Source organism: Ambystoma mexicanum, chromosome 11 (assembly GCF_040938575.1).
Source record: "Ambystoma mexicanum isolate Mex_15411 chromosome 11, UKY_AmexF1_1, whole genome shotgun sequence".
In the NCBI taxonomy this organism is placed as follows: Eukaryota; Metazoa; Chordata; class Amphibia; order Caudata; family Ambystomatidae; genus Ambystoma; species Ambystoma mexicanum.
The window spans coordinates 206907657-206979745 of NC_090934.1; the positions used below are offsets into that span (position 1 = coordinate 206907657).

At 47.8% G+C, this 72089-nt stretch overlaps 1 protein-coding gene across 1 annotated transcript; it reads left to right on the top strand.

The window, feature by feature from the left end:
- Positions 1 to 9048: 9048 nt before the first annotated feature.
- HMGN2 (high mobility group nucleosomal binding domain 2) lies at positions 9049 to 12109 on the top strand. The gene is made up of 6 exons (XM_069622860.1): positions 9049 to 9319; positions 10155 to 10193; positions 10468 to 10497; positions 10699 to 10749; positions 10881 to 10970; positions 11292 to 12109. Exons 1-6 carry the CDS (start codon positions 9305 to 9307, stop codon positions 11325 to 11327), a joined length of 261 nt encoding a protein of 86 aa, XP_069478961.1. The 5' UTR covers positions 9049 to 9304; the 3' UTR covers positions 11328 to 12109.
- The last annotated feature ends 59980 nt before the right edge of the window (positions 12110 to 72089 follow it).

Below are 72089 nucleotides of genomic sequence, written 5' to 3' on the forward strand. Positions count from 1 at the left end.
GTGCGACAATCCTTACTGGCGATACACCTCGCTGTGGCACCACCCAAAGCTTGAACCCACCCTGGACACGACTCTCCAGAAAGAATGGGACCCAGGGAAAGAAATGCACATAGGAGACCTATACCCTGACGGGAAATTTGCATCCCTGAACACTGTCCAGACGAAAGTCGGGACCGGGCTGGTTACAACAATACAATACTACAGACTTAAGGCTGCATGCAAGAAGCAATGGCCATCCCTACCAGAAGCCCCACCTACCCACCAATTATTGACCAACATTATGACACCAGCGGGCTTCAGCAGAGGAATTTCTACCCTCTACAATGCAGTTCAACAGCATACCCCCTCTAAGAACACAATGAAGGCCAAATGGGAGAGAGACCTGGGCATCACTATTGAGGACACCCAATGGGCCAAATACCGTCAGTTCACCAAAGCGATATCCATGTGCGCCAGTTTTAGACTGATCCAATTCAAGATATTAAACCATCTACACATCACTCCGAACAAAATCGCCAAATTCGACCCCGTGATTAAATCGGAATGCCCAAAATGTCAGACCCAAGGGGAAAACTCCTTCCACATGTACTGGGACTGTCCCCTGATTCCAAGGTTCTGGCATGAAGTAGCAGCCACGGTAAGCGACATTGTTGGGCACAGGATCCCAGCAACCCCACTGAAATACTTGCTCTGAGACATCGGGAAGGTCTCGATTAAAACACGTCGCCTGGTTGCAGTCGCGGGTGGAGTCGCCAAAAGGTGCATCCTAGGAGCCTGGAAGGCAAGAAACCCTCCCACACAGCAGGCCTGGATGAAAGACCTTATTCAAGTACAGGAAACTGAAGAAGTATATGTACAAAATGTGGTGTCTGCCTGCAGACCAAAAGATATCTGGGCCCCATTAAGGAGATATCTTAGGCCGCCCTCCGACACGTCAGGAGACGAATCCTTCAGCTCAGCTAATGACCTAGCCAACAAACTCACAGGACCAATATTGATCCCAGACTGATATCATGAATAAAAGCCACATGCACGTACAATACAATGCGGCCCACAATTGGAAAACGCACAGCCTGCTATATGTCAAAATGTAAAATGTCCATATTTGTTTGTTAAACGTGATGCACTTGTCATATTTCAAAATAAAGGTATTAAAAAAATAAAGAAAGAGATTGTAGCATGTCTTGTGGTTGGCGGTAAAGAGCCAATAGCCATCCATGATGTACACATGTATTTCAAGAAAGGCAGCGCAGCATTTGGCAGTAATCTATAAAACTCCACCGGTAAACCATCCAGTCCCGGTGACTTCCCAACGTTCAGCCTACTGATCGCTCTCATTTCTTCTAACGTTATATCTTCCTCAAGGACTTGTGATGCATCTTCTGCGATCTTCAGAATCTTCAACCCCCCAAGGAACTTTTCTCCTTTACCAGTGATGTCTGATTCATTTTGGTACAACTCTGTGTAAAATGACTGAAAAACCTCATTGATTTTCTTCGGATGGAAGGTAATCCGTCTGTCCAGACCTTGAATTGAAGTAATCAAACGTTCCGACTCCCTTTTCCTTAATCTGTACGTCAACCAGCGATCACACACTCTCCTTTTTCGAAATATGTACATTTGTGGTAAAAGAATTTCCTCTCCACCCGATCCGTGATTAGCGTCTTCAGTTCCTTCTTCAATTTCAAAAGCTCTGGAACAATATGAGTACACGTAGTATCATCCATAAGCCTCCTTGATATGTCTTTAATGTTTGACTCAAGTTCTGAATGTCTCCTCTCAAATGTTTTCCTTTGTCCACTTGCTAGGCCAATGAGCATCCCCCTCATGGTGCACTTGAATGCCTCCCACAATATTTCTGGCCTAACTTCCCCATTATAGTTCTCTTCTACGAAGAACTCAATATTTGCGGCTATTTTCTCCACCACCTCCACATTGTGTATCTACAAAGTATTCATCCTCCAAGTGTCATGATCCCTGCCCCCAAACTCCTGAGACAATATACTGAGCCAGGCCTCGATCACCCACATGGACCTTGACGACCTTTCCGTCTTATCTGAGACCCACTTGGAGTCAGACCTGGTGCTTGTGGCGCCAGGCTCATTCATAACTCTGAGGACAACTTGGCATTGGACTCTGTAATGTACTGTGGGCAACATGGATGCCCCCACATAACTCAGTTCTATGAACTGAGCTATGCGGTCTAGCTTTTTGGGTGTGGTTCAACCCAGGGATACCTGGAGGCTATTTAAACCACACCCGGGCAGAGGAACATGCTTTGCAGCCTGTGGAAAAGGTGATGGACATTAAGTGGACTATTAGTAGCTTCCTTATTCTATGTTAGATAAGGATAAGTGCCCTATTCACTAATATTTGTTTATTTTTACTTGTTCTATGTACCCGTTGCCTTAATTATTTAGGCCACGCACCCTTTTTCGGTGTTTGTGATGAAAATTGGAACGTGCGCGCACCAAGGCAAGGACCACCAAGGACCACTTTGCTGCGGCGTCGTGTGCTTGTGTGCTCCTTTCTTTTTGTTTTTTTATCAGTCCGCCTCAGCTTCACATAGATCCACAAATCCACAGGTTCCATGGTAATGCCCTAGATTAAAATAATATTTTTTTTTCCCCTTGTGTGTCCCTGTATTTGATTTCTCATTGTATTTTATTGCACATACGAGTTGCGGTTTGTATAAGATAACAAACTCACAGTATCCATCTTAGAGTTGGAAACTATGCTGCAACGTCTGTATTCTTTAAAAACAGACATGCCAGCGAACCTACTTACACCACAGAATAGGGGAAGGGGAGCAGCAAAGGGAGGTAGTGCTATGAGAATCTTGCGTAAAGCTATCATTCTGACGCCAGTAACACGCCCCGTAACCACCCCAATAACTGATATGCGAAACTTTTTTCCTGATAACTTTCAGCCTGTATTTGACGCTGAAACGAAGTCTGCAGACAAAATACATCTGAATGATGAGCGCTCTAAAAGTTGTTTATCGCCACCACAAATGTTTCCTATTGTATCAATTAACAACAAGGGTCCTGTCTTGGATGACCCCTTGTTAGGTACAACGTGGGCTCGTCCCCGCTTACCCCCAGCAGACATGCCTACAATTGGGGTGGTGGATGAAAGCCCAGACACCAGTCATGTTATACCAGACATATCGATTTATGCCAACAACTACGATCTCTCTAACATCTCTGAAGCCATGAACCCTTCTACACCCAATGCGAACAGTACTATAGTTTCAGGGGCATCGGCTATATTTTATGTACATCCGACGCCATGTCGAAATATAGCCCCCCGAGTGGAGCCCCTTTCCACTAGGTCAAATTTCCATGTTAGAAATTACCCTTGCGGCTGTCAATATGACAATCACAAGTCTATTTAAGTTATTTAAAACATTAGACACCAAGATAACGCTACAATCGGAATCAATCCAACGTATTGTAGAATGGATTGTGGTTGAGCAGGATTCCAAACATGAACGTAGGATACACAATGAGAAGCATCACCCTAACAACTTATCTTTCAATACAGCAGTCACCAGTGCATGAGCAGCGGGGGTTTCCTCACCAGCAGTTCCATTCATTAAAAAAGTTATTGTAGCAGTTGATGCAGAAGGAGGTACAACAAATCCTTGTGAAGCTCCAGAAGTGTGTAAAAATAATTCTTGGATTAGTATTGATCCGGGCTCTCCTGATAACACACTGGAGGCCACACGATAACCAACAAATGATGTGCATTTTAACATATTTTCGAAAAGCAACAAAAAACAGCAACTGGCAAAGCCGAAGCAAACTGTGAAAGCGCAGAAGCCAAAATCAGGGGAAAAGTATATAACACATAAAAATATCACACAAGGTGAAAAGGTTGAATGGGATGTACCTCAAGAACAGCATCAACATGCCTGTCGTGAAGGACCTCGAGCAAACCACACTTTGACGTATGTTCCTCTAAATGAATTACTGGAAGTACTAAACGAACGTCAGATTGGCAATGAAACAGTGGAAAGTGGAACTCTTCAGTTGGCTATTAGTATCCCAACTTCAGTCCCGCAGAGAAAGAATAGCGTTGTGTGTAAGCCTAAAGGTGGGAATTCTACTAAAGGAGCCCTGACGTAGCCTACAATGAACAATGCCGTCAGAACACTAGGAAAGAAGTAGAGACATATCTCAGTATGAAGACAACAAATGAAAGCACGGCTCAGAACTTAGCACTGAACAGAGCTACCAGTGCTCCTCCGCTGCCAGTTTTCACGATAGAAGATACATCATGCAACGGTGGCTCGGCTCCACCTAAAAGCTTACCACTTCCAGAGTTGAGCTCACAGCAACATGTAGCGAAACCCATACCAATGAAATTGAATGCCTCTCTAGGCACCGCACTCGATCAATCATCTGCTCAAAGGAGACATGAGATCAGAGAGGCTGTTGACGCCTACATGAATGCTCAGCATACAAATGTGATTACTAACACATACTTACCTTCAAAGTTGGACACGGGGGTTGTCCCTGTAGACCAACAGGAAGTGGGGGAGAGGCAACATGTTCCTGATGCTTGTAATCTAGAGACCCAAAACCCCAATGATATTTACTCCATACACCATTGTCAACTATCCCACTCAAATATAGATGTTAGACAGGAAAAAGTTACCACCTCACCAGTTAGAAAACCGAAACAACAGATTGCTACCAAGCCCACCTTCAATTCATCTGAAGAACATACACGATTGAATTATCAATCATGTCGTGTCTGGATGCATATTTTAAACAAAATATCTTGAAGAACACAGTAGAGAAAACTACTAATGAAAGATAATTAACAATCACAAACAATGACATACCCCAAGGAATCAAAAGTGGTCAGGACAATAGAACCGATTTAAAATCTTATAAAGAAATCGACATACAGACATCGAATTCCAAACAGCGATTCAATATGGAACCTCCATTGCATAATCCAAATCCATTGAGCAATAAAGATCTTAAGAACAAAACTACAGAACAAAGATATTCCCTTATAATGAAATGTCGTGCAGCTCCATATTCAAAGTTTGATCTGTGTCGGACGAGTGTATTGAACATTTGTGGAGAAATTCCAGAACTAGAAGATATAGCAACGACAGACATCGATCAGATTGAATTTCTGTCTGATGAAGATCTCTCAATAGTACGCTTATGGATTCCATCAAGGGATGGATGCATATTTTAAACAAAATATCTTGAAGAACACAGTAGAGAAAACTACTAATGAAAGATAATTAACAATCACAAACAATGACATACCCCAAGGAATCAAAAGTGGTCAGGACAATAGAACTGATTTAAAATCTTATAAAGAAATCGACATACAGACATCGAATTCCAAACAGCGATTCAATATGGAACCTCCATTGCATAATCCAAATCCATTGAGCAATAAAGATCTTAAGAACAAAACTACAGAACAAAGATATTCCCTTATAATGAAATGTCGTGCAGCTCCATATTCAAAGTTTGATCTGTGTCGGACGAGTGTATTGAACATTTGTGGAGAAATTCCAGAACTAGAAGATATAGCAACAACAGACATCGATCAGATTGAATTTCTGTCTGATGAAGATCTCTCAATAGTACGCTTATGGATTCCATCAAGGGTGGTGCTCAATGCGTTGTGGAATTCAAAGATGGATATATTTAAGTTAGGATTTATCATAGCACAGGATCCTCATGCCAAGTACAATTAGATGAACAAACAAGCTCAAGGAACAAGTATGTCACTCAAATATATCAACAGAAGCAAACACCAGTTTGCAACGATGAAACCCAAGCATAACAGTTGACATCTTGTGTACAGGACATCAGCCTAGCCTCATGGAATACCCATGGGCATTGCCAACTACAAATGGAAAAAAGCAATTGCCTTGAGGATTATGATATAGTAGCACTACAGGAAACATGGCTGACAACTGATCCATTCTGGAATAATCACGACGTAGTTCTGCTGCCAGCAGTCAGGGGATCTAGAGGTAGACCTACGTCAGGTTTACTGGTAGCTGTTAACCAAAGCAGTGGCTTGAGCATTGAACCATGGGCTGCTCCCAAAAATGTCTTATTAATGGTCAAGATCAAATTACAGAAATCGGTCTTTGCACTAATTAATATGTACCGAAATCCAGTGGCCATCACAGATGATGCATTTTATGGAGAACTAACACAACTTCTGGACTTGATATTGGCATCTAAAGATGTTTCGGCTACCAAACTTGTAGGTGACATTAATTTGAACTGCATCTCTGATCGGAATAAATCAAGATACATCTAAGTTGAGAAGTGGGTCACGTTCATGGCTGACAGAAATTTTAGATTACGGAATGGAGCCCTTCCAGGGGATGTACCACCTCAAAACACCTGGCATCGTGGACTTACAGGTAACATCATTGACTTCATATATATGGACTACCACCTGTTTAATCTGGTCAATGTGTTCAAGATTGTGCATCAAACATTGATCACCACCTGCTTTCCATGACATGGCCATGGCAATTACAACAGCCAATTTACATCCCTAAAAACATGAAGCAGAATTTAATCATCAACAATGCGAAGACTCGATTCAGATGGACGGAGAAGGAACTTACACTTGTTGGAACATGACTTAAAAACACAAGCAAAGATCAGCAGCCCGTCATATGTTACCGTCATGAGTAAATACAGAACTGTATTTAGAACAAATGATATAATGCATTTTGCCACAAACACCAATTTGACCCTGTAGTGAAACTTTGTAAAAATGAAATAAGAGCGATTCGACTACTTCCGATCAAAGATCAGCTGTTAGCCATTAAAAGAGCAAAGAATAAATACAAAAATTGGATTCGCGGAAGAGCGGCCTTATTATTTCAAGCAGACAGTGAATGCATGTTGCGAACCTTACAAAATAAAAGCACCTCGGAAATGTGGGCTTTACTAAACAATGCAGAACACGACAGACAAACTCTCTGTCAGATCAATGGTGTCATGGAGTGGCAATGGATACACCCCTTTTCTGAACTTTACAGTGATAAAGTTCTGGCAAATTCAATCTATGCATTTCCAGAAGCCAGCTCATGGGACTTGGAGTTCTCCCCTACACTTTTAGAAGAACTAATCATGCGCTCAAGTAAATCTAGAGCAGCAGGCCCTGATGGCTTAAGCAATTTTATGTTTAAAGCAAATCCAACTCTTTGGGCCAACATTCTGGACAGAATATTCAGATCCTAAGTATTTAATAGAAGCCTACCTGACTCTTGGCGCACGTCAATAGTTGTGCCCATATTTAAAAAGTGCGATAGGTCTAAACCAAGTAATTATAGGCCTATCGCCCTGTTGGATGCACCGGGCAAGATATTCACAAGGATAGTTCTGAAGGAGTTCAATTCCTGATCAAAAACGTGTGGGAAACGTGACCCTAATCAAACTGGGTTTGTGCGAGGTATGGGCACCTCTATTAACCTGACATGCATAAGCGCAATCAAAAGCCAAGCTAGAGTCAGTAAACAGCCATTATATTTGGCATTTGTTGATTTTAACGCTGCATTCGACTCAGTCTCCCGACCTCTATTAATGAATAAATTGTCATTAGCAAAATGTCCACCTACATTGAAAGATATCATCTTTGCACTACATTCTGACACTTCAATACAGATTAGACTCAATGATAGGACTCCTTTCAGGTTGATTAAATTCAGCTAATACACATTTTTTTAAAAAAGGACTCTTTTCACCAGCGATAAGAACTGCTAGAGGCTTAAAAAAGGGGTGCATAATGGCCTCAGCTCTGTTTTTTATTCGTGACATCAAAGAGATTTTCATCAATGAGATAACAGAAGCGCAAAATTGGGTGGTAGGTCCATGGCAGCCTTGTTGTATGCAGATGACCTTGTGCTTTGTTCTAAAAGCCCAATAGGTTTTCAAAACGTATTAACTATTTTATCTCAATACATTCAAAACAATAACCGAAGTATTAACTTGGAGAAAACCAAAATCCTCATGTACGCCCCGAAAAAGACAACTCGCAATACAATCAATTGGGCTGTCCGGGAGGTAAAAATTAAGGTGGCGAGTCAATACATTTACTTGGGCATGACTATGGACACCAGTCATTGTAACCAAAGTCACATACTAAGATTACAACAGAAGGTCGTAACAGCGATTTCTCAAACAAAAAATATTAAATATATTAAATTTAATATATTAAATAATATCCTTCAATATTAAACAAATCTTCTAAATAGCATAAACCTGACTCTATACAACGTGGCACACAATGGTATGTCAACAGTTTACAGCAAAAGCTATTGGGCGTCAAAATGGGGTATTTTAGGGAAAAATAAAAATCATTACTCTCAATAAGCACAGGATATGAGGCGCAGTCCTTTTAAACAAACACTGAACAGGGCGAGCACATAAGCCATGAAAACCAGAGGAGCAGAGCGAAGATCTGTCGAACACAGGAGTCTGTGTGAGCTTTGTGTACTGGGGATACATGTACTTTCGGAACCAAGTTTGACCGATTCACGGGTCAGTTTCGCGTGCATCCTAAAGCGTCGCGTTTATAAGTGTTCGATCTTTACGTCTATGAGAAAGATGGCTGTGTGAAATTTACAAAGACACGTTGCACGTCGGCCCTCGCCTGGAACACCCAGGGTCGGTGTGATGCGCGCGGTAGTACATTGTTAACATTCCATTAAAAAGCAGGTATAGGGACAGACACACTACTGCCCCAAAAGGCAGGCGGCTCCTGCGCGGAAAACGTAGACGGCCTGTGCTGGGTAAAGCCAAGTTATTTTCTTGTGCCCCTCCCCCGGCATTTCTGCTCTACCGCGCTTTCCTATACGAATCAAAACAAAGCGCTCAGGGACACTGCCACGGGCGCGCGCTAAAGCCTTTTCCCGCGCTTCACTACAAAGCTGGAAGAACAACTGCCACTGTATACATTCAAATAAAGCGGGGTCGCGCAACAAGGCGTAGTGTAGAGCGCGCCTGCGTGCTGCGCAGCTGTCCCTGTCAAGACCCCCTCGCGTTGTTTTGTCACGCAGCCGCCTCCTTTCCACCAATACCCGCCCACCTTGCGAAGAACGAGCCTCAGCCGGAGCGTGCTTACTTCCACGTGACTAGCGTAGGACCAATCGACATTTGAGACTTGACGCTGGATCCGGTTTTAACCGGTTCCCGGAGGTCTTCCATTTCTATAAAAGTTATACACCTCACGAATTTAAACCATTCCACACAGCTGCTTGCCTTATTCGGTCGTTGTTTCTCGCTGCAACTTAACCATGCCCAAGCGAAAGGTAAGCAAATAGCGCGCCCCAAAGCAATTTCAAGGAGTGAGTGATCACGGATTCGCGTGTGTGCGTGATGCAGTCCGGAATTTTGAGCACCCCTTCAAAAAAAAAAAAATAATCCGTACGCTAGACTATGGGAATATATATATGCTCGTAATTTCAAACTAGTGATCGTAAAATCGCTATTAAAATGAAATAGAATGATTAGGCCCCTTCTAGTTGAGCGACGTCGTGGGACTAAATGATGCTATTCGGTCTTGAGGTACGCGCTCTGTTGAGACGCCATGATGGGAGATTTTTTGAAAATTGTGTTTGTCGACTGCACGGAATGCGGTCTTTGCTAGAGGGAGGGATGACATGTTGAGTTTTAAATTTTTTTTGCTTGTGTTACCTCGGACATGTTTTGGGCGAAGACAATGGGGGTAATACACCGCCGCAAGTACGCGCACCATTAGTTCCTGAAGGCAGGATTGCGAGCGGCGCTCTCGCGCCGCCGTCTATATTTGTTGTTCGTTATGTATTAGCGCGTTAAGAGTTACGCCGGGAGAATCTCCCTGGACTATGCTCTCAAAGAAGCGGCGGGTATCCCGCAATTAACTGAGCTCTACTCGGATTGTGAGAGGGTTAGTCACAAACCTTGTTTTCAGACTGAAAGCGCGCGAAGGCAAATGGGCGGGGTTACCGCCAAAAAGACTGCTAACGGTCGTGTCGCTGTGGGCGGGTCTATGACGGCGTGCAATCTCTGTGCCGCCTGGGCGTGATTATGGACGGCCATGTTGAGTTTGTGCAGCGCGCTGATTTGTTGTTTCGCGGTAGTAACTTTGAATCTTTATTTTCATAGGCTGACGGAGATGCTAAGGCGTCCAAGGGGAGAGACGAGGTAAGTTGTGTGCAGTGGTTAGGTCTCCATGGCTAGAAACGATTTAGTGGTATTAATGTTACGCACGTTTCTTTGCTTAGTTTCTCTTAATAGTTTTTTTTCATCAACATTGGGTGGGCACTTGTCGGGGGGAAAATAAAATATATGTTGGCATTTTGTTTCTATAGAGATACTGGTATATTTATTGTACGCTGCTTTCTAATGGAGAAAAACGAAACATTGGCGTTTAGTGAACTGTTTTCATTCGCTGCTAACTATTTTTTCCTACTTTCAGCCACAGAGGCGGTCGGCACGGTTATCGGCAGTAAGTAAAACCTTTATTTATAGCCAGTTTAATGTCCGTCGAGTGCATGTGGGTCCCATCTGCTATCCGTTAGTTTAATCTTTATCCTTTAACACGCCATACTATGGACTATTTTCGTTGAATTATCTACATCGCTTATAATCTGCATTTTAAATATGAAAACGTTGGTTTGTAGACTAATGCGCATTAATTTCCTTCCAGAAACCCGCCCCTCCTAAAGTAGAGCCCAAACCTAAAAAGGCAGCCCCAAAGGTGAGTTGTCCTTTAGCTGTTTTATGGAAGGTTGCCTTCGGTGGCTGTCTACAACTCTGATGCAGCCATTTAAACGATAAAAAAAAATCTCGACCTAGTTCTCATTTTCGTTTTAATTATTTCTTACACAGAAGGCAGATAAACAGCCCAAAGGGAAGAAGGGGAAGGACAGTAAAGAAGCTAGCAACCCAGCAGAAAACGGAGATGCTAAAACTGATCAGGTTCGTTGCTCTCATTTACTTAACCCGTTCATTTGACTTCGTTGTATCAGTTGGTTGGCAGAACATAGTTCTATTCTTTTAGGTAGTGCGTTATGCTTCGATACATACAATGTGAAATACTCCTAACCCCTCCGTGAAGAGTAGGCCATTTTGTTTTGCGGGCTACTGAAGATGGAAAAAGTTGAGCAGTTATTAATGGTCTAAATGGGAAAAGGGTCTGTAAGAACGGTTTAGTTGATCCTCTATGTAGGTAAAGGGGTTGGAAGAAAGGCTTGCTTGATGATGTATATTTAATGAAGCATTTTTTTTCCCTCCCACTAGGCACAGAAAGCGGAAGGAGCTGGAGATGCAAAGTGAAATGTGTGAATTTTTGATAACTGTGTACTTCTGGTGACTGTACAGTTTGAAATACTATTTTTTATCAGGTTTTATAAGATGCAGAATTTTGTTTTACTTTTTTTTAAGCTATGTTAGCACAAAATGCTTTGTTTGGGGAGGGGCTGAGTGTTCTGTCATTAACTGTTTAGCAGAACTTGTTCTAAAGGGCCGTTTTACTCCGGACAAACTAGCGGCTCAAATTAAACGTGTGCGGATAATACATGAATACGGTTTTTTACATTGTTGCCCGTGTTGTCTGTGATTTAAGCGACTCGTTGGATTTGAACTGCAGACGTGTACCCCATTTATCCCGTCCGTCTTGCATAGACCTTTCTCGTGTTATTAGGGCAGCTATTTAAGAAAGATGTGACCTTGCCTTTTGGGGTGATGGTTGAGAAGGGGGTGTGGTTTCTGGGTTGGCAGTGTGCATGCTCGAACAAAGGCTCAAACATCTTTGTAATTGCTGATGGCAACATGAATTTTTATTGTGGCTCAAGTCAAATTCTGCAGTTTTAAATGGTTTCCTCGGGGCAGACCTGTGAACTGTTGTCAAAACAAATGTGAATGTCCGCCCTTATTTCCCTATTAAAGATTTTTTTATTTTTATTGATGAATACTAACTTTGTTTGCTAGTCCAGGGGGGTGGGAGGGGAGGGTGGTTTGTGATGTTGTAAATTGTAGCCCATGTCCTGCCTGAATTGCCACGATTGTTTGAGAAGGATCATCAATAAAGCTTGGATACTGTTTGGCTTGGAAAGTCATGCCATGTTCACGAATCATTATTCAACTAATATGCATGTTGCTAAATCCTCCCCGCTCATATTGAGGTGCTATTTAGAGCCCTGCTATATTTGCATGCCACGCCCCCTTAGTAGTACGCTTTGCTAAACTGGGATTATTTTATCTATGTAGTCAATTCACTAGTATACTCATTCCAGAAGGTGCAATTTTTCGTATCTTTTTGAGGCCGTCATAGCCAGGCGTGCGATGGGATACGCACATGCAAGCCTGTGGGTGAGGGCGTTTGTCTACCAATTCACTGCCCATCGTCTTAACATGCTCTTGCATGGGGCAACTTCAAACTTGCCCTCTCGGTGTATAGTAAGTTGTTTGAAGTAATTGTAGCTGTTGGTTACATGGCATAACAAGTGAGTGACCATATCTGCTCCTTCCGCTGGATCACGTTAAGGCTAAGCTAACGACTTTGGCATGTGCGTTTGTATTAGGCGTTGCTACGAGCAACGCCCTGTTGATTGCGCGCTTATCCTGCTTAAAGCCTAATTTCCCAATGTTTTTGTTGCGCCCTCCTTTTGAGATCTATTTTAGTGATTGGTGTTATAAAAATATAATTTGCCCGCTTAAATGGCTCAGCTGCCTTGCATTACCCACAGCTGGACTATCTGGGTTATCGCATTTTAGGAAATGTAACGGAGGCCGCCTTGAACAATATTGGGATAATCCGTGTCCCCTAATATAGATTGCAGTGGGATACGTGTTCATGAAATGTCAATCCCTGCATATTTTTTATTACTTGGTAAATGGAAAGGATACCATGTATGCTATACTCTTGATGGCATGACACTTGTTCTGTTCCCTTGTGTCGGTGTCAACCCTACTGCTGTGGAGATCTTGGCCTGTGCCAAAGACGTAGATTAAACACTTTACCAGGCCGATCTTTGGCCTTTCCACTACAGCACCCTTTTGTATTCACTTATAGTACCTTTACTTGGAAACGCCCCAGTGGCCAAAAGTTGTATTCTCCCCGCCCCCTTCTTTCTCCGCACTGTGGTACAGTTGCTTTTTACCCCGCGTGAAGTCATGGCAAGGGTACAGTTGCTCCCTGGGGCATAACTGCAAAACATACAAAGATTACTTTAGGGCTCTGTACCATGACGCACCTTTTTCTGCTATGTTGCACCTTTTTCTGCTATGTTGCACATGTTTCTGGGGGTGACCCCCTCACATGGCCTCTACAGTGAGGGGGACAAAACTATGCATGTTCATAGCGCACTGTACTTAAAAACGATCTGATCGTGAATGTTGGCAGCGACGAAGGTGTAGTGGCCAAATCAAGCTGGGTGGATTTAAACTAACGGCTGGAAAGTTACCAGCGTCGATGTAGATATTTATACACTAGTGGCGTTCAACGCTGCAAATGGTATATTCTGACCCATGTCTTACTATAGAAGGGGCGCAATCCTTGGGGCTAGAATAATTAATATACTGCCACTTGTGGTTTGAAAGCTATTTTTTTTTTTTGGAGCAGTGTACTAGCATAGGCCCTAACAGCGCAACTTATCTTCAATCTAATATTGAATAGGTGTAGTTATCAAATACATGGAAACGGACCATGCCAAATCCCGGTCTTCCACACTTAATACGTTGTGATCGCGAGCCAAATCGCCAATCACTGCATTTTCTCTGTCTGTAGAGGAAGTCGCATTCGTTTGAATGTATACTTTGGTTAATCCATAAAAAGCACGATAACGATTTGTTAATCGGGGCTTTGGGGAACAGAGTGCCACTGGAAGGTGTGGCCTGCTGTCAAATTTCAAACAAACATACAGAAATCTGAACTGACATCTAAGCAATCACTTTATGGTATAATTTGACTATGCGGTAACCCAACACGACGTGAAATCTGTTGCTTAAAGTAAGGTATTGTCATTCCTTCTGTACGATATGAGTTAGTGGAAGTTGAGGTTGCTATTGTGGGTTTTGGCCCATTGCACCAGAGGACCGTGTTTGGTACTTTTATTTCTTCCCTGAGACATTTTACTTGCCTCTTGGCTTTGCTGATTGCTTCTCTACTTAAGATCCCTGATTCTCCAGAGATTACTTGGAACTTGTCTCTAAGAGCTCTACTCGCCATAACAGGGAAGGACTTTTCTGTTATGGGGCTTTTTTCGTAAGGCATGGTAGCTTCTATTGCTTTGAGTTTGGCCGGTTTCTGGATTGCTTGTGTGAACACCCACATTTTCATTTCAGCTCTCGGAAACCTCACCCCAAAGTTGGTATTGAAAATGCTTCTTGTATCTGTTCCTGTGTAGATGCTGCAGCGTATATGGCCCATTAATGACGCTCTGTTCTGTGCCACTTAACCTAGCCTCTTGTCAGGCCAGCTTTAAGAGCTTCTTAATTGGGGGGGGTCTGGAAGAGTTGGAAGTTTTGCTTGGTTTCGTTTTGGTCTGCTGCAGCCATTCATTGCATGTATTTTCCTGGTGTAGGTGCGAAGCCACATTAGAATATACCATATGACGATACGCTTCAAGAATGTGGTCTTCCCCACTGAGTGCCACCAAGCGTGAAGTGTAAGGAAATGCACATGGATTTTATCATGCTGCTGCTGCCACCACGGGAGAGTGGGGTTGTGGATGTGGAGACTTCCAGACCAACATCGCTTTTTGGGTATTGTAGCTGGACAGGTGTCTCCAGCCAGATCTGACCTTTTTATTTTTTTTCCCAATTGGGATGCCTGATCATCTGTAGCATTAGGGTGGTGACCTCTGCTAGGACCCACGACTGTTTGTGTGTGTGTGGGGATGCTAATAATCTGCAACCCATTCGGAGCACTTTAGCAGATAGGCAATCACGGTTTCCACTGGGGGGTAATTATCTGGTGGAGACACCATGCCTTCTGCGGGCGGGGGAGCCAATTGAGGCTGTACTGGAGGAGTAACTATTTTAGTAAGCCTTTCAGATAAGTGTTCCTCATCCTCCATGCCACTGAAATTTGCGTGACAGGACATTGTGCTGCAGATATCGTCTTGAAAGGCCTGCACCTCTTGTGAAGTGAACCTTGGATTGGAAGGGTATTTTGCAAGGATAAATGTCCTTTCATTACTGGGTCTAAATCCCACCATAGTAGAAGGCTAACGGGTTATGTCTATGTCCTAATGTCTTCTGTGTGAGGACGTCTCATTACCTCCGTTTGAATGTGAGAATAAGTAAAACTTGCTATAATCTGGAATCCCCACAGGCTGTACAAATCACCCTTTAAATTCTTCAAATCCTTCGGTCATCTCGCATGTCCATGTTATCTTTTACCCACCTGTGCTTCCTTATGCTCTTTTAAAAGTGGTTGAATATATGTACTGTTATCCACAACCCAGGCCTTTTAATAATTAGATACGCCTACAAATTGTATTTCCCTCACTGTCTATGGTTCATGATTACTTTTGCCCTCCCTTATTAAAAAGATTAGCTGTCCTATGTACAGGACCCCTTCTTCAAAGTACTGCAATTTATCTTTGCCTGCGTTGTATCATTTCTCTGCTACTATAGTCTGATATTTTCAGCATTTTCTTGTCTTGCTGCACAATAGTATATCGTACTTTTTGAACTTAATTTTAACTTGCTTCTCCACTCAATACTTCACCTGAACTACCGGTCCATAAAATGCTTGCCACCATTTTCTAAATCTTCCAGGAAAAATGACTGCTCCTCTTTTCCTTTGGTATTTGCACAGCAACAGCGCACCCCACTGCAGTTGCAATGACTCATTTAGAGGGTTTTCTCATTGTTGGCCCCTATTGGGCTTGCAGAGCAGCTGGACCAAGTTGTAATGAGTCTGCTGACATCTGGTTAGGGGAAATTGTTGGTAATTGTGGGTGGGGGTTGGATGTGGGAACTACCGATCGTTGGTGGAGGCTGTGTTGGGGTTGAAGTTATTAAAAATGGCGGAAGTAGAACAGCAAATCGCGCTATGATGGAGTGGCATAAATACTGATTCTGGCAGGGAATGCATTCTGTGCCACACATATTGGATGACCCTATACCCGCGTGATGCCCGTTAAGGTAATGCCCGTTAAGGTAATGCCCGTTAAGGTAATGCCCTGGAATGTCCGGGTCCTAGGCAACTACACCAAATCGTGCAAGATTGTCGCTTATGCCCAAAGACGTGGTGCTAGAATACTCATGTTACAGGAGACACATGCACGGACACACCTGGCTACTGCCATCACACCATCCTGGGGAACCAATAGATTTTACACCTACTCCATACAGGCCTGAGGGGTATTGACCGTGATACACAAGTCTATTAAATTTACCCTCTTTAAAACTATGTTGATCTGGATGGTAGATACATTATACTACACTGCAGGCTGGTAGACAGACTATCTCTTGGTAAACACCTATGACCCTAATGTGGACTCCCCTGAGTGTTTTGATGCTGTATCTACAATCCTGCTGGGCTGTCTGGATCCAAATCATCTGGGGGAGACATGAACCTGGTACTTGATGTGGATCTAGATAGGACTGGGTCAGCACCCAGGGCACTATTGCGTGCTGAGCGCAAACTACATACATTGTGTGCTGCACCGGACATTCGCAATGTCTGGAGGTCGTGCCATCCCCAATTGCGTGAATACACGTTTTACTCTACTGTGCATGATAGCTCATCCAGAATTGATCTCTTGGTGTCCAATGGCCTCGTTGGCCGGACCCGGGAAACCCAAATACTGTCCTGTACGATATCCAACCATGCACCCGTTACTCTTATTGTCGAGCTTGGAATACCAGTTTCTACTTGTAGCACCTGGCATTTCAAAGCCGCGGCCCTCCTGGACATTGTATTTAAAGCCGACATACTGGCTGACATCGCTACCTTTTTTTAATGTAACTCCTTGCAGTCCACCACGGCCAGCGTCCGCTGGGATGCATTCAAGGTATATATCAGGGGGATGTCCATCTCCAAGGAGGCAGGCGTGCTGAAAACCATTAAACGATCTTACTTGCTCCGAGGCCAGGCGTAGGGACCTAGAGCGCCACTGCGGCTGACCCCGCTAAACTATCGCAAATCAACGAAGAACTGGGGGTCTTTGAGTCGCATGCTATCGGGGAGGTTCGTTACTTCAGCCGGCCTATGGCTGCGCGCAGGTACGGGGAGGGGGATAGACCCGGGAAAACACTGGCCAGGCTAACATGGGGAGAACGGGGCCAGACCCAAATTGTGTCTAAGGATGATGGGGGCATACCACATTGGTCCGATCAGCAGATACTAGATAATTTTACTGACTTCTACAAGGACCTATATGCTGCACCTCCAGAACACAGTGAACAACACATGAGGGATACCCTCGCCCAGATCCCGATGACACTCATCGATCCACCAAGGATCAACTTAGCCTGCCGATCACACACGAGGAGGTGGTTGAGGCGATCTCCGATCTGCCCAGATCCTGGGCCTGATGGGTTAACATCCGAATTTTACCAGGAGCATGTGGCTATCCTTGCTCCCAGACTGCTTGAGGTCTGGCATGAATCTCTCTGCCTCGGCCTCCTCCCTCCCTCACTGCGGGAGGCTATTATGGTACTGCACAAACCCGGTAAGCTTAGCGATGAGTGCGGTTCATTTAGACCCCTCTAGCTGATGAACATTGACACAAAAATCTTTGCTAAAGTGATTGCCAATCGCTTCCTTCCTGTCATGACTCATCTGGTACATGAGTACCAGTCAGGATTTGTACCCGGGAGAGCCACCTCCCAGAACATCCGGCGGCTCTTTAATGTTATGGTCGGAATTGACCAGGATGCCAATGCCATCGCCGTTGCACTGGATACCCAGAAGGCATTCAACATGGTCTCTTGGAAATATATGTGGTTGGTTATGGAAACCATGGGTATCGGCCCCAACATTACTAGATGCATTAAATTATTGTACACAATGTTCACGCTCTTTAGGGGGACCCGCCAAGGCCGCCCGTTTTCCCCGATGCTCTTTGCAGTGGTTATAGAACCTATGGCAGATCATGTCAGGGCACGACACACTTACAGGGGGATCCGCTTAACTGGCACTCCCGAAATATCCCTGTATGCTGATGATGTATTATTATATATTAGAGACCCCGCCACTCACCTCGACCCAATCCTTAGAGACATTACACGTATTGGTGCTTGCTCAGTATTTACAATTAACTATTCCAAATCCGAAATCTTCATACTTGGGTTAAACACACCACAACCTGCCTCTGAATATCTACTCCGCTGGTCCCCCGGCGGTTTTCGATACTTGGGTGTTCAGGTGTCCCTTTCCGTGTCCACCTTGCTGGGGGATAACTATGCGGCTGTTGCGCAACTAGCTGAGTTCAAGATGGCCAAATGGCGCCATCTCCCATTGTCACTGGCGGGGCAGCTCTCTCTCATCAAAATGATCCTTGTCCCTAAACTGCTATACATATTCTGCAACGTCCCCATCTGGCCTGGAAAACCATATTTCTCGAGCCTGCATAAAACCTGTGCGCAGTTCCTATGGTACTCGGGTGTGGTTGCAAGAGATGGTCGGACATGGTGCTCCCATTTGAGTGTGGTGGGCTTGCAGCGCTGGATCTGATGCTATACTGGATTGCTGCGCAGGCCCAATATTCTACGTATTTGTACCCCCAGCCTCTTAACTCGTCCACATGTTAAGCTCGAGACATTGGCTGCGGCCGGGGCCAACATCATGACCCTGGTTTTCCAACGGGGATTCTCATCTGATTCCCCGTTTGACCCTGTGGCCGCCACTCTACTCGCCTGGGGCCACGTCTTTGCCATGGCGGCCGACACTAGCCCCTACTATACATGGCTTCCTGCCTGGAAGTTTCCCTGACTGGAACCCACACATGATGTGAAAGATACCAATGCTGGAGAAATGCAGTTACAGGTAAGAAACTATTCCCTTCCAAATTGCAGGCTTCGCATGTTCTGGGAGCAGTTCTGGGAGCCCCTCCACGGAGAACAAACACGGCCAAATAACCTGTTCTATGGGAAGGTGTCTACTAGGGAGGATCTACAACCACGTTTTAGCTCACTGTACCTGTACCTTTCAAAGAGGAGAAATATCCATTTGCATATCAGTCTTTGTCCCACCCACAAGGGCAGTCCAGCACCGAAATGCTAGGCAATTCTTCTCTGAAGATGAGTACCAACAGCCACCCCAGACATGTGTTTCAGCCTGGTCAGGCCTCATCAGTGAGATGAAGCTATGCCTCCGTTAAGCACAGTGAGCAAGGGGTCCACGTCTGGATTACCCTGGGTAATTTATGGTGAAACCCAAAGTTCCTAAAAATGCACAGAACGGTCTGAGAGGCCTTCTTTCGATGCTCCCTTTGGCTTTGTAATCATCTTTCTGCATCATTTGCCTATATAAATCCCCAATCCTTTTCCCTATGCCTTCTGCCTCATGCTCATCAACCCATTTCTGTATTCTCTGTATCCCTTGCAGCTCCCTGCGGGCTGTTGTGACACACTCACTTCTTCCTATGGTTCTAGTGCTTCAATTGGTACTATACATCTATTAATGATATGATCTATTTCGTCATCCCCTACTCTTCATTTCTTTTCCATCTCCCTTTTCTCTTCTTCCTTGCACCTTCTTTGCAACCTATGTTCTTTCAATCCTTTTCGATTTCGTCTTGTTTCTGTGGCACTGGGCCATTCTTCAGAGTATGTTTCGAATGGATTGTGTCCTCCCATGTATTCCTCATCTTAGATATTTTGTCTCCCAGCTCGGCTGCTTCGGAATTTTTTTTTCACCAGAGAGTGCTGTGCTCTAAGCCACAGAGTTGTAGCCCCTCAAGGGCCGCCGTCCAGCATCGACATCATCCGCAGTATAAAAGGCTTGAGCGGCGCCCATTAGCTCAGTTCCGTTTTTCCGATAACTGCTTTGTGTCACAAAACGGCGCATCCGTTTTTCTTAGATGAAATGTCCTCGTAATCGACTCCAACCACACCTAAGACGCATTTTAAAAAATGTCTAAAGTGTGGTCAAAAAATTTTGATTACTGACCCCCATCGTTATTGCCTTTGGTGTTTGAGCCCTGACCATCGGGTCGACGAATGTGGTTCCTGTCAGGCTATGTCCAATAACACTCTTAAGGAACGGAAAGGTAAGCTGGCGGTGGGGGAGAAACTTATAAGTCTTCAAAAAGACAGAGATTCAGTAGGGTCGAGTGGAAAGTCTCGACACGGGTCGAGGAGATCGAGGTCTAAGAGTCGCTCGAGGAAATCCTCCTCGTCTTCGTCCAAAAAATCAAAGAAGCAACGTCATAATCTTCTTCCCCCTTGTCTGAAAGAAGGGTTATTTCCTATCCTTCCAAGCATGATTCCCCTGAAAAATGGGAGGCCTTCAGAGCTTCGATGCTTAATATTTTTGAGTGGCCCAGACCCCACAGAAAAAGCCGCGTGAAGAGCATGTCCCTGCCCACTCCAAAGGTGACAGAGGGAGATCAAAAACTAAGCACGTGAGATCCGACAAAAAGTTGAGTGTCATCAGAGGAAAGTTCTCCGACATCTCATGAAAAAATAGTAAAACCAAAGGTGCATAAATAACACATGACAAAATGGAGTCCACTTCGAAGTCGAATATCGACTCGACGAAGCCTTCGATGACGGCGGCGAGGCTGCCATCGAAGATGGCGTCGATACCTTCCGCGACATTGTCGAGGCCTCCGACGACGTCGAAGCGTCCTTCGAAAACCTTGAAGCCAGCGTCCATACCATGGACGCCTTCAATGCCATTGTGGAGGCATTCTTTAATCCCAATGCCAAAATCAATGCCTTTGTCTAAGCCTAGGTCAATGTCACCCCCTTTACCAGAGAAAATCTTCCATCCTCAACCCAGGCAAGAATTTCTCAGATCTATGTCCTCTATTTACGAGGAGCAGTCCTCTGAAGAGGATGTTACTTCAGCTGGGGTTAGATTTACAACCAAGGAGGTTCCTGAGGAATTGATAGACCCAAATTCTAACATGGCTGATCTTTATGATTGCCTTCAGACAGCCAGTGGCCTAGATACTTCCCCTGAAGTAGAGTTTGAGAGGCCAGACCCTGCAGATCATGCAGATCCTGGGTATAGAAACCTATTGGGAAGAGTCATAGACTTCATGGAATGGAAAACAACTTCCCCAAGAATCAACCAGGACGATATGACAGACATCCTTAATGAGGGACCTCAGAGGGACCCTGTTCTCCCTTTCCATAAGGCTCTGCAAAAAAGGGTGATGGCAACTTAGGATACCTGGGATTCTGGGCCTGCAGTAAATAAGAAGTTTGTGGGAAAGTACAGGCCATCCTCCTCAGATCCTGAGTACCTGTCAGCATCCCTGGCCAGAAAGCTTGGTGGTACAAGCTGCAACCTCCACTAGGCAGTCAGCTTATGCTTCGATACCATCTGACAGGGATGACAAAAAAGTTGATGCTTGGGCCCGGAAAGTCTTCTCTTCGGGCAGCATGGCCCTTAAATCTACAAATGTAACTTGCACTTTGGCAAGATTTACATACACCCTGTGGATCAGCGGCTGAACAAATCCCTGAGGGTGAGGAACGGGATGGTTTCCTGGCGATAGTGAAAGATGAAAATTAGGCTATGGAGGAAAGCCTCCAGTCAGGATTGGATACTGCTGATAGTGTAAGCAGGTCCATGGCATCTAGCACAGTCCTACACACATTTGCATGGCTGAGGAAATCTGGCTTTGCACCTGATGTGCAGTCCAGATTACTCAATATGCCCATTGACGGCTTGAGGCTGTTCGGCAGCAATGCGGACGAGAGCTTGGAGAATCTGCAGACCTCGAAAGCGGCAGCTATATCTCTCAGCGCCGCTACAAGACAGCCTCAGCAACACTCCTACGCAAGGTCATCTTCCTGGAGGAGCCGTCCCTTTCATTTCTATTCCCCTTTTTGAAGAGGGAGGGTACAGGCCAGTCAAAGAGGCCAATAGAGAAAACATCCTTGTGGGGGAAGAGGGAAGGGTGCTAGATCATCCCCAGCAGTGGCTACTTCCTCCTCAGCCACTTCTGCAGCCGCTGCAAAGCCACTCTTTAGGTCTTCACCCACAAGACCCCGTTGGGAGGCAGGATCACGCGGTATCTGAACGAATGGCGGGGCATTACCTCAGATGACCCATGATTACTGCCTTCCTTTTCAACAAAGACCTCAAGATCATCCACCGGGAGCCAATTCTGTCAAAATTACAGGCCCGCTCCTTGTGCAGGAGATTTCAACCCTGCTAGAGAAAGGTGCAATAGAACATGTACCTGTAGCGGAGAGGAACCAAGGTTGGTACTCTTCGTATTTTCTCATTCCCAAAAAGTATGGCGGATTGAGACCCATTTGGACAAATTCCTCAGGAAGGACAAGTTCAATATGGTGACCCTTTCTCAGATCCTTCAGGCTCGTCAGCTTCAGGACTGGCTGGTTTTGTTGGACCTTCAGGATGCTTTCTTTCATGTGCCAATCCATTTCAACCACAGAAAGTACCTGAGGTATGCGGTTGGCGGTTCTCACTATCAGTTTCTGGTTCTGCCATTTGGACTGACCTCTGCCCGGGGGTTTTCACCAAGCTGATGGCTGTAGTGGCAGCGAGTCTCAGGAGAGGGGGGATTCACGCCTTCCGTTGCCTGGACGATTGGCTAATCAGGGCAAGTTCACCTGAACTAGCGCAGGAACATCTGACCATGACCTGCCACGTCTTACACAGACTGGGCTTCTCCCTCAATTACAAGAAGTCGCAAATGATTCCACGCCAAAGACTCCAATTCATCGGAGCAGTCCTGGATACTTCCTCAGGGAAAGCCTCGCCTCCCGAGGAGAGAGCTCACCACATTCTGCAGATGGTAAAGTTTCAGAATGCCCAACATCTGCCGGCCCTCGATTTTCTGAGGTTGCTGGCCCTCATGGCATCCTGCATTTTTCTGGTGCCAGAGGACAGATTGAGAATGAGATCCCTTCAATGGGCCCTCAGGATTCAATGGTCCCAATTTTGGGGGGAGATGTCAGATCTTCTGCAAGTCCCGGCCAGAGTGGCTCAAGATCTTCTATGGTGGTATAACGGTAGTGACGGACGCCTCACTCATGGGGTGGGAACCCACACCAACAATCTGACGATCAGCGGTCGCTGGTCTCCATCGGAGTGCAAACTACATATCAACCTTTTGGAGCTGAGGGCTATCAGACTAGCGCCGAAGGCCTTTCTGCCCTCTATATGGGGAAAGAATGTCCTGATAATGACGGACAACACAGTGGCCATGTACTAACTCAACAAAAGAGGAGGCGTAGGCTCACTTCCACTGTGCAGAGAGGCAATGCAGCTCTGGTTCTGGGTTATGCAAGAAGTAATCTCTCTATCAGCAGTTAACCTAGCTGGAGAGCAAAACACGGCGGCAGATGCTCTGACCAGGCAGAGCACAGTCTCCCACAAGTGAGAACTAGCTCAGGAAGTCCTTCAAGAGATATTCACCCTTTGGGGAACCCCTCAAGTGGATCTGTTCGCGACCAGTGCGAACCGGAAGTGCGAACTGTACTGCTCAAGGGAATTTCCCCCAAGACAAGCTCTAGGGGACGCGTTCATGGTGGACTGGGTATTTCCACACCTATACGTGTTTCCTCCAGTCCCCGTGATTCCTCATGTAATCAGGAGGTTGAGAAAGTTCAAGAAAACCATGATCCTAAGTGCCCCAGATTGGGCCAGGAGGACATGGTACCCGGACCTTCTGCACATGTCCATCTGCCCTCCAATACGTCTTCCACAAAGAGAGGATCTTCTCTCGCAAGAGGAAGGTTGGGTTCTCCATCCAGAGGTCAAGACACTCAGCCTTCACGCATGGTTTCTGAGAGGCTAAGATATAAAGATTGGGACCTTCCGGATGAAGTAATGGAGATTTTGCTTTCGGCCAGGAGGCCAGCAACAAAATCCTTCGGTGTCGTTGGAACAAGTTCAGTATCTGGTGCAGGGATAGGAATGTGGATCCATTCTTATGCAATACTCCTACAGTACTTTCTTTCCTTTTACACTTAGCCAATTTGGGGCTCCAAGTTGGCACTATTAAAAGATACTTGACAGCGCTATCTTCAAGCGCGCCTCGGAAGAGGTTTCTTATTTTAAAATGCCTTTAGTTACCCAGTTTCTAAAAGGACTGACAAATGTGTACCCTCCAACGCCTTTTCAGGTTCCCATATGGGATTTAAATTTAGTTTTAAAGTTTCTAATGTGTGCCCCTTTTGAGTCTTTACATTCTTGCCCATTAAGGCTCCTCACTTTGAAAACAATTTTGCTAGTGGCTATAACATCAGCCCGCAGGATGAGTGAGTTGCAGGCGCTCTCTTGTAAGCCTCCTCACACCATTTTCCATAGGGACAAGGTCATTCTAAAGGTCAAACAATCCTTCTTACCTAAAATAGTCTCTGATTTCCACCTGTCACAGACGATTACCTTACCTTCTTTTTACCCTCCACCACATGCAAGTAAAGAGGAGGAGAGATTGCACAGACTGGACCCAAAAAGGGCTCTCAGTGTCTATATTTCTAGACTGGTACATTTCCGACAATGTGACCAACTGTTTGTTGGATATACTGGACACAAATGGGGCCTTGGAGTGTCTAAGCAAACTCTATCCAGATGGATAATTCTAGCAATCTCGGAGTGCTACAAATTGGCTGGGAAGGAGCCTCCAGATGGGCTAAGGACTCATTCAACCAGGGGCATGACAACTTCTACGGCTCTTCAGTCAGGTGTTCCGGTGCAGGATATTTGTGCTGCGGCCCCCTGGTCGTCAATGCACACTTTTGTGAAGCATTACTGCTTGGACTCTACATCATATCAAGGAGGCCTCTTTGCAAAAGCCGTCCTTCATTCAGTCCATGATTGAAATTTCTGGTACTCCCTCCTCCAAATTCTTACTACTTTGGGAGCCTATCTAAGATGAGGAATACGTGGGAGGACACAATCCATTCGAAGAACAAGTTACTTACCAACTTTAATGTTCTTTCGACTGGATGTTCCTCCCACGTATTCCTCATCGACCCTGCCAACCTACCCCTCCGTACAGTTTACGACAGTTGCACTCGAACCTCCTTAAGAGCCAAAGGACTTTGAAAGCCTGATCGACTGATGTGACCATTAACACCCAACGGGTTTGGCTCAACCCCTTTATACTGCGGATTATGTTGACGCTCAACGGCGGCCCTCGAGGGACTACAACTCCACGGCTTCGAGCACAGCGCCCTCTGGTGAAAACATTTTTCCGAAGCAGCAGAGCTGGGAGACAAGATATCTAAGATGAGGAATATGTGGGAGGAACAGTCCAAAAAACGTTACAGTTGGTAAGTAACTTGTTCTTCTCATCCCATTTCATCTGGCGGGCATCAATAACACCACTGCAGACTCCCTCAGCAGGGAGCTACGGTCCTGCCATGAATGGGAGTTCCAGCAGGCAATGACGTCACATCTCTTCAGCATGTGGGGCCGACCCCAGATGGACCTTTGTGACAGCAGCAAACTCAAAGTACCAGGGTTTCAACAGCAGGTCTCCCCAGCCGGGAAGTTGGGAGATGCATTTTCATTCACATGGGAGGGCCTCTTCCTCTACACGCTCCCTCCAATACCTCTGCTGCTACGTGTGATCAACACACTCAAACGCTGTCGCAGTGCGATGATACTGATCGCCCAGGCGTCGCCTCACCAGATCTGGTACCCGGATCTGCTCCGCATGGCGGTAGCGCCAGCTATCCTGCTACCTCCTCTTCCCGATCTCCTCTCCAGAGGAGACGGAACACTGCTGCACGAGGACCCAGCACCACTGAACCTCACAGCTTGGATCCTGCAGCCCTAGAGTTTGGACATTATGACATTGCTCTAGAATGCAGGAAGGTCCTAGCGAAGGCTAGTGCGTCCTCTGCACTATTGTGTTACCGCCACAAATGGAAACGCTTCACGGTGTAATGGGCGCATAAGATTACACCTCACAGTCCCTTATCTTCTGCTGTACCTGTTGCCTGTAGTAAAGGCCGGATTGGCTCACGCCTCCATCAAGGTATATCTGGTGGCCATTTCCCGGTACCTGCGGTCATCGGGCAGGCTATTGCTGTGGTCTCACAGGCTCGTCAAGGAGTTTCTGAAAGGCCTCTTTTGGACTTTTCCACCGGTGAAGGCTCCTGCCCCGGCTTGGGAGCTCAAATACGTTCTTACTAAATCCTGGGGCCTCCATTCGAACCATTTCATCAGGTTCCTCTGAAGTTTCCGTCATGGAAGACGGCTTTAGGCAGGTTAGAGACAATGGTTTAGACATGGCGAGTGACAAACAGAATATAATGGTACACAGTGATATTATGACAAGGGGGTAGATGATTTTTTAAATGTTTTAATTTATTGAGCATTTGTAGGCGCCTATACATCAGAATTGTGTTTCATAGTGCCAATGAATGAGTATGCCTTCTTGCTTATTTTTCTTCCATAGTCACAAAAGGAGCAAGAAAGCCACATAAATCTGCTGGAACTCCTACCCATAAAAATTACATTACTATCTTTTCAATCAAAATAGACAAAAAGTAGCTGTTATGGATGAACCCAGACAGGAAACAGATGTGCAGGATTAAGTTTCAATTTATTGAGATCCCAGATATACGAACCCCAGCCAGGGAAGCAGCCACCAACTGCCTTCACATGGAATATGGAAAGTTGTAACCATTCTCATTCCATACTCTGAACCTTGTGATGAAGACTCCTGACAACAGTAACTAAGATAACAGTATTTGGATAACTATGAAACAGAAACAGATATAATCTTAATCTTATAACTAATGCAAGTTGTCACTGTGCGTATCCAGTCACACACCCCATGGCTACGCGATCCTAATAGCTTCCATAAGCATCCTGTTGAAGCACTCAACGCACCCATTATTTTTTGGGTGGTACGGCGCAGTGGTGACCTGTTCCACACCATATTTACTCAAGAAATCTTGGAACTCTTTGGACACTAGTTGGGAACCATTATCAGATAAACATCTCTTATGGAAACCTTCCCTCCAAAACAATTACTCCAAAGAACGAATAATGCTGCCATTTGAAATGTCCTTTAAGACACATACTTCAGGCCATTTTGATAATAAATCAACTACCACCAACAAGTAATTATCTCTTCCACCACCGATGTTTAAGGGGCCTAAAGATATAACGCAACCCCATCCCACAGTACTCTGGGACATTTCCTCACTACCATGGGAACTTTCTGCACCATGAGTCCCTTATCACCCTCCACACACTCAGTGCATCCTGTCACCTGCTCCTCTATATCCTTGTCTACTCCAGGCCACCAAAACATAGCTCTTACCAACCCCTTCATCCTGGCCACACCCAAATGTCCAACATGGGCCAAATCCACAATCGACTTCCTCATATTGCATGGCAAAACCAACTGATGTCCCCTATGCAAGTAATTTCTCTGAACCCACAACTCATTCCTTACTCTACCATAGCCTACCATGGCTCCATCATTCTTCTTGATGTCACCTCTCACGACCATTGCCAACACGCTCTGATACACTGCATCATGTAGACAAGCTACATCCCAATCATCCTTCTTCAAACTGCTTTGTACTTGAAAAATGTCTCCCAACTCATCCTGTTCTTGTGGAAACTGATCTCTCGCTCCACAGATCTAGAGAAGGCATCTGCCACCACATTATTTTCACCTCGCACATGGACCATGGAAAACTGTAGTCCCTGCAATGCACTCACCCACTTCATAATACGTCTAGAAACTCTTTCTAAACCCCCTTTGGTGAAAATACCAGCTAACAGTTTATGATCTGTACAAATAGTGAATTCTCTTCCCCATAGATGCCTCTTAAATTTCTCAACACCCCACACACAAGCTAGGGCCTCCTTTTCGACAACAGAATACCTGCATTCTGCACTTTTCAAACACCACATTATTCTCCTGCATCAACACCGCCCCAATGCCATAATCACTGGCATCCACAAACAACAATGTATGTTTATCTTCCTCAAAAATCTTTAATATGGGCGAATCATCTATAGCTCTTTTGACCTCTTCAAACTCTCCTTTGCACCTCTCATCCCACTTAAAACTACCCCTTTGTGGGTGAGAATCCTCATGCTCCTGGTTTTATCAGAAAGTCCGTTGATGAACTTCCCATAAAATTCCACTAATCCTAGGAACAAAAGCACATCACCCTTGTACTTGGGTGCTTCCATGCCTTTTATTGCCTCTATGGCATCTTCTTTGGGTTTCACACCCTCCCCGAAATTTCATTGCCCAAATAGACAACTTTGTCTGCCTTAAACATGCACTTCTCCACGGCTATCGTCAATTCTGCCTCTCCAAAATCGTCATCAACCTTTTCAATCGTTCATCATGCTCAATCTCGTTGCGTCCAAACACCAGCATATCATCTTGATAGCACATAACTCCATTTTCTCTTCCAAGTAACCTATACATAATTCTCTGGAAAAGACTTGCAGACACCAGCCCAAGCGGCATTCGTATGCACCTGAACAGCCCCACAGGTGTTATAAAGGCAGTAAGATCCCTAGACTCCTCATGCAATTCAATTTGATGGTATGCAGATTTGAGATCTAAAATCATAAATACCCTTGCGGCAGACACCCCCACCAACAAATCATCTATCCTCGGCAAGGGAAACTTGTCTGCCAACTCCATGCTATTCAAATGCCTGAGATCAATACACAATCTTATCAACCCATTGGATTTTCTTACAACTACTATGGGGCTGGCCCATTCCGATGCTTGTATCCTTTCAATAACCCCATCTTTTTCCATTCTCTTTAGTTCATCCTCTACTTCTTTTCGTAATGCCCACAGTATGGTGCGTAACTTCGCTACCTTAGGTTCCGCCCCCCTCTTTAGTCTGATTCTGTGCACAAAGCCCTTCAAACACCCAAGCTCATTTGCCCTTTGCTCCTTGCCACACTTCTCTGTTCATTGTCATTGTTACCTCTTCCTACTCCCTTCACCGACAACACCTTTTCTGGGTGACTTGCATTAAGCCTGATTTTCAACTCTGCCTGATCACTCCAGGAAAGTAATTCTCCACCTCTGTTCCCAACATAAATAGTGCCCATGGACTTCCTCTCTTTAAAGTGTAACTCTCCATCAAATCTCCCTATTATGTCTATAGGCAGATCCCCATATGCATTTGCTCTTACTCCACCCTCCCAAAGTGTGCAGCATTGAAACTTCTGTTTCCACACCTGCACACCGATTAAGGTGTAATCTGCCCCACTATCAATATGCATGGAGACGGGTACACCCCGAATCATTACCACAGCAAAGGGATTTTTCTTCCTCACCTTTCCCACAATGGCATTCACAGAATTCACCACCTCCCTACCAACTTCATGATATTCGTCATAATCCACATTCATCTTGATCTCATGCACCTGACCAGGACTCAAACTGAAATGTTTGCAACAACAAGCAAGATGCCCCTTCCTACCACACTCATGACATACTATATGTATTGCTAAGCATTCTTTGTCAAAAGCTAGATGTGACATGCTCCCACATCTATAACATCTCCTTCCAGATGAAACTCTGAAGTCTCTGGAAGACCCTGCCTCTCTGGGCGACACTCTGAATTCCTTCGAAGGACCCCACTGTCGACCCAAGACCCTGTTGCCACTAGACTTGCTGTCATGGCGATCTTCATCTCTCTTGACAAAAGTCTCTAGTTGCCGCATGGTCCCGCTTGCAAATTGTCTCTGCGAGACCTTAGAAACTTTCTGCACAACCCATCTTCTGACTTCGTCTTGTCAGTCAATGATTTATTCGTTCTATCCGCTTGAAGAGTTCTGATGCATTTCTCAGTGTGCTCTACTGTCTTCGCTATTTCTATCGCCCCCTACAAGGAAGGATTCCGCTCCTTCCACAATTCCTTCCTGACATTATCATTGGTACACTTAATCATGAACTGGTCCCTTAAGTGCTCATCTTGACAGTGATTTAAACCTGCATTTCACTGCTAAACCCCTGAGGGCTGTTATAAACTCCTCTATGCTTTCCCCACTTCTCTGTTCTCTAGTGGCGAACTTGTACCATTCCAAAATAATATTTTCCTCCACTTGGTAATGTTTATCCAATTTAGCTGAAGTCCTTTTATAAGGACCTGCATCCTCCATGTCTGTGGGTTCAGGCCATTTCCTCAACACATCCTGCCTACTGAACCCAGACAATGAAATAACAGAGCTTCCTTTCTCTCGTTTGAGTAATTTGCCCCAAACATACCTAGTACATACTTCATGAACCCCTCCCTCCAGTCTGTCCAACGCACTCTGTGGCGCTGCCCGTAGTGACAGGCTTACGCGGCGGCGTGACGTAGCACGCCGCCGCCGAATGTATAAATAAAGGGGCGTTCCCGGCCGCGAGCAGAGCGACCGGGAAGCCCGAACCGAAAGGCTGTGTGCGTGTGTCCTTTCAGGTGGGGGGGCTTACAGGAACGCAGCGGGGGGCTCAGGACCGCCCCCCAACGGTGGCGACGAGCGAGTGCGGATGCCCGGGCCCGGCGGTGCAGGCTTCCGAATTTTTCTGCATACACGGAGCGCCTGGATGCTCCGTCTTACGCCGTGGCTGCGGCTCGTACACGCGGCCGACGGCCATTTTGTCTGACAGGCCGCGGATGTTCTCCGAGCTCCGGTTTGGAGGGGGAAGTGAATCCGGGCCTAATTTTTGGTAATTCTGCTTGCAGGCAGCTTGATCTGCACACCCATGTTTGGATTGTGGATTTTTATGTAGTTTTGGTGCAACTATGTCGTGTGAAAGCCAGGAGAAGGGTTAATATGGCTGGACCTGCTTAGCCTACTCCATGCTCATGGCTTAATTTTTGGGACACCTATTGGTGGATGCCAGCGGATGGAGACAGCAGTTTTCTTCATCACCTTCATCATCAAGTCGCTGTGGTATCTTCTTCATCCTCTTCATCATCGGAGAAGGCTGTGATTGAGAGCCATTCACACCTGCATGCTGTGTTCTTGGTCCTTGGAGCTGGTACCCGTCCCAGGTGAGCTGTCAGGCTTGTAGTGTGTACCTGGTATTGGACTTGACTGTTGAATGCACTCACACTGTGGGTGGTGAAGGGTGGCTGAGTTGCGGCCTCCAGTACAACTGGTGGGGGTGCCTGTGCGCTCAGACCTATGCTTGACTCTGAAGACTCGGATGACGGGGCAGGGGCTGCGCCGATTCCTCAACAGCCTGGGCAGCCTCCAATAATTTCAATGCAACAGCCGGTACCGGCTCCACAGTTGCCCCTGCAAGGACCTCCCGCAGTGTTGCCAGCTGCCCAACCTGGAATCCCCATCATGGCTCAGGGGAGAGCACCTGCGGCCCACGCTGCTCTGCAGCCCATTCCGGAGTTTGATGCATCGGGGCCACCTTCGAGCATGGGCCCCCGGTGGAGGAGATGGATGAGTCGCCTTGACATGTATTTCAGGGCCTCTCAGGTGACGGACGATGACAGCAGAGTGGCCACCATGCTGTATTCCGCAGGGCCTGCGGTCCAGGAGATATTTGAATCCCTCACACCTGCTAATGCCTCCTATGATGCGGCCAAGGCGGCACTCCTTGCACATTTCCTCCCCCTTGCTAATGTGGACTATGAGAGATTTGTCATGCTGTCGGCCAAACAGAAGGATGACGAGACACTGGACACCTTCTATGGTCGTTTGCGCCGCCTCTCCCTAGGATGTGCGTGGACGGACGCAGAAGACATGATGCGCACGATGTTAATCCAGGCATGCTCCTCCGGCAAACTCAGGAGGCAGGTCCTCAGAGAGCCAGGCATCACTCTGCCCCGCATACTGGAGCTCGGCCGGTGCCATGAGGTGGCAGAGGCTCGGGCCAATAAGATGGAGGCAGGATCCTGATCAGTGAGATCGGAGGAGGTGTGCGTTGTGTGGCGAGGTGGCAGAGGCATGAGACGTCCTGGTGGTGGACCCCGTGGCAGGGCAGGCAGAGCCACGGAGTCGTGCCAGAAGTGCGGGTACGACCTTCCTCACCCGACAGAGTGTCCGGCGGTGGGAAAGACCTGTGGCAGATGTGGATTGGCCGATCACTTTTCAAGGGTATGCCGTGCAGCCCTGCCTGTGATGGTGCCGAGAGGCCAGCCACGGATGTGGATTCCACGCCAGAACCCGCCGCCAAATGTGCCCCATGTGGATCAGGGAGAAGTGGATCCCCAGGTGGAGGGTGCCGAGGAGGAGGACGAGGAGAACATCTTCTTCGTCTCGAGTGTGGAAATTCTGAAAAGGAAGAGCCGGAGACAGCCCAGATGTGTGGTGGAGGTCAACCACTCCCCAGTCCCGGTGCTCGTGGATATGGGGGCCTCCGTAAATGTAATGGCCAGAGGACATTATGACACGCTTGATCCCCTCCCGGGTCTGGACACACCGAAGGCTCGCATCTTTGCGTTTGGAGGGCTGGAACCGATACCACTGGATGGTGCCTTTGTAGCCTGTGTTGAACATGACGGCTCACAGATCAAGGCTCGCTTCTATGTGACTCCTGTGAGTGACAACACCCTGCTCAGCTGTGCCGCTGCCGAGGCCCTGGGGATTGTCAGTTTCGCCTATTCAGTCTATTTGGAAGACATCAATGATCTCCTAGACAAGTACGCAGCATTCTTCAGTGGGATCGGGAAGATGACCCGCGAACCGGTTCGGCTTCACATTGATGAGTCGGTCCAACCGATTGCCCTGAAACATCGCAGGGTACCGTTTCATCTGAGAGAGCAAGTGGACAAGGAGCTGGACAGTTTGGTAAACCTGGACATTATCGAAAAGGTGGAGGGCCCGACCCCCTTGGTGTCTCCGATCGTGGTGGCCAGAAAACCTAAGCAGCCTGATTCGGTCCGCATCTGTGTCGACATGAGGCTCCCTAACAAGGCAATAAAGAGGGAGCGGCATCTCACGCCCACGATCGACGACATAATTGCGGAAGTACAAGGGGCTCGGTTCTTCTCGAAATTGGATCTCCGAGCAGGTTATCACCAGGTCGTTCTTCACCCTGAGTCCAGGTACATATTTACCACCCACCGGGGGTTGTACCGATACAAGAGGTTGAGCTTTGGAGTGTCATCTGCCGCTGAGGTGTTCCAGAACATCATCAGGGGCGCCCTGGCAGTTCTCGAGGGCGTCCTCAACATCAGCGATGACATTCTGGTGTTCGCAAAGACAGAGGTAGCCCACATGAGGAGGCTTGGTAAGACCCTGGAACGACTCCAATCACTGGGCCTTACCCTGCATAAGGAAAAATGCGAGTTCATGCGCACCTCCATTGAATTCTTCGGTTTCGTGTTCAAGGAGGGAGGGGTATCGCCCGATCCAAGAAAGGTCCAGGACATCAAATCGGCACAACCTCCCGAGTCGGTGTCAGATGTGAGGAGTTTTCTGGGGATGGTGACCTACTGTGGACGTTTCATCCAAAACCTCGCCTCAAGGTCGGAACCACTCCGGGCCCTGACGAAGAAGGAGTCAGCGTGGCACTGGGGCCCACTTGAGCAGGCCGCTTTCGAGGACATCAAAGCTGCCCTCACGACGGAAGACACCATGGCATTCTTCGACCCAGCCCTGGAGTCAGAGATCGTTGTTGATGCCAATCCTTTTGGCCTGGGCGCCGTGCTGACTCAGGTGGATCACAACGGGGGAGTTCGGCCAATGGCATATGCCAGCAAGGCACTATCAGAGACTGAGCAGAGGTACTCCCAGATCGAGCGGGAGGCCCTGGCGGTGCTGTGGGGCTGCAGACATTTTCGACTCTATGTCTTGGGTCGTCCGGTGACGGTGGTAACCGATCACAAGCCGTTGCTTCCAATCCTGGTGGGGTCATCGTCAAAGCCACCGGCAAGGATTGAGAGGTGGATGCTCGCCCTCCTTGAGTATTCTGTCACCCTGGTGTACCGGCCTGGGGCCAACAATGCGGCGGACTACCTGTCCCGCCACCCGGGGGTGTGCGGGGGAGAGGGGCACGATGTCTGTGAAGAAGAGGCTGACAGCCATGTACAGATGGTGGTGGAGGCGGCCACACCAAACGCGATGCCGCTGGCGGAGCTGGAGGCCGCAGCGGCCCAAGACGAATGCTTTCAAGTACTGAGGCACTCGATGCAACACGGCTCCTGGAAGTCCGTCCTCGAGGCTGTGGCCGGGCGGACACATGAGGCCAGAACGACGCTTGAGCAGCTGTGGAAAGTGAGGGACGAGTTGTCGTTTTCGGAGTCGGGCCTGCTGCTCCGCGGTGACCGGATTGTCGTCCCCCTGTCAAAAGTGAGGGAGGTCATCACGTTGGCACACCATGGACACCAAGGCGCGGCCAAGACCAAGGCGCGACTCCGGTTGAAGGTCTGGTTTCCCGAACTAGAAAAGAAGGTTGATGACTTTGTAGCGGCATGCGTGTGGTGTCAGGCAGCCTCTCCTCTGCAACGGGAGCCAGCAATAGAAGTGATGCCCCGAGGCACCCGGCCCTGGGAGGTCGTCCACGCGGATTTTGGATCGACGTCGGTGGGCACCCACTTCCTGGCAATTGTCGACGAGTACTCTAGATATCCAGAGGTGGAGTTCGTCGAATCCGTGGCGTTTGAGCATGTGGTGGTGGCAGTGGAGAAGATCTTTGCAGCCCACGGTTTTCCCCACACCCTGTGCTCAGACAATGGGGCCCCTTTCCAAAGTGAGCGGTTCTCCGAGCTAATGGAGAGCTGCGGGGTGCAGCACAGGAAGGTGTCACCGTTGTGGCCCCGAGCCAATGGCGATGCGGAGAGACTCATGCGGACTCTTAATAAGACATTCCGGATCGCCCAGGGACAGGGTCAACCCCTACAACGGGCCCTGTACCAATTCCTGCGGGTGTATCGAACCACCCCCGCATGCCTCGACTGGAGTGGCTCCCGCCGAAGCGCTGTTCAAGAGATGTCCCCGAGGTCTGCTCCCTGAGGTTGGGGAGAAGGAACCGGGAGTGATTGACAACCAGCGGGTTGCAACGGAAAGGAGAGTGAGAACTGACCAAGAAAACCTGCGACGGGGTCTCCGGCCTCAACGGCTTAAGCCGGGAGACGAAGTTCTAGTCCGCAACCGACACCCCCATGGGAAACTCTCACTCCCCTATGAACCCGAGCCTTTGGATGTTGTGGCTGTCAAGGGATCCATGGTGACGGCCTCGGATGGGCGATCTGCCATCACCCGGAATGTGAGTTTCTTCAAGAAACTGGGTGATCCCCGGACTGAAACTCCGCCTGAACATGACCCACCAGAGGACCCCGACGCTGGAGATTTCCGGGACGAGATCCCGGACTCCCCAATCCGGGGAGCCGCAGCTGAGGGACACCACGGGCCGGAGGTAGGCAGGAGGTACCCCCACAGGGCTGGGCGAGGGAAACCTGCTTACCTCAGCGAGTATGTTCTTGGACACTTAGCATGTAAACTGTGATGAAGGGATCCGGGTGGTTGACAATAAAGGGGTGTTGGGTGTGCAGTGGTAGTTTATAGTATAGCTGTGTGTTAAAAGTTATGATCATTAAACGTGCCGTTGTTGTGGTTCCTCCCGAAAAAGGAGGAGTGTGGCGCTGCCCGTAGTGACGGGCTTACGCGGCGGCGTGACGTAGCACGCCGCCGCCGAATGTATAAATAAAGGGGCGTTCCCGGCTGCGAGCAGAGCGACCGGGAAGCCCGAACCGAAAGGCTGTGTGCGTGTGTCCTTTCAGGTGGGGGGGCTTACGGGAACGCAGCGGGGGGCTCAGGACCGCCCCCCAACACACTCTGGGTTCCCCTGCATTAGACATGAAGAATACCAGCGCCGGGATATTCGCCATGTTCGTTACTGATACTGTCACTCCAAAGCTAGCTTGTACCAAGATAAGTGTCACTATGTATGTTCACCCGTGCTGGACTCTCACCCCCACCAGCCTCAAAACTACACTTGTGCAGATCAACCACTCACTGCACGTGTCACTAGTTGCTGCCACGAGCCACTGTGGATGAAAACAATCAGTAAAAAGAATCCAGCAATTGAAATACACAAACATTTCCTGCGTTGCTCCGAACACTTGTGTTGCTAAAGCAGCCGAATCCAACATGGCCGCCACACAACTCATGCCGACGAGTGCCTTCCTCTGCTGCGTTTTGCGTCACCACGACAACAAGGCACGTCATCCACACATCCTGTCACAGCCACTGACCTGTGTGAGAAGTCTCCACAGCAACCGAGCGCGCAAATGTTCTCTCACTTCTCGATCCGTGCCGAGTTGCTGCAGTAACCTGGCGTCACTGAACTTCAAAAGTAAGCACTGATCAATGGTATCCAAACTGTGCTGTACTGTAGTGGCGGTTCAAATCCAAAGAGACACTTTCTCCAACGTGCGCCATCTGGTGACAGCCCAAGTCCAGAACCTAAATGGGTCACCTCTGCTGGGGCTAAAACTCCAATGGTGCCAATCCACATTTACCGAGAGCCAGACAGCCGGCTCCAAGTGTTCACACAGACATATCAGAGCATGGCTCTAGTTTGATGTGACACCTCGAACTAAAAGCTCTTCTCTGTGTTGCTGCTTGGGTTTACAAATCCTCGAATGGCAGCCAGTTCAGGTTGTAAAATTCAAATTCCTTCTCTCACAGACAAGTCACTCCACAATTAGCCCTTGCCAGGAGCCTGCGGGGGTCATCACTCCAGCCAGCCTAGATTCTCGTTGCCAATGTTATGGATGAACCCAGACAGGCAACAGATGTGCAGGATTAAGGTTCAATTGATTGAGATCTCAGATATACGACCCCAAGCCACGGAAGCAGCCACCAACTGACTTCACATGGAATATGGAAAGTTGTAACCATTCTCATTCCATACTCTGAACCTTGTGATGAACATTCCTGACAACAGTAACTAAGATACCAGCACTTAGATAACTATGAAACAGAAACAGATAGAATCTTAATCTTATAACTAATGCAAGTTGTCATCCATGGCAACTCAAGCAACCCTTGTAGCGTTTAGTCAACGCCAACAATGTCCTACATAAACAAACAGGGGGAAAACACTCTAGTCCCGTCCCTGCCAGGACAAAACATATGGCGATGGTGAATCAGAAGTTTATATCCAATCACAACATGGGCTCGGGAGACCAACTGCCTAGCGAACAGTCGAAGCAGAGTGTTGCAACAGAACCACGAATGGTAATTGAACACAGAGACACTGAAACAGATTTTCCAATGTCCTTTTCACAACAGCAAAACGTGCAAAATGCTCCACCTTCGCATCAAGATACCCAGAGAAAAAGTCACTAGGGAACGCACTACAGATTACAAGGTCAGTGATATTTGCTTACTCTTTTCCACCAACCCCACTTTTACGCAAACTACTGCATGAACAACTCACACCTATAGCAGCAATGTGGGCATGACAAACATAGCACCCCCACATTCTAAAGATGGCCATTTAGTTCCCTATCAGGTTACAGAACAGGCAAAAGTTGCTAACGCAACATGTCCAGTTAACATACTCCTTCCCACAGACTCTGAATTTGAAAGTTTGACTCCTGAAATCATATAATTTGGGCACTGTGAGCCCACCCCAACCCAACTACAGCGCCGAGTGCAGGCAGGCACCCTCCCCATCCCACATTACCGGCGCATATGGCTCCCTCCAGGCCACAATAGGTCCTGGGTGGACACCTGCAGCAAGTGCGCTTGGCCGCGTATGCCGGCGTTGCCCAGCAAACAACGCTGCAAGACCCAGCAAAGATGGACACGGCACAAGAGGGTGCTGCGTCAACCACAAAACGGGCTACCAGTGGACGCAGCAATGGTGTATGTGGCACCAGTGAGTGCTGCGTTAAGCACATCACATGCGCTGCAGCATTAGGGAGCCTCCACTAACCCACCACAAAATATTTGTGTGAAAACCCCTGGCCCTGAGGGTTTTCTTCCTATTGGTCGATTCCCTCTAGCTTTTACCTTTGCCCAAAACTGGACCCACCTTGATCTATAGGGTACCCTACATTGCTTGTGTGTGCTAGCTGTAACTCTTGTGTTGCCACACCTTCACCACTTGTCAATACTGTTCCTTCTATGGCAAATATTAACAATTTCTTTTCTGAACTAACTTTGCTTTCTACTCTCAGCTTTCTTATTCTTCTCTTGTAGCAAACGAGAATGATGTACGATAGATCCACCTGTTTCTTCATCTGCCATTAGTGGCTCGGGCAGACTGTGATATAAAATATGATAGGATAATGCGACTGTTTTATCCCATGGTTCTCTTGTCTCAAGACGCCAACATTCTTGAATCTCTTGAATAAAAGCAACAGGATCCTCATCCTAACCCATTTTCTTTGTCATAAATGCACCCATGACTGATGTGTCAGGATAGTGTACCCTAAGCGCCCTGCATACATCTGCTCTGCTATTGTTAAATGGTGCCATGTCATATTTTGTGCTGCCACACTCCTGTATCCTGCTCGTCTCCAAATGTCAGCTCTTTCCCCTAGGATAGCTGCTAGCAGGCCTTTTGTCATCCACTGCTTACGTCATTCCCACTGTCATTCTTTCTAACTCATAAATCAAATTTTCCTGCACCTGCAGTCAAACTAGGTAATTTACATTTCAGATTATGTTTGTCCGTTTGTGGCCACGGTATATGTTGCGGTCGTCTTCCTTTCTCTAATGGGAATTGTGTACATTCTGGTCTACAATCATAACCACTAACACTTCTTGTCTTCCAGGTGGGGCTAGTTTGGACCTTGTTCTGGCAAATACTTTAATCTGCTTACATACAGTGGGATATATCCCCTGCATTGATCGACAGTGCGTGTGATTGCTTAGAATAAATATAGTGTTGGTTCTGGTGTTTTTTCCTTTGGATCTGCTAAATCTGACCACTTTACCACTTTTCTATGCTTGGATCTATTGAAAAAATTAATGTGCCTTCTCTTTTCCTCCCTTTTGTCATCTGACATTATACCCCAGCTGGTATGGCAGTCATCGCTTTCCTTGACATTAAGATCTAGTCTACTTAATGACAGCGTTCTATGCTCGTCTATCATTGTCATTCAATCTTTCTCCTGTTTCTTTCAGTGGAGATCTTTCGATGTTCTGAAAAGATCTGGGAGCCAATCTACCGAGATCGAACACGGCCAAATAACCTGCTCGATGGGAAGGTGTCTACTTGGGAGGGTCTACAACCACGTGTTAGCTCACTGTACCTTTCACAGAGGAGAAATATCCATTTGCATATCAGTCTTTGTCCCACCCTCAAGGGCAGTCAAGCACCAAAATGCTAGGCAATTCTCCTCTGAACATGAGTGCCAACAGCAACCCCAAACACGTGGTTCTGCCTACGCGGGCCTCATCAGTGAGGTGAAGCTGTGCCACTCTTAAGCACAGCAAGCAAGGGGTCCACATCTGGATTACCATAGGTAACTTAAGGTGAAACCCAGAGTTCCTAAAAATGCACAAAGAGGTCTGTGAGCCCCTCTACCGAGAATGAACACAGTTAAATGACCTGTTCTATGGGAAGGTGCCCACTCGGGAGGGTCTACAACCACGTTTTAGCTCACTGTGCCTTTCACAGAGGAAAAATACCCATTTGCTTATCAGTCTTTATCCCACCCACAAGGGCAGTCCAGCACCAAAATGCTAGGAAATTCTCTAAACAAGAGTACCAACAGCAACCCCTGACATGTGTTTCAGCCTAGTCAGGCCTCATCAGTGAGGTTAAACTGTGCCTCTCTTAAGTACAGTGGCCAAGGCGTCCACGTCTGGATTACCATGGGTAATTAAGGGTGAAACCCAAAGTTCCTTAAAATGCACAGACCGGAATGCAGTAGATGAATCGAAAGAAGTGAATAAAACAGAAGAAGTGGCTGGAACGGGAAAAACTGGATGGAACAGAAGAAGAATTTTGGATAGAACTGAAGAAAAAAAAAAAGAAGTTGAAGCGGATAGAAATGATGAAGTGACAGAACAGATTAAATGGATGGTACGGATAAAATGGATAGAATTGACACAGTCGATAGAACGGATGCAGTAGATAAAATAAATAGAATGGATGAAACACGTAGAGTGGATGGAACGAATGGAGTGGATGAAACCGATTGAGTGGTGTCAAGAATGGCACTCTGTCAAGAGTGGCACAGGGTACCCAGGTAGGTTTTGGGTGGCTGTGCTGAAGTAAGGTAGCAGATAAGCACACACAACAGGAAGTTCAACAAGAAAGAAGAGTAGGAAACTGTAGCTGTGAGCCAAAAGGGGCAAAAGATACAAAGGTACAAACAAACTGGATTCCCTCTTGGGGTGTATGCTGAAATGGGAAAGAGTGTTCCACGAACCTTAGGAAACTCCAGCCTTCTGCACAGATTGCTATAACAGAGGCCCACGCTGTATGCTCATGGCTGGGAACAACAGCAGTGGGTGTCTGTAACACTGAAAACGGGACAAGGGAAGGGGCAGAGGTTGCCTGCCGGAAACCAACATGCAAGCTCTGTACAAAGGGATTACATAAGACACATGAGAAGACAAGAACAGATATATCCAGTGAAAAGGAAGACAATGAGCAATCTAGCAGAAGGAAATGAAGGAAAGGCAGTTAGACTGAAGTAGATAACCTAAGGTGGAGTACAGAGGACTCAAGGAAGAGAACAAGGGAGCAGCAGTCAGGAAAACAGAATTGCTGCAAAGTAGGTAGCAGGTCTGCGGTCAAGAGTGGCACTAGGTGCAGGCAAACTGTAGTGGACTGCGGAGGACTGTAGTAGGCTGCAAGGGAGGGAGTCCAGAAGAACAGGACAGAGAGAGATTAGTAGTAGGCGACAGACAGAGAGCCCAAAAGAAAAGGGCCGCGAGGTAGGGAGCCCAGAGGAGCAGGGCCGTAGGTAGCTAAGTGTAATACAGGCTGTAAGGCAGAGGAGTGTAGCAAGCCGCAAGGCAGGGAGCCCAGAGGACAAGGGCTGTAGGCAGCGGAGGGAGACAGGCTGCAAGGAAGGAGCCCAGAGGACACGGGCTGTAGGCGCCGGAGGGAGCAGGCTGCAAGAAAGGAGCCCAGACGACAAGGGCTGTAGGCAGCGAAGAGGTGCAGGCTGCAAGGTAGGGAGCCCAGAGGACAAGGGCTCGGAGACAGCAGAGGGTTGCAAGCTGCAAGGTAGGGACCCCAGAAGACAAGGGCTGTAGGCAGCCGGAGTAAGGCAGGCTGTAGGCAGGGAGCCCCGAGGACAAGGACTGTAGGCAGCTGGAGTGAGGCAGGCTGCAGGGCCGGGAGCCCAGAGGACAAGGACCCTAGGCAGCCGGAGTGAGGCAGGCTGCAGGGCAGGGAGCCCACAGGACAAGGACTGTAGGCAGCCGGAGTGAGGCAGGCTGCAGGGCAGGGAGCCCAGAGGACAAGGACCGTAGGCAGCCGGAGTGAGGCAGGATGCAGGGCAGGGAGCCCAGAGGACAAGGACCGTAGGCAGCCGGAGTGAGGCAGGCTGCAGGGCAGGGAGCCCGGAAAGGGCACTGGATCAAAACAGGAAAATGCAGCAACAGGAACAGCATACAAAGTAGCGGGTCAAGGAAAACAGGAGCGGGGAGATTCAAGATGCAAGACACTGTGCTCCTGCAGGCAGCTGCTTATATACAGCCCTGCCCTGTTCTGAGGCAGGCTAATTGACAGCACCTGTAGCAGCACACCTGAAGACAATCTGCCTCCTCCCTCTCTGGTCCTGAGCAGGTGGAAGCAGCACTGGCCGCTAGGGCTTCTGGGGATTGTGGTCCCAATAACGATGAATGAGAATAGCCAGGAATTGAGGACTGCAGCCAGGTGCATTATGGTAAATGTAGTTAATTGAATAAAATAAGAAAGAACCAAAAGTTGAGCAAATGGAAATAAAAGACCAAGGCGTGAAAAGGAGTTGTTCAAGGAGTATTAGGAGGATAAATGAGTACCAAGAAGTCCATGATGGTTGCCAATGCGTGTGCCAGCGGCGCAGGCATGACAGTATGCCCCTCTCCATGCCCCTCTCCAGGCCCCCTGAAGACTGACCAACAAGAAGAGCACATCCAAGGCCTGTCACACCACGAGAGAGTCTTATACCAAAAAGGCACATCATGAAGCACCAAAAACTGTGTAATGCTGCAAGGTGAGAGTCTTGAATGGAGGAGACATTACCAATGTCGAACCTTTGAGGTATAATTCAGAAAAGACAACTTCCTAGGGACCAAAAACCCAACAGTGCGTTCATGAACTGAGGAACTGTAGAGATGTGCTGCAGACTCCATGGCATATATTGCTTTGAAAGAAGTGGTCTTCCTTAGGACTGGCAATGGTACAGTGCTGAAAGGTGGAACCAGAGATTCAGCTGAATTGGTTGCACTAGGACGGTCATCCAAATAGTCAGAAGCAGCAATGGCAACATGAAGATTTGCGACAGAGACTTCAGGAGTAACAAATGTTGCAGGAACACCATGAGTTGCAGGAAGATCAGGAATGGCAGTAGGAAGTTCAGATGCTGTAACAGCTGGAAGTATAGGTGTCACAGGAGCACCAGCCGACAGGGACGCAACTGAGACTGATGGCGTTGTGACTGGTAGTTTAGGTGCTGCAGAGGCACCAACAGGATCTACCGGAGCTGTAGCCTTAATAGGAGAACTTTTAACTGGCTTTGCAACAGGTACTGTCCTTGCAGGCAGAGAAGAAGGGGGTGCTTTGACTGCAGTAGGAGTGATCTGAGATGAGGCACCAGTAGCCAATTCAGGAGTACTAGCAGGGGGAGCAGCAGAGATTGGGCTAGCAGCTCTTGTAACAAGTAGCATGGTGGATGTAGGACCAGGATAGGGTAAGCCTTCCGAAGGCTGGCCTGCAAAGTCTTGTGTGCCCAAGTTGATACATGGATCTGGTGTATTGACAGTAGGCAAAGTTGGATTCCAGACAGGTACTGGGTATGTTTCAGGATCTGACTCATGGTCAGGAGTGCCAATGTTCATAGAAGCAGAATACATCTCAGATCTGCTCACTTCAGTAGATGCTGTAAGTGGGAGTAAATGACTCACATCAAGGGCAAGAATGGAACAATCCTTTGACTCAGCGGAATGTCCAGTCAGATGATTACACTTGATCTTTGGTGTAATGGCCGTGTGAGCGATCTGGCCCACTGAAGGAGTCCATTCTTCACTATCTGAACGACAGCCTGTGTTACTGTGGCTAGTAAGTGAATGAGCGGTGTCACGCTTTAACTGGTATGTATATGCCAAGTTCAGGTCTTCCAACTGCTCTGTATAAGTCTGTATCCTCTTCTGTGTTACCAGTACAGGCCTTAATCTGTTAAACTCTAAAGACAGAATGTCGGGTGTTGGACATAGTGTCAGATGGTCTGGTAAATTGTGTCCCTTAGCTAGATTCTTATAATGCAGATAGACAAATTCATCATAGAGGTCTTCGGTTTGTCTTTTAAGGCTTAAGAGTTGTTCTTGTAACAGGTATGTTCCATAAGCCTGTTCTACAGCTTCAGAATCTGGTGCAGCAGAAAATGTGGGTGTTGCAATAGGAAGACTGACCTTAGAGTTATCATGGTTAGTAGTTACTGGGGAAGCATTAAGACAACCGATGGTCAGTATTGGTCTTTTGTACCCAGGACCAGCTGCACTAACCTCAGGATACTGAATGCCTTTTCCGGTTAAATGAGTGTTTACAGCAGTCAGGGGAGGTTGTGTAGCTTGCCAAGCTGATCTTGAGCATATCACTTTGGCAACAGCATACTCTGGTTGAGAGTCTGCCACAATGAGTGCAATATCCTTCGCTGTAGCAGTGTTACGACATTGGTCCTGAGACAGGGTAGCCTGGGATAAAGGAATACAAGGTTTGTGTACCGGCTGAATGTCGAATGTAGTGTCAGAAGAAATGCCAGACACCGCATGAGTGTTTTCCACTGGTTGGGCTAACAATATCTGCAGGAATTCATTTTCTTGCTGTAGCTCTTCTATAGCTAGAGACTGCGGATCATAGTTGCAAATGTCATAGTAGTTACACATGGAAGGGTCAGCGAGCCAGTGAGTGTAGTACTGTGCTTGCAAACCTTTGTTTACTAGGGCGAGTCTGTCTTTTAAACTATGGTTTTTGTTTGCAGTCCTTAAGAAAACTTTAGATTTTTGCAGAGGTTTCTTGAACCGAAAAGAAAGCATCTTTGGTCTGCGTGTGCCCTTCCTGCCTATGGAACAAGAATCTTTTTGGTCTCGCATTCTTTCAAGAATGGCACTCTGTCAAGAGTGGCACAGGGTACCCAGGTAGCTTTTGGGTGGCTGTGCTGAAGTAAGGTAGAAGATAAGCACACACAGCAGGAAGTTCAACAAGAAAGAAGAGTAGGAAACTGTAGCTGTGAGCCAAAAGGGGCAAAAGATACAAAGGTACAAACAAACTGGATTCCCTCTTGGGGTGTATGCTGAAATGGGAAAGAGTGTTCCACGAACCATAGGAAACTCCAGCCTTCTGCACAGATTGCTATAACAGAGGCCCACGCTGTATGCTCATGGCTGGGAACAACAGCAGTGGGTGTCTGTAACACTGAAAACGGGACAAGGGAAGGGGCAGAGGTTGCCTGCCGGAAACCAACAGGCAAGCTCTGTACAAAGGGATTACATAAGACTCATGAGAAGACAAGAACAGATATATCCAGTGAAAAGGAAGACAATGAGCAATCTAGCAGAAGGAAATGAAGAAAAGGCAGTTAGACTGAAGTAGATAACCTAAGGTGGAGTACAGAGGACTCATCGAAGAGAACAAGGGAGCAGCAGTCAGGAAAACAGAATTGCTGCAAAGTAGGAAGCAGGTGTGCAGTCAAGAGTGGCACTAGGTGCAGGCAAACTGTAGTGGACTGCGGAGGACTGTAGTAGGCTGCAAGGGAGGGAGTCCAGAAGAACAGGACAGAGAGAGATTAGTAGTAGGCGACAGACAGAGAGCCCAAAAGAAAAGGGCTGCGAGGTAGGGAGCCCAGAGGAGCAGGGCCGTAGGTAGCTAAGTGTAATACACGCTGCAAGGCAGAGGAGTGTAGCAAGCCGCAAGGCAGGGAGCCCAGAGGACAAGGGCTGTAGGCAGCGGAGGGAGACAGGCTGCAAGGAAGGAGCCCAGAGGACACGGGCTGTAGGCAGCGGAGGGAGCAGGCTGCAAGAAAGGAGCCCAGACGACAAGGGCTGTAGGCAGTGAAGAGGTGCAGGCTGCAAGGTAGGGAGCCCAGAGGACAAGGGCTTGGAGACAGCAGAGGGTTGCAAGCTGCAAGGTAGGGAGCCCAGAGGACAAGGGCTGTAGGCAGCCGGAGTAAGGCAGGCTGTAGGCAGGGAGCCCAGAGGACAAGGACTGTAGGCAGCTGGAGTGAGGCAGGCTGCAGGGCAGGGAGCCCAGAGGACAAGGACTGTAGGCAGCCGGAGTGAGGCAGGCTGCAGGGCAGGGAGCCCAGAGGACAAGGACCATAGGCAGCCGGAGTGAGGCAGGCTGCAGGGCAGGGAGCCCAGAGGACAAGGACTGTAGGCAGCCGGAGTGAGGCAGGCTGCAGGGCAGGGAGCCCAGAGGACAAGGACTGTAGGCAGCCGGAGTGAGGCAGGCTGCAGGACAGGGAGCCCAGAGGACAAGGACTGTAGGCAGCCGGAGTGAGGCAGGCTGCAGGGCAGGGAGCCCAGAGGACAAGGACCATAGGCAGCCGGAGTGAGGCAGGCTGCAGGGCAGGGAGCCCAGAGGACAAGGACCGTAGGCAGCCGAAGTGAGGCAGGCTGCAGGGCATGGAGCCCGGAAAGGGCACTGGATCAAAACAGGAAAATACAGCAACAGGAACAGCATACAAAGTAGAGGGTCAAGGCAAACAGGAGCGGGGAGATCTCAAGATGCAAGACACTGTGCTCCTGCAGGCAGCTGCTTATATACAGCCCTGCCCTGTTCTGAGGCAGGCTAATTGACAGCACCTGTAGCAGCACACCTGAAGACAATCTGCCTCCTCCCTCTCTGGTCCTGAGCAGGTGGAAGCAGCACTGGCCGCTAGGGCTTCTGGGGATTGTGGTCCCAAATAACGATGAATGAGAATAGCCAGGAATTGAGGACTGCAGCCAGGTGCATTATGGTAAATGTAGTTAATTGAATAAAATAAGAAAGAACCAAAAGTTGAGCAAATGGAAACAAAAGACCAAGGCGTGAAAAGGAGTTGTTCAAGGAGTATTAGGAGGATAAATGAGTACCAAGAAGTCCATGATGGTTGCCAATGCGTGCGCCAGCGGCGTGGGCATGACAAGTGGAGGGAACGGATGGAGCAGAAAGAACGGATGTAACAAATGGAACAGGCGGAGTGGATGGAACGGGTGGAATGAATAGAGCAGACGGACAAATTGGAAAAGAAGGAGTGGATGGAACGAAAGGAGTGAACGAATGGAAGGAAGAAACAGTACAAAAGGAGAAGATGGAAGGAAAGGAGTAGATAGAACGGTTGACGTAGATGGAATGGATGTAGTGGATCGAACGGATGGAGTGGATGAAATGGATGGAACAGATGGAGCTCGATGGAGCGGATGAATTGGATGGAGCGGATGAAATGGTTAGAGAGGATCAGTGGATGGAACGGATGGAACAAACGGAGTGGATGGTAAGGATCAAACTGAAATAATGGATGAGTGGATCGAACGGATGAGACGAACAAGCAGATTGAACAGATGGAAAGACGAGTAGCTTTGACAAATGAAACAAATGGAACAAATCAACTGAATGGAACAGATGCAGTGGATGAAACAGCTACAGTAGACGGTACAGATGGAGTTGATGAAACAGATAGAGTGGATAGAACAGATGAAGTCGATGGAACAGATAGTGTATGGAACAGTTAGAGTGGATGGACCGGATGGATTGGATGGAACGCGCAGAGTGGATGGAACGGGCAGAGTGGATGGGACGGAATGAGTGGATGGAACAGATGGAGTGGATGAAAAAAATGTAGTCGACGGAAAAGTTGCAATGGATTAAACGGATAGAGCAGATGAAATGAATAGAGCCGATAGGAGTGGATGGAACAGGTGGAATGGATAGAAAAGATGAAGTCGATAGAACAGATGGAGCGGATGGAAGAGATAGAGCAAATGGAACGAATAGAGCAGATAGAACAGATGGAATGGATAGAACAGGTGGAATGGACGAAATGGATAGAGTGGATGGAACAGATAGTGTGAAGGAAACGGATGGAATGGATTGAGCAGATGTAACTAATCGGGCGAGTGGAACACACAGAGCAGATCGAATGATTTAATGGATGGAACCGATGGAACACTCTAAAACAGATGGGAAGGATGAAATGGAACAACAGAATAGATAGACTAGTTTATGTAGATGAAGGATTGAGTGATGGAATGGATGGAAAAACTAGTAAATTAAATGACGAACCAGTTGAAACGTATGAACAGAAGAAGTGGAATGAACAGAGTGAATAAAACAGATGGAATAGATGGTACTGATGGGATGCTTGATCTCGAACGCCTTACTGATAACCACCATATCACAATACCACGCTTACTCTCTCCTATACACCACCACTCAAATAGAACACAGCGATACTGTGACACATTCAGTATAGCTGTTCTCATACTATCACCTGCCAACTACTCCTCATCATCCTAATTAAACACACCAAGCTGAGCACACACAGCCAGCTTAAGCGTTCTCCTCAGGTCTAACGCAGCCAGAAAACAGTCTGGGCATCAACCCCCAGAATGAACACATATACCTGACCTCCCAACCACCACACCTACTGCTAAGAAGCAGCTACCATGCAACTGCCACACCGGCTGCACACATATCCGGTGCACCCACGCACCTTATGACCATCTCTCTCTCAACTGACTTGAACTACGGTTCCCGAGGGCGTTCAACCTACTAACGCTTTGAGATCATACCAATGATACATAAGGTGCTATATAAATGCAAAGTAACATAACATAACATTTGCATATCAGTCTTTGTCCCATTCATAAGGGCAGTACAGCACTGAAATGCTAGACAATTCTCTTCTGAACAAGTGTACCAACAGCAACCCCAGACACCTGTTTTGGTAAAGGGTCTACGTCTGGATTACCCTGGGTAATTAAGGGTGAAACCCAGAGTTCCTAAAAATGCACAGAAAGGTCTGGGTCATTCCATGCTCTCCTTGGCTTTGTAACCATCTTTCTTCCTCATTTGTATATATAAATCCCCAAAACATTTCGCTATGCCTTCTGCCTCATGCTCATCAGCCCATTTCTGTATTCTCAGTAACCCTTGCCTTTCCCTGAGGCGCTGTTATGACCCTCTCTCTTCTTTCAATGGTTCTGGTGCTTCAATTGGTACTATACATCTATTAACGATATGATCTACAGAATCTGATTGAGCTCTGAAATTTTAATTTGAATGAATTGTTTGGCTGCTCCTTGTGGACATTATCTGATTTACACACATTGCACATTTTAAATCTGTATGTATTGTTTGTAAATATATACTCTAGATATTTTTTAATATGTTGAATTGATCTTTGTAATGTATGTATTTTTACTCTGTTAATGGTTAATGGATAATTTGTTTCCCAATGAACTTTTATGAATGGATATGATCTATTTTGTCCTCCCTTTGCCCCCTACTCCTTCTCATTTCTTATTCCATCCCCCTTTTCTCCTCTTCCCCTCGCTTTTTTGCAACCTATGTTCTTTCAACCTGTTTCTATTTTGTCACATTTCTGTGGCACAGGGCCATTCTTCAGGAGGTTTCTCATTCCATTTCATCTGGTGGGCATCAAGGACACCATTGAGGACTCTCTCAGCAAGGAGTTGTGGTCCTGCCACGAATGAGAGTTCCAGCAGGCATAGACGTCTCATCTCTTCAGCATGTGGGGCCGACCCCAGATCGACCTCTTTGTGACAGCAGCAAACTCAAAGTTCCAATCTTTCGCCAGCAGGTTTCCCCAGCTGGGGAGCCTGGGAGATGTGTTTTCATTCACATGGGAGGGCCTCTTCCTGTACGCGTTCCCTCCAATACCTCTGCTGCTATGTGTGATCAACACACTCAAACGCTGTCACGTCACAATGATACTGATCGCGCTGGTGTGGTCTCGCCCTATCTGGTATCACCAGCCATCCTGTTGCCTCCTCTTACCAACCTCCTCTCCAGAGAAGACGGAACAATACTGCACCACGACCCAGCATCACTGAACCTCACAGCTTGGCTCCTGCAGACCTACAGTTTGGACATCATGACATTCCTCTAGAATGCAGGAAGGACCTGGCCAAGGCTAGAGCATCCTTTACAGTATTGTGTTACTGCCACAAATGGAAATGCTTCACTGTGTGGTGCAGGGTGCAAAAGATTACACCTCTGCGTGTCACAGCCCCTCAGCTCCTACCATACCTGTGGTCTGTAGCCAAGGCCGGATTGACCCACACCTCCATCACGGTGCATCTGGCGGCCATTTCCCGGTACACACGGTCATCGGGCAGGCCATCTCTCTGGTCTCGCAGGCTCGTCAAGGAGTTTCTGAAGGGCCTCTTCAGACCTTTTCCACTGGTGAAGACTCCTGCCCCGGTTTGGGAGCTCAATGTCGTTCTTACTAGATCATGGGACCTCCATTCGAACCATTGCATCATGTTCCTCTGATGTTTCTCTCATGAAGACGGCTTTATGCAGGCTAGAGACAGTAGTTTAGACATGGCGAGTGACAAACAGAATATAATGGCACAAATTGACATTATGACAGGGGGGGTACATGAATTTGTATTTTTGTTTTTGTTTTATTGAGCATTTGTTCGGCACCTACACAACAGAATTGTGTTTCGAAGTGCCAATAAATGAGTATGCCTTCTTGCTTATTTCTCCTCCACAGTCGCAAAAGGAGAAAGAAAGCCACATAAATATGCTGGAACTCCTAGCCATACAAATGATATTACTATCTTTTCAATCAAGATGACCAAACAGCAGCATCCTAGTCAACGCCAACAACGTCCTACATAAACAAACGGGGGGGAACACACTCTGTAGCCCCATCCTTGTCAGGACAAAACATATGGAGATGGTGCATCAGAAGTTTATATCCAAGCACAACATGGGCTCGGGGAGACCAACTGCCTAGCGGACAGTCGAAGCAGAGTGTTGCAACAGAGCCACGAATGGGACTTGAACACAAAGACACTCAAACAGATTTTCAAAAGTCCTTTTCACAACAGCAAAACATGCAAAATGCCACACCTTCGCATCAAGGTCACTAGAGAACGCACTACAGATGAATAGATCAGTGACATTTGCTTATGCTTTTCCACCGACCCCACTCTTACACAAACTACTGCATGAACAACTCACTCTGATACCCATAGCAGCAATGTGGCACGACAAACATGGCACCCAGACATTCTAAAGATGGGCATTCAATTCCCTATCAGTTTACAAAGCAGGCAAAACATGCTAATGTAACAACATGTCCAGTTAAGACACTCTTGCCCCCAAACTCTGAATCTGAAAGCTTGACTCATGAAATCATAGACTTTGGGCACTGTGAGCCCATCCTAACCTAACTACAGTGCCTGGGTGCAGGCAAGCACCCCCCCACCTTACCGGCGCAGATGGCTGCCTCCAGGCCACAACAGGACTGGGAGGACACCAGCAGCAAGTACGCTGGCCGCATAGACCGGCATGGCCCAGCAAATAGCACCACAAGATGCAGCAAAGATGGACACGGCTCCAGGGGGTGCTGCGACAACCACAACCCCGGCTGCCAGTGGACGCATCAACGGTGTATGTGGCACCGGTGGGTGCTGCATTAACCACATCACAGGTGCTGCACCATTAGGGAGCCTCCACTAACCCAACAGGAAATATTTTTCATAAATGAAGGCCCCATGGCGGCCATGATGCTACCCCACTAAACCACCAGTGATATTAATATTATGGAAAGGCCTCAAGGAAGGCTTGGAGTCCCTGGGAGCCCTTGCAGACTTCAGGTTAGAAGTGCAGCTAAACTTTATGAAGAATGAGGCAGGGCATACAAGCCCTTTTAGGCCTCCCATGACCACACCCCCTTGAGACAGGTAAAAGTTTGGCGAAGGTAAGTATCCAATCGCTGGACCTGGAGGATGCCTACTTCCACGTCCTCACACACCCAAAGCATTGAAAGTTCTTACGCTTCGTAATAATGGGACGTCACTATCAGTTCAAGGCTCTGTCCTTCGACCTACAATCGGCGCCAAGGGTCTTCACAAAAGCATTGGCCCCAGTGTTGGCACATCTACGCCTCAAGGGCATACACGTGTACCCTTACTTGGATGACTGGCTCATGCAGTCGTTTTCTCAGGTCCTGTCAGTGCAGGACACAGAAGTGACCCTACGCCTACTGACAGAGCTCAGATATTCCATTAATTATCTGAAATCCTGCATAGTGTCATCGCAGGACGCTCTTTTTCTGGGTGCCCACCTCAACAGAGTGGCATCCTTGGCATACCCCGCGGGGGAGAGGGTGGTGCCATCCTAGGAGAGGGTGATGCCATCCTAAGAGAAGGTACATCGGCTGTCCACGATACGATCCACAACAATCCTAGCAATCAAGTCACTACTGGGCATGATGTCCTCTTGCATCCACCTGGTCTATTTCTGCAGGCTGCAGGTGAGGCCGCTTCAAGTGTTTCTGGACACCAAGTGGCACCAAATCACAGGGAAAAGGACGGTCAAGATTACCCTCAACCGGAAATTCAGACAGTGGTGGTGAGTGCGCTCACACCTCACTCAGGTTTCCCCATTTTGAGTACCACCATTCTAGGCTACAGTCACCATAGATGCTTCTCTGGATGGATGGGGTGCTCACACCGGGCAGTCCCATGCCAGGGGTCTCTGGCTACCGGAAGAGAAGAATCTGCACATCAATGTTTTGGAATTACAGGCCGTATTCTGGGCTCTCAAGTAATTCCTGCCTCTTCAGGGGGGTCTGGTAGTAAGGATCTTCACAGACAACAACACCACGATTTTCTACATCAGTAAGCAGGGCGGGACCTGATCCCCTGCTCATTTGCTAGAGGCTCAGGCCCTGTGGCACTGGGCGACTGTTCAAGGCATGTTTCTCATCCCGTTTCACCTGGCAGGCATCAAGAACACTGAAGCGGATGCCCTCAGCACGGAGCTGCGGTCCTGCCAAGAATGGGAGATTCAACAGGGGCAGGTGTCTTTCCTCTTCAGTAAATGGGGTCACACCAAAATCGACACCTTTGCCACGGCAGCAAATTCCAAATGCAAGGAGTGCTTTAGCAGGTTTCCCCAGCCATGGGGAGGGGACGCTTCTCGCTCAGATGGGAAGGCTGGTTTCTGTATGCCCACCTCCCAAATTCCACTTCTACTGCGTGTCATCAACAAACTCAAACTCTTTCACTACAGGATTATACTCATCATCCCAGCATGGCTCACAAAATATGGTACCCGAACCTGCTCCACTTGTTGGTGGCTCCGTCCATCCGTCTGCCTCCTCTTCCCGGCCTACTCTCCAGAGAAGGGGGAATCATTCTGCATCACAAACCAGCATCATTGAGCCCCATGGCTTGGCTCCTACAGCCCTAGAGTTTGGTCACTATGAACTTCCTATGGAAGTAAGACATTCTTTCCATGGTCAGGGCATCATCTACACCATCGTGCTACAGGCGTAAGTGGAAGCGCTTCACAGTGTGGTGCATGTCCCAAAGAATCAAACCTCACAGCCCCACAGCTCTTGCCGTACCTATTGTTGCTAGTCAAGCCTGGACTGGCCCACGCCTCCGCAAGGCGCATCTCGCAGCCATATCACGATACACCCGTTCGCCGGTAAAACCCTCCTTATGGTCCCACAGGCTCGTCAAAGAATTCATGAAGGGCCTCTTCAGATCCTTCCCTCCAGTGAAGGGAGCTCAATTTCGTCCTCATCAGGCTCATGGGGCCACCATTCGAGCTGTTGCATCAGGCTACCCTGAAGTTTCTTGCTTGGAAAACTGCGTTCCTAGTGGCTATCATCTCGGCCATGAGGGCAGGGAGATTCAAGCTCTCTCCTGAAAACGCCCATGCCTGTGGTTTCATGCTGCAAGGGTGTTACTTCGGACCGATCCTTCATTTTATGTCTAAGGTTCCATCTGTATTCCACCTTAACAAACCCTTGGTACATCCAGTCTTTTTCCCCAAATCCTGCTTCAGCTGCTAAATGGTGACTGCATACGCTGGATGTTGCTTGGGCCTTGAAGTTCTATGTGGCTTGCACAAAGGATTTTCGGAAGACTTCTCAATTTTTTGTGAACTTTGGTCCTGTGAATCAGGGAAATGCCCTGTCAAAGGCTTCCATATTCTGGTGGCTCTCCCGCTGCATCATGCACTGTCATCATCTGGCCAACAGACCACTCCCGGGCCGGCCTAGAGCTCATTCCACCAGAGCCATCACTGCAACAACTGAGTTTCTCTCTGGGGTTTCCCTGCTGGACATCTGCAGGGCTGTTACTTGGAGGTCTACGCACTGTGAGAAACCTGAGGGTATTCTGATTTTGATTTTTGATTTGGATTTTTTGGATTTATAATGTGCACTGAACAGAATGAACTATATAATAACAGTGCAGGTGACAATCATAATAGGTGTAACAGAATTCACATCAAGTCCCCTAATAAGGAGGGATGTCTATCTAAACAGGCAAGTCTTAAGTGCTCAGCAAAAGTGAAGAAATTAGCTCATAGTTCTCAGCTCAAGTGCCATAGGACTCCACAGCTTTGGACTAAAGACAGAGAATCTTCTATCACCCCGTGAAGCACACACTTAAAAACAATGCAAGCCATCTTGAACCTAATGCAGTCTTCAATTGAAAGCCAATGTAGCTCGTGACTAAATGGAGATACATGAGCAGTTTTCCTCAACTTGAATACCAATCCAACTGCTGCATTCTGTGCTTTCTGAAGTTGCTGGAGTTGTTAGCAGGGATACCCAGCAATTGACTATTACAATAGTCCAGGTGGGCGCTGGTTAATGGGCCCACTACAGCCGCATGGTCTTCGGTAGGTATATAAGAAAGCACTTTGCACAGCAATCTTAAAACAAAATGCACCGCTTGAATCTTGGCTCCGACCTGGGCTTCACCCCCAAGGTCCTCTTGCCAGATGCAGCCCGGATTTTTTATCTTGGATACAAATTTCAAGTTTTTGCCCAGATGCAAGGGAATAGGCACATTCTCTGCAGTATTCAACAGATGCTTGGGCCCAAACAGGATAAGCTTGGTCTTTGATGCGTTGATCTTGTATCCTGGCTTGCAACATTATGTGTTACTATGTACTTCTGCAATTGTATTCGCTCTCCCCTCTTGCTTCTCCACTCTTTTTGACTTCTTACTCTCTGTTCTCTCCTCCTATCCCTTTCTCCCTTTTCCTATCTCCTCCCCTCCTCCCCTTACTTTCTTGTATGCACTGACTCCATCAGAATTGTCCCTGGACCTAGTATGATAGCAACCTCGTCTGTCTCCTCCCTCCCGCCCCTTACTTGTTTTTTACCCCTCGCCCTAGCACTATCTGAAATGTCATCAGGCCGAGTACGATAGTTAATTTCACATCCTTACTATTCATGGCCTCTAAGAATGTCATTGTATTTTCCCTTGTTCCCTCCCTTGCCTTGAAGCGCTTTGATAATAATATATAAATAACCTATCATATCATATCTCTCCCAGAATCCCTGTTGTCCTGTTTCTTACCCCGAATACTCCCAATCATTCTTTGCCATTTCCCTCTGATAATTCATTCCCGAACACCCAGTCTACCTTGACAAAACACTACCATTCCCACAATCCCCTCTGCTCATTTCACAAATCGTATAAACCTCCCGCCCCCTTTCAACACAAACACTTTCCCACACTGTGAAAGACAACAGACTAACCACCAAGCTGTTTACCTGACATGTCGCAACACAAGGGTCAGGCAGAGTCAGGCAATTGATGAGAATCACACACACCTGTCGGCCCTTTCTCTTCCCCACAGGGATAAAAGGTGGAGCACAAGAGCACAGGATGAGCAAGGCAGACTGCTTGATGAGACAGCTATCCAGGCACGGCAGTTAAAGAGGAGGAGAAAGATGGCGTGAACCGAGAGGGTGACAAGGAGAGACGCAACTTTGCCCTTTCCGACCAAGGCCTGTGAGACCTCTGTGTAACAAATTGTAAGTCTGCGAACAATAGCCCAAGTGTGTTGCTGCAGATGTCAACAGTACACAGAGTGTGCCTATGCTGATAAGCAGGACAGAGGGAGACGCCTGCTACCGTGGTACCCAGCCTTCACTCCCAATACAAAGAAAGCCAGGCAGTTCATCACAGGCCGTGAGTCGAAGGGAAGACCGGTAAAGAAACCAAACTGCGTTGAACAAACATAGCAAACAGCTGATTGCATAATGTACAAAGAACTGGTGATGTAAAAGGGGAAAGCCAGTTGCAGATGAGACAGGCGCTGCGTGGGTACTCACTCGAGAAACTCTAGGCGATTACCGATTGTTGAACCTACTATTACCAGAAGGCCTTGGGAAAGGCGAGAAGAGGGTCAAAGTGGTCATACGGGGTCTAGAAAAAATCCTCTATACAGGCGAAAGTCTTTGACCGACAGATGATCGTGTATAAGGGAAGTGAATCCCGCATCGTAAGAAAGTAGAAGGAACTGTACCATTGGCAAAAGTGAACCCGAACGAGGGATGCCAAGGAAAAGGGGCAAAGTCTAAAGTCCCAAAGGGAACAGTGTGTTGACTAGAGTGAACCCGACAGAGGGTGGTGCACATTAAATTAATGCTAGTCAAACACTGAGGGGAAAATATCCCGCTTAATAAGAATGAATGAAAGCACTGTGGGGCAAGAGTGAACCCGCCGGAGGGGCATCCAACAGTGTGTTGTTTAAAAAGACATCAAGACCTGTGAAGTACAAAAGGTGAAGGTGTTTGTGAAAGACCAGAGGAAGTGGATTGTCCCCCTTGGCACTCGGTCCAAGCCCGGCAGAGGGAGATCCCGAAAGAAAGGCCTGAGCCGCTCGAGGGAGGCCAGAAAGATCAGGGGAAGTGGATTGTCCCCCTTGGCACTCACCAAACGGAATAGTGAGGAAAGAAAGTCAGAGTGAACCCGACGGGAGGGAGGCTGATATTCGAGAGGGGTCTGCACCCAGAAGAGGGGGACCCAGGGGTGAAGAATCGTCACCCCAAGTGCAATACGAAAGAATTATTTGTTTGATTATTTGAACTATCAGATCCTCGGAAGAAGGAGAGACAACCTCTGAAGATCCTGATGTTGATAGTAACTGTTTGAGGGCTCTGTGCCCGAAAGAGTGGGGCATAGGGGTGAAAGCATCACCCAACGTGCAGGCAGAAAGGATCCTTTGTTGTTATTTTGAACGCATCAGACCCTCCAAGGCAAGAGACTTTTTGACAAGCAAATGACTGGCCATCGAAGATCGTGATAGCTGAAAACGAACGGTTGTCTTGTGCTGGGAAAGCTCAAGTGTGTGCTGTGCTCCAGAGTCCCGCTTATTCCCATGCTCAAAACGTGAGAAAGGAAGACCACGACTACCGCACCCTGACATATTGTTTGTGAACACTTTTTTTTATTTATTATGAGCCCTATCCTACACTCTTTTGTATTTAGCGTCAGGATTAGCAATAGATTTTTCTTAGTATAGGCCTTTTTTTATTTGACAAGACGCTACTAGTACTGCCTTATTTTGATTTGATGGTCATAGCTTGCTCCCATCTTAGATTTAAGTTTACGTTTCCCCCCCTACCTATACAGTTTAATAAACACCCTTGAATTGTGATCACTTGTGTCTCTCTATTTTTGATACCATGCCTTCCTTACAGCACACCTTCACAAACTTCTACTGTGTGGAACGGGATTCCAGGGAGGAGTCCAGGGTCGGCCAAGCAGTGCTACACATCCTGTTTGCTTGAGGTGAGTTGGTTCCAGGGGTAAGTCTTTGTACGTCTGTTGAGCCTTGCCACCTCCTGTTGTTGGGTATATGTGTACTGCTGTATAATCGTATTCATGAGCATGTGAATCCATACCAGACCCCATGCTGGAGAAGGAACAGGCTACTTACCTGGAACTGTTGTTCTCTAGCATGGGTCTGGCATGGATTGACATGCAAACCCTCCCTCCTTCCCCGCTGTGCTCTTCTGAGTTCATACTGGCACCTCACACGCTTTGAATCCGAAGATAGCCACCGGGGGCGTGTCTCAGGGAGACAGTCATCATTGGATGGCTGCAGTATGACCCAGTCTCCAGTGATTGGATAATAGGAGAAATGCAATTTTCAAGCTTTAAAGCAAGACTGCTTTCTTTTTCTTACTGAGAATTCCCGGCCTGACGTCGGGGAATATTCATGAGCATGTGAATCCATGCCAGACCCATGCTGGAGAACAACAGTTCTCCAGCATTGGATCTTTCATGGATTCACATGCTTAGAATATTCCCCGTCGACAGACTGGGAACCCTCGGTACACTTATAAAGCCGTTTCCCATAGGAAAACTTCCGACACTTTTGTGTCCTATCTACGTTGTTTTTGGGGCCGCCCACGCATGCCGCACTAGGACGTAGCGGTATAAATGCCCCACCCCCGAGGCTCCCTTCAGATTTCAACCGTCTCCAAAGTAGTGGGAGCACCTCGTGTAGTCTACTATTCTTTCTAGGTTGTGCTGTTGGAGTTTTGCCCGTGTGCTACGTGTGGGTTGAAGAAGGTGTATGAGTGGGATGGACATATGGATTGCATATATTGTCACACTCTCATTATTCGGCAGACAAGTGCGAAATATGTAAGGGCTTCTCCCAGAAGACTCTTAAAGATTGAAGTCGACGACTAGTGGCGTGGTTAAACGATGGAGCGGGGGCATACCCGCCTTCGGAGGTAGGCACCACGCGCAGCGTGGCCTCAGCGTCAAAATCTTCAGGGGCCCCGCGCTGCTCGACACCGTCGGAACCCCGGTGAAGAAATCACGACCGGCGGAGAAGGAATCATCGAGAAGCCATTCTAAGGAGTCTTCGTCGAAGAAAGCCTCGTCATCCTCATCTTCGACGAAGAAAGACAGAAAGGAAAAGTCGAAATCCTCCTCGGGCGATCACCATAGATCGACCTCGAGTCGTGAAGCGGAGAAGCGTAGGTCAAGTTCAGAAAAGGCGGGAACGCCTCAGGGACCTACACGACCACCACCGCCATCGACCGCAGGGCAGTCGTCGACCCCTTCTCTGCCACTGACACAATTGGTCTCAACTGTTCTTGGGCCTCAGACGGCGACGGCGACGACGACGATGACGACGACGACGATGGGGCCAGCTTTAGCCTCGTCGACGGAGATCCCGCAAGAGGCCTGGCGACCAGAAGTATTCGACCCGGTTTTGTCAGAGACCCTACTTCAGCAAGAGGCCTTGTCGGTGTCCTCGGGAGATGAGGATGTGAGAGTAGCTGGCCCTGCAGACCTCGGGTTACGAGGAATTACCAGTCCTCTCTCCGGGGGAGCCAGCATTCCGGGGTCTACCCCTCTTCTCAATCCGCAATCACTCTTGTCGCTGGAGGTTTTATCCACGTTACAAACTTTGCTGAAGACACTGGACGAGAGGCTACCTCAAGCAACTCCGGCCAGGTCGCCCATCGACGAACCGGGCCCGTCTCGTCGGCCACCTCCATCAACCCCCACGGCAGTGCCAGCGGGTGGAGACCTCTCAGCTGCACGCCACGAGGAGGGAGAACTGATAGATTCAGACTCGGACAGGAGAACCTTATCGGATGTTTCACTTTCCCCCTCCAGGGATCCACCTGGGAGTCTGAGGTGGAATTAGAAACCCAGAGAAGCCCGGCTCAGCCGTCTCCCCCGGACGACATTGGGTCATTTCACGCCATGATGGCCAAAGCGTGTACAGAATTCGGGTTGGCCCGGGAAGAGGAGAAAAAGGACTGCTCTCTTTTCGACCACATGGAAAAGAGAAGAAGGTCGGTGTTCTCGGTACACATCCTGGATCATGTGTGGCAGGAGGGGTTACAGACCATGCGTCACCCTTTCTTGGAACCGGCAATAAAAGGTCGCCTGGAGAAAAAATGTAATGCCCCAGAAGCTGCCCCCAAGTGTCTGTCCTCCCAACCAACCCCTGACTCGGTGGTGTCAGCGGCAGCGGTGAGAAAGGCGAGAGCCCAGCACAAGTGCACGACCCCCCTGGAAAGTGAGGCCAGAAGACAGGATGCCTTTGGCAAAAAAGTGCTGTCGGTAGGAGCAACCACAGTGAAAGCGGCCAACTCTCTGGCTATAGTAGCCAGATACGACAGAGAGAGGTGGCACCGACTGGCACCTATGCTGGAGCATCTTCCGGAAGAACATCGTAAGGCGGCGATGTTACTTGTCAGGGAAGGTGAAGAGGCCTCCAATCATGCCATAAACATTGCGGTGGACCTCGCAGAATCGGGGTTTAAACAGGTGAATAACGGTGTGGTTCTCCGAAGGCAAGCATGGCTAAAATGCACCAACTTTAGACCAGAGGTGCAATACAAGGTGCTGGATATGCCTTTTGAGGGAGACCTTCTGTTCAGCGAGAAGGTGGACGAGGCCCTGAAGGGCATGAAGGAGGACTCGGACACGGCGCGTTCCTTGGGTGCCCTCCAGAGTGGTCGAAGTTTCAGGTCTTTTCGTCCCTTTAGGGGAGCATCGGGAAACTCCAGATTCTCGGCATCGAGAGACAGATCCTTCGGTAGGCCGGCATACCCCTCCCAGGGATACAGACAAGCTTCTCAAGCGGCAAAACGATGCCGGGACTACCAGACCCCCAGGAAGAGAACAGGTTACTCGTCGTTGACGAGAGATAAGCAGACCAAGGACCAGCAATGACGGGCATCGGACCGTTCTGGGAGGCAGAGTATCGTGCTACATCGACGAATGGGAGCAAATAACAACGGATCAGTGGGTGTTGGACACAGTAAGATACGGACATTCACTGCAATTCAAAAGCAACCCTCCGCACATTCCACCGGCGTTTGTAGCTCAACCCCATCTGAGCGTGTTGCAGCAGGAAGTAGCACTTATGCTACAAAAAGGTGCTATAGAATTGGTTCCGTCGTCACAGAAGGGTCAAGGGGTTTATTCCCGATACTTTGTGGTGAAAAAACCAAACGGAAAGTGGCGTCCCATTCTAGAGCTGCGCGATCTAAACAAGACGTTGAAAAGCCTAAAATTCAAGATGCTCACGCTCCAGGAAGTGATCCGGTCAGTTCAGGATGGGGACTTTCTGGCGCCTCTGGACCTGCAGGACGCGTATTTCCGCATACCAATGTGTCGGCGACACAGAAAGTTCCTAAGGTTTGTGGTAGGACGGACTCACTACCAGTTCACAGTACTTACTTTTGGGCTGAAATCCTCTCCCAGAACGTTCACGAAATGTTTGGCCCCGGTGGCGGCCTGGCTGAGAAGGCAAGGCCATCATGTGTACCTGTATCTCGACGACTGGTTGGTGAGGGGGTCCTCCCCTATGTCGACTCACGCAAGTTTGCAGGCCACCATGCAACTCTTTCAACAGCTGGGGTTTGCGGTAAACTTCGAGAAATCTTTGTTGACGCCATCGAGAAGCTTTGTGTTCCTGGGCACGCAATTCGAGACCCAGTCAGGGTTAGTGAAGCCATCCCTCGACAGAATCACCAAACTCGATTGGCAGGTCGGCTGAGAATCAATACCAGAGTATCAGTGAGAAAATATGTGTCGATTCTGGGCGCTATGGCGTCCTGCATTCCTCTGGTGGGCAACTGCCGCCTGTTCATGAGGCCGGTTCAAGAGTTTCTGGCGGACCGGTGGACGCAGGCCCAAGGGCTCTGGTCGGACAAACTGACCGTCGATGACGACGAGCTCCTACTAGCTCTTCAGTGGTGGCAGAGCTTTCATAATCTATCCAGAGGGGTACCCCTACAGGAGTCGGAGTTTCGGCTAACCATAGTGACGGACGCATCCCTGACAGGCTGGGGAGCACACATGGGCACACTACAAAAGCAAGGTCGTTGGTCTCGGAGGGAGTCACTCCTGCACATCAACGTTCTGGAACTGAGAGCAGTGGGCCGGGCTTTGAAGTCTTACCTGCCGCACATCAGAGGGTCCATAGTGAGAATATTGATAGACAACACGACGGCGATGTTTTACTTAAGGAAGCAAGGGGGCACGCGGTCCAGAACCCTTTCCACCGAGGCTCAGAAGGTGTGGCATTGGGCTCTGAAACACGATATATCCATTGTAGCTCATCATCTTCCGGGAGTAAGGAACGAGCAAGCGGACTCACTCAGCAGAAAAATGGGCCAAATACACGAATGTGAGATAGACAGCGCTCAGTTGTCAAAAGTCTTCGAGAAATGGGGACGGCCTCCGCTGGATCCCTTCGCAACGAAGAGGAACAAGACGTGCGAGATGTATGCCAGCAGATGGCCACAGGAAGGTTCTCTGGGGGAAGCGTTCTCCTTCCCGTGGACGGACAAGTTTCTCTATGCCTTCCCTCCGTTCCCTCTTATAAGGAGAACTCTGCAGTGGATACGCAGGTACAGGTGCCGGGTCATCATAGTGGCACCGTGTTGGCCGAGGCAGCCGTGGTTTTCCGACCTGCTTCACCTGTCAGTGGATCAACCGATAACGTTCCCGAAGTTTCCAATCTCCTGTCCCGGGATGAAGGAACAGTGTGGCATCACAATCCGGACAGTCTCAATCTCACAGCTTGGCTCCTGACTTTTTCGGAATTTGGTGCCTTGAGCATTTCGTCGGATTGTTGGAGAATCCTGCAAGCAGCACGGGCCCCTTCCACCAACAAGTCGTACACGTGCAAGTGGAGAAGGTTCTGTACGTGGTGTCAAGGACAGCCGGGAGTGCAACCTCTAAGGGTAACTCCGGAGCAACTTCTACCGTATCTGCTACACCTGGCGAAGAGCGGATTATCTTTTTCATCAATAAAGGTACACATGGCGGCCATCTCTAGGTTCACAAGGAGGAGGCAGTCGTCTCCCTTGTTTAGTGACAGGCTGGTGAAACACTTCATGAGAGGTCTGTTCTGAACATTCCTGCCGGTTAAACGTATTCCACCAACGTGGAGTCTTAATGTGGTGCTAGCAGGGTTAATGAAAGCACCCTTTGAAACAATGGCCACATCGTCGATGAAGTTCTTGTCTTGGAAATTGGCTTTTCTAATAGCTATTACATCAGCTAGGCGGCTCTGGTCGTAGACCCGCCGTACCTAAGGTTCTTTAAGGACAAAGTGGTTCTGTCAACTAATCCTCGTTTCATTCCAAATGGTCCTACGGCTTATCATAAACACTCATCCATTGTCCTGCCTACCTTTTTCGCTACCCCCTCATCAGCTGCAGAAAAAGTCCTCCATACCTTGGACGTGAAGAGAGCTCTAAAATGTTACCTTCATCGGACTCAGCAACTTAGATCTACGCAACAACTCTTCATTGCATATGGCCCGTCGGCGAGAGGAAAAGCAATTTCAAAGCAGGGACTGGCCCGATGGGTCTCGTCGACGATTGCCTTCTGTCATTCCAAAGTGGGAAAACCGCTACAAGGGCGTCCGAGAGCTCATTCCACGAGGGCAACTTCATCTTCGACGGCGTTGTGGGCAGGAATCCCGCTGGCAGACATTTGCCAGGCGGCAGCATAGTCAGTGCCTCACACGTTTACCTGCCATTACTGCCTCTAACGGCAGCATACGGACGAGATACAAATGGGAAGAGCAGTCTTACGCCATCTGTTTCAATAAGGTAAGCCCTTTTCAAGAAGGGTCTGTACTTATTTTAGCATATGTATATATGGACATATATATGTATATGTATATATATATGTATATATATATGTATAGATATAGATATTGATATGTGCATGTTCTTTTGCATATTTATAAATTGGCAGTTTTACGTAAGCATGGTTCGGTATACATATGCTTAGGAGGGTGCCAGATTGCATTCACACCTCCCCTTTTCAGGATCACTGCTGTATATTCTATTCTAAGCATGTGAGTCCATGAAAGATCCAATGCTGGAGAAGGGAATAGTTTCTTACCTGTAACTCCATTTCTCCAGCATTGGTATCTTTCATTGATTCACATGCGCCCGCCGGCCTCCCCGGAATGCAATCTACTTGTATAACTAGGTTTTCTCCCCATTCTGCTTTGGAGGGGTCGAAATCTGAAGGGAGCCGTGGGGCGTGGCATTTATACCGCTACGTCCTAGTGGGGCATGCGTGGGTGGCCCCAAAAACGACGTAGATAGGACACAAAAGTTTCAGAAGTTTTCCTATGGGAAACGGCTTTATAAGTGTACCGAGGGATCCCAGTCTGTCGAGGGGGGATATTCTAAGCATGTGAATCCATGAAAGATACCGATGCTGGAGAAATGGAGTTACAGGTAAGAAACTATTCCCTTACAGGTAAGAAACATGTTCCTTTTTCACTATGGAACTGCTTGGGCAGTGTTTCCAGAAATGTTCGACACATTTGAACCACCAGGACCCTCTGTTGCTGCCTTTTGCACTCTCCCCACCTTCGCACAAGCTCCAAGAAGTCTGATTTTGTGCTCCTGGACCACCAAGAAGTGCAAAAAGGTACGATTGACTGCTAACTGTTCCCTGCTGCATTTCTGGGACCTAGAGACTGGCTAGACAATAATTTTAATCCCTTTTTGCAACCTCAAGAACATATCCTTTGAAAATTATGGTCTTTTACTGCCCTCCTCCCCCACCCCATCCCCGGTCTCATTATTCTTCTCAGCACTTTTGAGTGATCATCCGCAGTCCCGAGTATGGCAACCCTCAATACCTGGAGCCAATAAAGATAGAGGTGCCCTAACCAGAGTCTGCTGGGATTTAAGGGGAAATAAACACTGAGATTGGAGCTACAGAGGAAACTAAAAAATGTACTCTTATCCGCCAAGGAAAACCCAGATCCCTCTCCCTAATTTCATCAACCTACAACCACTGCGAGTGTGGAGGGGCTGCATACCTACACACATATTAGTGTCAGCTTTGTGAGCAGGGCTTTGCTGTGTCAGGTTTTATGTGTATTAGCTGTCTGGCATGGGTTTCTCAACAACAGCCATGTGGAACAATGACCTGGAAGCCGTTTTTTGATCCTCCTGGAGGAACGACAGTACCTTACTCCTAGGCTACAGGTACTCTCCTCATGAGGTCACCTGGGAATCAGTGCTTTCAAGGCAGACATAACTTAACAAAGCCACACTACACCAGGGTGCTGATTACTGGAGTCCTTTTGAAGTCAACAGACATGGGAAGGGGGTGGAGTTAGAGTGGCCAGAGGAGAGAGGTACTCTGGGAGAGGGGTTCCACCAATTTCTGCTAAGGCTCCCCACAACTTCCCGTCCTCCCCATTTCTTGAAGAGAAAGCACACAGCATATGATGCAAGAAGGCAAAGGACATTTGCTACAGTAACCTGTATTGGCCCCCTTACAGAAGGTTTGCTTTGGGCCAATCATTGTGGCGATTTGCCTGTAAATGATATGGAAAACCTTCTATTCCAAGGTTCTCTGTTATAGAGTTGAAGAAAGAAGGCTTCAAGGTAGAGGAAAGCTCTGTTCCCTAACCATCTCCAGGACCAAGACCTCTCTGCTGCTGCCTGTGCAATGGAATCTGGATCCTGTTCAATGGAGATGAAGGATCCCCTGTAAGTGCAAGCACACATCCTGGAGTGGAAGTGCAGGACTAAGGACTGACCTTTTCTCTGGAGACTGGATAGGGCCTCCCAGCAACCCAGAAGCCACTTTGGACCCTGTGTTATTGCATCAAGATATCTCTGAGCTGGCTGAACTGCGCTTGACTCACTTTTAGCTGCTAAATGACAAAGGATGCTGCTTTTAGCACTTAACGCTTCTTCAAACCATTTACTGTTCTGTGTGCCCTCCAGACACTGGCTTGACACTTTGAAGTGGACTGCCTTGTTGCGACCCAATTTCCGGCTTGATTCTGGAAGCAGCCAAACTTGAATTACCAATTCGACCTGCTGGCATCATTTACTCACCTTCTCGAACACCGACTTGATCCAGCAGAAGCATTGTTTCGCTGCTGACTCGACCGACACCTTATAACATTGGAAGCCATCGACTCTGCCATGTCGAATGTCCCCTCAACCCAACAGGGGCACGCGCATCGAACTAACTCAATGCTACCTGCCAATGGGTCTCGACACCAGCTTGACTGCAGCAAAGCACCTAGAAGCCCAACTCAACACTGTTGAGCCCCAAAGACAAAGATGCAAAAGGTATGTGAAGAGGCCCTGTCCCCCCGGTCCACTGTAAAGAACCATAGTGACTTTGATACCCCTCCTTCCTGCTTTTCGAAGACACATTCTTGAATATTGATATTGCTGCTGAAATCTCTTGCCTATACATCCCTGTTTAACAACCCAGAGTTCCCTTTCTTATCAAAGTCTGCATTCTCTGAGTATCCCTTACAGGGGTGGGTCATTTGTGATGTTAATTAGGTGTGTGTATTGATTGTTTTAATGAAAGTCCCTATTTTTTTTTAACCTTAATTGGACATTCCCCAGCATTGGACCTTTCATAGATTCAGATGCTTGAATATTCCCCGTCGTCAGACAGGGAATCCTCGGTGATAAAAAATAATTATGATTTTCTTTTTTTTTTTTTACAATATACACCCATTGCTACCTAGCAGTGCCTGTACATAGCCCATTATGGCCTATGAGCCATTCTGTTGTGTAGTCCCTCCACCTCACTTTGGTCCTTTATGGCCCCAACCAATGAGGTAGCAGGGCTTAAGGTCCGCCCCCGGCAGCCATCTTCAGATTTTTCACCGCAGTCTAACAGACACAGGGAATCCTTAAGCTCTCTGAGCTCTTCAATTCTTTTCTACTTTTTATTTGGAATATATTTTTCAAATATATTCTGCTTTGTTCCCCTACTAAGGAGCTTTGGTCTCAGTGAATTTTTGGGACAAATAATTGTTGTTTTTGACTCAAAATCATTGTGTAAACTCTCTCTTGAGAATGGCTGCATCTCAGGCTGTCAAGAAGCCTTCCATGTTCAGGGACTGCACGAGGTGCAAGAAGAAGTTAGTTTACATGAAGGACCCACATGAACATTGCATTTATTGTTTGTACCCACATGACATTCAAAAATGCGATATTTGTAAAACCTTTTCCAATAAGACCCTTCAGGACAGGCACAGAAGACTTCTTTTACACCTGGAAGCCAGGGATCAATCTTCGGGAGAAGAATCTGTCATAACAGCTCCTGTCCGCTCCAGCATTCCATCTGAGAGGCAAACTTCAAAGAGAAGGTCCTCTTCAGTGGAAAGGAGTTCCTCTCCCATTGCCAAAAGCAAGAGGAAGCTGGAGTCAATACCCTTTCTGCCTCAGGCGTCAAAGGGAGAAAAACATACCGACTGATCCCATAGAAACGGAAACCCATCAGAGGAACACATCTCCAATTCCAGGCACGTCGGGAAGTTCACCTCACAGGAGTAAACCTCAGAAGAGAATGAGATCACCTGAGCCTGCTCGAAGGCCTAGGAGCAGGACTCACAGTGCTTCGCCAACAAGAGTACCATCACCACAATCATCGCATAGACCTCGATCTCCGGGGATCCAACAATGGTACCATCCTCCATTTTAGTCTCAGATTGGCAGGAAGATCCTTTTAAAGAATTTTTTGATGCACAAGAAGGCGAAATAACACAGGACCCTGACGCAACCAGTGAGTGGGATGACTAAGTAGTCGAGAAGCCCAGGAAGAGAGATTCACCAGGCGAATCCTCACCGCCTGATAATCTGGTTTCTTTCCACACCATAATAGGCAAGGCTGCAGAATTGTTCAAAATTCAGGTTGCATCAGAGGAAAGGAAATCAGTGCTTTATGAGCACAGGGACAAACTCAGGAGAACGGTGACCACCATCCCTCTCCTCGACACCATCTGGGAGTCCGGATCCAAGATCCTATCTACGCTCTTGTCTACTCTGGCTCTGGTGTCCAGAACAGAGAAGAAATATAAAGCACCCGAGTCTGCACCGCTTTGTTTGAGAGGTCATACAAAGCCGGACTTGGTTATCACAGTTGCAGCAAGGAAGAAGCTCGCCAGACCCGCTTCGCCTCTGTCTGCACCACCGGACAAGGACGGGCGTAAGGTAGAAGCCATGGGCAGGAAGGTGTCAGCTTCAGCTTGGCTTACCATCAGAGCGGGTAATGTGCTGGCCATGACCGCGAGGTTTGATTACGAGCTTTGGCTCTGCATGTCCAAATTGGCTAAGCAGTTACCACCAGAGCTCCAGGAAGAGGCTAGATCGATAATCGCCGATGGTGAAGCAACATCGGATCATATGATCGACGCAGCGGTTGAAGTGGCCGAATCAGACTTCAGACAGATGGCACATGGCACAGTACTCAGAAGGCAGGCCTGGATAAAGGCTACTAATTTTAGGCCTGAAGTCCAAGCGCAGATATTAGACATGCCCTTTGATGGACAAGATCTCTTCGGAAAGAAAATAGATGACCACCTGAAGGGAATCAAATCAGACACGGACACAGCTCGAGCCATCAGTTCTTTGAAGGACAAGGATAAGGACCGCCGATCCTTTCATCCCTATAGAGGCTCATCTTCCAAATACATAGGATATGGTCTCTCCTCTTATGGCCAGAAAGCACAAGGCGCCACGTACCAAGAGAATAAGTACCAGTCCTCCAACAGATACACCCATAGAGGCAGGCGTGGGTCTGCCCAAGGGAAGTCACAAGGCAAGCAAAACTGACTATCCAATTAATTCCCCTCAACGCCACACCCCGGTGGGGGGAAGGGTAAGCCAATTCTTCCTGCGCTGGCAGTCAATTACATCGGACAAATGGGTGTTGCAAGTGATCCGAAAGGGTCACACCTTAGAATTTCTAGACCAACTTCCTTCCCTGCCTCCAACTTCGCGCAGGGTGCATATGTTAAGGCAGGTTATGTCCAAAGTGCAAAAACGACTCCAGAAAGCAGCGGTAGAACTGGTGCCGTACTCCCAGAGGGGAAAGGGTTTCTATTCCCGCTTCTTCCTCATCAAAAAGAAAAACAGTCAATGGAGACCCATCTTGAACCTGAGGGTAGTCAATAAATATATCAAACGCATAATATTCAAGATCTTGGCATTACAAGGGATGCTGCCTTGGTTAAACAAGCACGACTTCTTGGCCACTTTAGACTTGGAGGACGCATACTTCCATGTACCGATCCATCCAGCCCACAGACAGTTCCTCAGGTTCACGTTGGGAGAGCTTCATTTTCAGTTCCGAGTGCTCCCATTCGGGCTAAAATCGGCACCCAGAGTTTTCACAAAATGCTTGGCACCAGTAGCTGCAAGACTCAGGAGGACAGAAACGGAAGTCTTTCCATACTTGGACGACTGGTTGATAAAAGCATGCTCTGCCGCAAGGGCTCGGTCAGCAGTGTCGAGGACTATCAACCTCCTAGTAGAGTTAGGTTTCTCCATAAACAACACAAAGTTCTGCCCAGTTCCCAGCAAGACAGCTCTCTTCCTGGGAGCCGAGTTCGATACCAGCATTCCCAGGGTGAGACCATCGGCAGAAAGGGTAGCAGCGATTCTACGCTCAACAGCGGGCTTCCTGGAGAGAGAGACAACATCTGTGCGCTCTTACAAATCCCTTCTGGGCATGATGTCCTCGTGCATTTTCCTCACCCCAAATTGCAGGCTTTGCATGAGACCGGTTCATGAGGCCCTGGACCACCAATGGAAACAAGCTTTCGGATGCTGGGAGTACATCATCCACATCTCATCGACGTTACACAAGGCTCTTCGATGGTGGAATGTTCCGAGAAATCTTTTACAGGGGATACCATTTCAAGCACCGACATCGACCCTTCTGCTGAGGACGGACGTGTCTTTATCAGGCTGGGCGCTCACCTTGCGGACCTCCAAACCAAGGGCACTTGGTCGGCACAAGAATCCCAGCTACACATCAGTGTGTTAGAGCTCATGGCCATAAGGTGGGCGCTGAAAGCTTTCCTGTCTGTGGTAGCTGGACAGGTACTTACAGTCCAGACAGACAACACAACCTCCATGCACTACACAAACAGGCAGAGAGGCACAAGGTCAGAAATCCTGTCACAAGAAGCCCAACAGTTATGGGCATGGGCCTTGCACCACGGAGTGCAGATCAAGACAGAGCATCTTCCGGGAGTGGACAATGTCCTAGTGGACAGACTAAGCAGAGAATACACATAGTCCCACGAGTGGGAGCTGGACGAAAAGGAAACCCAACGGATTTTTACCTTATGGGGCCATCTGCAAATCAACCTTTTTGCCACCAGGGACAACAAGAAGTGCAGAAGGTTTGCCTCGAGGTACCCGGAGTATCAATCACTGGGAGACGCTTTCTCAGTGAATTGGACGATTCCTCTACGCCTTCCCCCCCATTCCCCTCATGGCGAGAGTACTTCACAGGATGAAGGAATAGAATTGTTCAATGATCCTAATTGCACCGGATTGGGAGCGGCAAGTCTGGTACTTGACTCTGAAGCATCTATCCAGTAGGCCCCCTATTCACCTCAAGGTGCATCAATATCTGTTGACACAACAGAACCGCAAGGTCCTCCACCACGACCCGAGGAGCCTATCTCTCAAGGCATGGTTCCTGAGCAGCGCAAACTGATGGACCTTAAGCTGCCATCTAAATGTTGGGATATCAACAGGGCCGCAAGAGCCCCGTTGACACAAGTTTCCTACACCAGGAGAAAGATCGGCCTTGATCCTCTCACACTCTCGGTTGATCAAGTTCTACCCTACTTATTGTACTTAGCTAAGACAGGGCTTTCATTGTCCTCCATCAAGGTCCATCTGTCAGCCATTGCGGCGTACACAACGAATACGGAGATGCAATCCTTGCTCTCTTTACCGGCGGTTAAAGTCTTCCTGAAAGGGCTGATGCGTACTTATCCTCCTACGCCCACGCCAGTCCCGAAATGGAGCCTCAACACCGTCTTGACAGCCCTCATGGAACCTCCCTTCGAACCCATACATAGATGCGAAGTGAAGTTCGTGTCCTGGAAAACAGCCTTTCTGATAGCCATTACATCAGCCAGAAGAATCAGTGAGTTACAAGCTTTGTCGTCTGAACCTCTGTTTACTTTGTTCCAGAAGGACCGCGTTATCTTAAGGCCACATCCTAAGTTCCTGCCCAAGGTGCTTTCGGATTTCGGCGATGACACCAACCTTTTTCCAGAATCACGCTTCTGAAACGGAAAGAACATTACATTCTCTAAACGTTGCTAGAGTGTTGAAGTTTTACTTGCAGAGAACCAAGGAGTTCCGATCCTCAAACCGACTGTTCAGTGCTTTCTCTGACCGTACCAAGGGACAGCATATCTCTAAACAAAGCCTGGCATGCTGGGTGTTGTCTTGCATCACCCACTGCCAACAGATGAAAGGCGACCCTCTAACTAGACCGCCATCTGCGCACTCCACCAGAGGAAGGGCGGCGTCAACAGCATTCCACGCAGGGGTGGCCTTGAAGGACATAGGCAGAGCTGCCACGTGGAGCACTCTGCACACCTTCGCGAAACACTACTGCCTGACTGAAGATACCAACAAAGAAACTGCAGTTGGACAGGCAGTGCTCCGCCATCTCTTTGCATAAGGTAGGACCAGCCTCCTTTCCCACCTTTCCCGAAGTATGTAACCGTTGTGTTGCTGCATGGTAAAGGTTTGATCAGAAATGTGTTTTTCTTTATTTATGCATATATGTATATGATGGTGGCATGTTTTAACTGCTTGGTTTTCTATTCAAGCATCTGAATCAATGAAAGATCCAATGCTGGAGACGTCTTAGTTACTTGCCTTTAACTGTATTTCTCCAGCATTGGTCTCTTGCATAGATTCACATGCGCCGCCCGCCTCCCCTGAAAGGCTGATCCTATGCTTGGCATCCATCATACTGTAATCTCTACGGTTCAAAATCTGAAGATGGCTGCTAGGGGCGGAGTTTAAGCCCTGCCACATCATTGGTTGGGGCCATAAAGCACCAAAGTAAGGTGGAGGGACTACACAATAGAATGGCTCATAGGCCATAATGGGCTATGTACAGGCACTGCTAGGTAGCAATGTGTGTATATTATTAAAAAAAAGAAAATGTTCATAATTATTTTTATCACTGAGGATTCCCAGTCTGACGACGGGGAATATTCAAGCATCTGAATCTATGAACGATACCAATGCTGGAGAAATACAGTTACAGGTAAGTAACTAAGACTTCTTTTATTTTGGTACCACTGTACATGACACCCCCCCCTCATCAAAAGACCAGGCCTCACCTGCTACAACTATACAGAAGGCAAGCAAATCTACCAAATCAATGCTAGTGAAGAGCAAAACCCAACCGTTACCAACTGCTTCACAGACATAAACCATTGGATGAATAGCAACAGCCTTAAACTCAACCCGGAAAAAACAGAAATCATTATTGCGCCCAATGGCCTACTGAGCCATCACCAAATTCCATGTCCTACTGACCTGGGAAACCTACAAGAACCATCCAAAGTGGTCAGAAATCTCAGAATATGAATGTACAACAACTTAACACTCAAACCGCAAGTCAATCTAGTAGTAAAGAAATACTTCTTCCACCTACACACAATCAAGTGGATGCTTCCCTTCTTCACCTACCCACATAGAAACTCGTAATTTCTCTCGTCATGTCAAGAATACACTACACCAACAGCATCTAACTCGGAATGCCACAGTATCTTATCAAACAACTACAACAAATACAGAGCGAAGCAGCAAGACTACTCTTCAGACTCACTAAAAGAAAACACATCACATCAGCACTGAGAACACTACAGTGGCTAATGGTCAAAGAACACATTTTCTTCAAAATACTCAGCATAACACACAGAGGAATCCACGGCCAAGGAGCAGTATTCATACAGGGAAAAATGTCCATCTACAAACCAAAATGAACATTAAGGTCCAGCAGCGGCATTCGCCTCGAACCTAAATAAT

Coding starts and splice junctions, on each gene's coding strand:
- HMGN2 (XM_069622860.1), top strand. Junction 10,194..10,467: donor CGTCCAAGGGGAGAGACGAG/GTAAGTTGTGTG, acceptor TCCTACTTTCAG/CCACAGAGGCGGTCGGCACG. Junction 10,971..11,291: donor GAGATGCTAAAACTGATCAG/GTTCGTTGCTCT, acceptor CCCTCCCACTAG/GCACAGAAAGCGGAAGGAGC.